The sequence below is a fragment of the Beta vulgaris genome, chromosome 7 (genome assembly GCF_026745355.1).
Source record: "Beta vulgaris subsp. vulgaris cultivar EL10 chromosome 7, EL10.2, whole genome shotgun sequence".
In the NCBI taxonomy this organism is placed as follows: Eukaryota; Viridiplantae; Streptophyta; class Magnoliopsida; order Caryophyllales; family Amaranthaceae; genus Beta; species Beta vulgaris.
In genome coordinates, this window is record NC_079208.1 from 32735029 (window position 1) to 32807117 (window position 72089).

Consider the following 72089-nt stretch of genomic DNA (forward strand, 5'->3'; position numbering starts at 1 on the left):
GTGGCTCACTTGATGAAGGGAGATAGGAGTTGGGATGCTTCGTTAATTTGGAGACTGTTCGAGAGAAGCGAAGCAGAAACCATCTTGGCCATTAAGGTTACGGAGGAAACTCAAGAGGATAGTTTGGGTGGGGGAAAACAAAAAATGGGGATTATACTGTAAAGTCGGGGTACTGGCATATACAACAGGAGGGCAAGGATGAAAGAAGAACTTGCCATGTCTCAAAGTTCATATGGAGCCTCAACATATTACCCAAATGGAAGATGTTCATGTGGAGGATTATAAATAATGCCTTGCCCACAGCGCAACGCTTATTAAAAAGGAAAATTCAAGTGGATGGCCATTGTAGGTTTTGCAATGAGCATCTAGAGAGTGTGGAGCATCTCTTTAGAGATTGTCAATTCTCCAATAGGATTTGGATGGCTACTATGGGGATCAAAATTGAAATAAGCAACCCTCAGATCCCAATCAAGGACTGGCTAAAAAATTTCATGAACTACCTCAGAATGGGAAGACCGGACATTTCAAAAGATCAGAGTGAAATGAGCGCAATGAGCTTTATAGCAACGCTGTGGAGCATTTGGCTTCATCGAAACGAAGTGATTTTTAGAAATGCTAAGCTAAATCCACAAGTGGTGATGATAATGTTCCAGGAAAGTGTGAAAAGGGTTGGGAGGATTGGTAAAGAGTGCCTTAGCTCAATTGAAAATAGAGGGAAGACCAAAGTAAGCAAAGATCGGGTCCAGGAGTGGGTATTTGGCACAAGGTCTCAGGAAAGGGTGATTACAGTTAGTGTGGATGGCTCTTGGAAAAAGGTAAAGAAAGATCAAAGAGTGAAGGCGGCTACAGCGTGGATTAATGAATCGGACACTAAGAGCTTTAGCGCAAAGAGAATTTTTGCTAAGTCTACGGTTCAAGCCGAAGCCTATGCCGTGATGCACGCTCTGGAAGAAAATGAGTCAATAGATAAGCTTGTCATCCAAACAGATAGCTTGGAGGTTGTGTCAGCTCTGCATAATCCAGAAAGAGCGGATAAGGACATACGTGCGATAATCCTAAACATAATTATGCTGGCTAAGAAATGTGTTTTTTTCAAATGTGGTAAATCTAGTAGAACTGTTATTCATAAAGCCCACTCACTTGCCAATAAGGCAAGGAAGGAGAGGCCTTAGCTGGTCTGGTTTTGTTTTGCTTGTTCCCTTTGTCAAAAAAAAAAAAAGCTACATGCTACTGCAGTTCCAATGAAACAAACTATTACCAATTACCAATAAACTCTATGGTGATAAGATATATCAAAGTTGTAAACAATATGACAGTTACACTAGTAATAGCAACACCAAAGTATATACATGATACAAAAATTGCAAAAAAAATTCCCAATTCTAAAGTGTGCATTATGCTGAAGAACCAAACGCTGCCTTACAACGACATTGTAGCATAAAAGCCTTAATCAACAATAAATCCAGACAAGAATTCAGGTAAAAAGAAAATCCACTGTAAAGATTCTAAAAGCATATCCTTTTAACATGAACAAGCTACACTTGTAAAAAAATATTAAAGGAACTGAGGAACTTACAGGTGCCCTGAACACAATAAACTTGAAGAAAATATTATTCCCAACACCATACCCACCCTCTGTCCCTTCTCCAGTTCTTGAAAAGCATCTGTCACCTAATTATTTTGCTCACTTCACCTTCATAACCTTCAACTTTGGCTTAAGAATTCTTGATACAATAAGCATGACAATATATGCATCTCCAAGTGGAAACATGATTAAGTCATATCTATAATCTTTATCATCAATAATGTACCCAAGTTCAAGCCATTACTGCTGCTACTAGTGAATTGTAGCTTCAGAATAAGTATCTCGCCATAATAAGGCCATGACTGTCCTCGTAGTATCAAAGACCAATAGTTTACTCACAATACAAATTGACAAATTTAACCTACAAATCAGAACATCTGTCTCAAGTATACATGAAGTAATTGATGCTGAGGGCACTGACCTTACTTATTCCCATGGATTTCATGAGGAGCATAACACGATCAACATGAGTTTTCAAAATTTCAGCACAGGAGAACTCTGAAAATTGATTAGATAAGGCTGCAGAAGAATAGAGGCAATTACAATGACCAGATCGTGTTCTTCCAGCTCTTCCAGCACGTTGAGTAGCAGATGCCTCACTTATCCATTGTAATTCATATGATTCCACACCATTAGAGGGATTGTAATACTTCACCTTTTCCTTTCCAGTGTTGACAACATATCTTATCCCAGCAATAGTCAGAGGTCTCAGTGACATTGGTAGCAACAACAACTAACCGCTCGCCTTCCTTGATTTTTTTAAAAACACGAAGCTGAGCAGCATCTGGAAGCATAGCATAAAGAGGCAAAACATGTAATGGACCAACAACAGAACCCTTTGACTCTCCTTTTTTCTTAGTCAAGCTGGAAGGCCGAATTGAGCAAAGACCTTGGGTTGCAGAATTTATTTCTTGCCTGTTGTGTTCTAGTGTTGGCATTGTCTTTTCTATCGAAGCTACAAAGGCAGCCTTCAAAGAATCACAATGTTGGAGTTTATTAAAAAAAAAAGTGTTTTAAAGGAAACTCAAGAATTGCTTCAAAAGAGAATGTGAAGAGTCCCACATTGATAGAATAATAGGGAGTGTAAGGGGTTTATAAACATTACACTTTCTATACCCATTGAGTTGTGTAGCACAAGGACTTTTAGTGGGCTTGTGGTGAGTGGAGTTACCACACGTCCGCCCGGGCCATGGGCCATGGGCCATGGGGACTTAACTTAACTAAAGTTTTGGATTAAAAACCTGTCAGCTTTATGACCGTTTTTAACCAGTATTAAAGTTACCATTTTCCCCATTATTTTCCCCCTTAATGTGCCGTTATTCCTCATTTCGTGCCCATTACTGTTGCCACTTTCTCTCCCTCTAAGTGTCCGTTGGTAACCACGTTTTAAGCCACTTTCCGGTTTTATTCTTCTATAAATACCGAGGTTACTGTTCTGATTAAACACACAGAAAATCATAAACACTTCTTCTTCTTCTCTTCTTTCTTTCTATTCTATATTTCTGGGCAATATTCAAGATCGTTCTCAATCTGTTTTTCCATCAACACTGGAAATACAGAAGCTGTGTATCCCTGGAGGTTGATTGCTATGAGGCCGTGTGTTGTAGCGGGGCAAATTCAACTTTAGGGAATTAATTTCTTCACGCCACGGTTGTCAAGATAAGTTAAATTAATGTTCTTAGCGGTTTTAGTTCCTACATTCTAAAGTTGAATTTCCGAATTTTTCATTTATGTTTTTCGGAACTATGGCTGCTGACATTCCTGATGAAACTGTTCGTGTCCTTAATGTTGTCCCTATAACCAATCCCTTTGTCCCCGATATGTCTAAATTAGAACCTTTTGATGGGAAGAATTATAGGATGTGGTCTGATAAAATGGAATTTTTCTTGGGTCAGATTGGTGTTGATTATTGTTTGCCTGTTGATGTTGCTCCTGAAAATTCTGTTAGGGACTTTGTGAAAGATAATAAGATCTGTCGAGGGATGTTACTGCATTATATGACTGCTTCCCTTTATCTGATTTATAGTAAGTCTAAAAATGCTAAGGAGATTTGGGATGGTTTGAATGCTAAGTATGGGACTGATGATTTTGGGACTAAAAAATATGCTGTAGTCGTTGGTTGAAATTTTCATGAATGATGAAAACCTGTCTTGATCAAGTTCATGAGTATGAACATTTATGTGCTGATATTGTTGCCGAGGGTATGGCTATTCCTGACTTTTCCAAGCCAATTGCCTCTAGAAAAATTGCCTGCTTCTTGGGAGAATTTTGTTCATTCCTTAAAACATAGGCAGAAAGATTTTACCCTTCAAGAGTTAGTGTCCCATATAAAAATTGAGGAGCAGAACCGTATCCAAATAAAGGGAAAATCAGTTGATCATTCTTCTTGTTCTGCTAATCTTGTGGAAAGTAAGACTGCTGCAGGTAAAGGACCAAAAGGCAAAGGTCAAAATCAGTTTCATGGTACCAGGCAGAATAACAACAACTTCAAGGGAAAAGGTAAATTTAAGGGAAACTGTTTGTGTGTGGTAAGTATGGGCATGCTGCCAAGGAGTGCCGTCAAAGGAAGGAACTCCAGTCAAACCAAAGACAACAACCTCAAGCAACCTTGCTGAAGATGATGTTATTCTGCTGTGGTGTCCGAGGTAAATCTGGTAAGCAATGTTTCAGAATGGATCGTGGATACTGGTGCAACCCGTCATATCTGTGCCAACAAGTAGTGTTCCAGGAATACCAGAAAGTTCCAGAATCAGAGTGCATCTTCATGGGAAACTCAAGCACTGTGAGTGTTTTAGGCAAAGGAAAGGTTTTCCTGAAATTAACATCCGGGAAAACCATTGCTTTGCAGAATGTCCTGCATGCTCCTGATATCCGCAGAAATCTCATTTCTGGTTCACTTTTAAACAAAGCTGGGATTAAGTTATCTTTTGAATCTGATAAACTTGTATTAACCAGAAATGGTATTTTGTGGGTAAAGGCTTTTGTAATGCTGGACTTTTTGTTTTGGATGTTGTTATTGATAATAAAAACTCTCTGCTTCTGTTTATATTGCTGAGTCTGTTTCTTTATGGCATTCTAGACTAGGTCATGTGAATGTTGCCTCTATTAAAAGGCTAAAACACTTAGTCTTATTCGACTTTAGCAATACTTCTTTTGATAAATGTGAAGTGTGTGTAGAAGCTAAGCACCCTAAGAAAGCATTCAACAAAAATGTGTCCCGTTCCTCTACTTTATTAGAGTTAGTCCATAGTGACTTAGGTGACTTTAAGAATTCCATGAGTAGGGGAGGAAAGAAATATTATATTACTTTTGTTGATGACTTTTCTCGATATACTAAGGTTTATTTATTGAGTTCTAAGGATGAGGCAGAAGATAAATTTCTTATTATAAAGCCGAAGTAGAGAACCAATTGGACCTTAAGATTAAAAGGGTGAGATCAGATAGGGGTGGAGAATATGATGGTATTCCCTTAAGAAATTTTGTGAGTCTAATGGGATTATACATGAGGTTATAGCTCCTTATACCCCAGAACAGAATGGAATAGCTGAGCGGAAAAATAGAACTCTTAAAGATATGATGAATGCAATGCTTATTAGTTCAGTTATGCCTACTAATATGTGGGGTGAGGCTATCCTTTTGCTTGTTATGTCCTTAATCGAGTTCCCCATAAGAAGTTAGATAAGACTCCCTATGAATTGTGGAAAGGCTTCAAGCCGAATTTGGGATACCTTAAAGGAAACTCAAGAATTGCTTCAAAAGAGAATGTGAAGAGTCCCACATTGATAGAATAATAGGGAGTGTAAGGGGTTTATAAACATTACACTTTCTATACCCATTGAGTTGTGTAGTACAAGGACTTTTAGTGGCCTTGTGGTGAGTGGAGTTACCACACACGCACGCGCGCCCGGTCTGGGCCAGGGCCATGGGCCATGGGCCTTGGGCCTTGGGCCTTGGGCTTTAGGGAATAAACTTAACTTAACTAAAGTTTTGGATTAAAAATCTATCAGCTTTATGACCGTTTTTAACCAGTATTAAAGTTACCGTTTTTCCCATTATTTTCTCCCTTAATGTGCCGTTATTCCTCATTTCGTGCCCATTACTGTTGCCACTTTCTCTTCCTCTAAGTGTCCGTTGGTAACCACGTTTTAAGCCACTTTCTGGTTTTATTCTTCTATAAATACCGAGGTTATTGTTCTGATTAAACACACAGAAAATCATAAACACTTCTTCTTCTTCTCTTCTTTCTTTCTATTCTATATTTCTGGGCAATATTCAAGATCGTTCTTAATCTGTTTTTCCATCAACACTGGAAATACAGAAGCCGTGTATCCCTGGAGGTTGATTGATATGAGGCCGTGTGTTGTAGCGGGGCAAATTCAACTTTAAGGCAGTGATTTCTTCACGCCACGGTTGTCAAGATAAGTTAAATTAATGTTCTTAGCGGTTTTAGTTCCTACACAATTCACATCTTTTGTAACGTCCACAATGCTATCATCCATTTCAGAAGTCTTCAGATCCTCATGATCACTTTCAAAACCAGACTTACTACATGACCCTGAACTGACAGTAGAATGTGTCATTGTTGTATGATTCATCATGACAGTCGTCGTATGAACTGAACCTGTCCATTTATTGTTGTTCAGTTGAGCTTGCATGAGCATCAAGGGATTCATTAATCTGTTTTATATCATACCCATCAATTTGGGCAGTACATGACTGCCTGTAGTTGTCTCAATCTCTGCATTAACTTCATAGCTTATGGTTCCAAATGGTTTCGAAGCTTGACGAAGCATGCGACACAAATCCTCTACTCCCCTTTGGCCAGTAAGAAACACCAGTATGGCACTAGAAGGCAGTTTCTTGTGAAATTTTAAGACCTTATATGATTCACCAATATAGTCAGTAAGAACTATTTTCTTTGAGAAGTGCGTTATTACAAGAAATCGTCTCGTTGGAATTTATATAACAGGTGGAGGTTCATGGAATATCTGTATTTCTGACGTGAAATCCTCAACACGCAAGGTAGTACTCACTATTGGGCATTTGTGGAGCTTGAGCAAACAAAGCCCACGTTAAAGCTTCAAAGCTTTGGCCCAGCTTCACGACCCAAAGGAAAGCAAGGAACCCCCCAAACCCAGCTGCTCGGGTGGGCTGGACTGCAGCTTGGGCGGACTGCTGAAGGTTCCCAAGTTTTGCCTCCATGGCAGATTGTGGTGAGGAAACCTGCACCGTGCGAGCTCACCATTGGCCTGGGTGGGCGTGTGGGCTCAGGCGGGCTAAGCGTAGCTCGAGCGGGTAATTTTGTACTGTCCACTTTGGGTAGATTGTGGCAGGGCAATTTCGCCCGGGCGGGGGACTCTTGGGCCGGGGTGGGCGATTCTTTGGGCCCCCCGTGCAACCAGATATGCCTAGATTTTCCCGGCTTTCAAGCTTTAATCTCGACCCTTGATTTGTATTAACCTCCTAAAAATATGTAAACCCCCCCCCCCCTCTTTTATGTTTTAGGCATTCATCCATATAAAGAGAGATCAATTTATGGTTTAGTGAAAGAGGAGAGAGAAAATAACATTAAATCTTCCTTTAATGCTTGTATTGTTCATCCATTTTCTTCATTAATCAAAGGTGCTTACTTGATGGGTTTTTTTCTCCCGGTGCTCATATTTTCCCACGTTACTCGGTGTGTTTTTAATTGCTTTCTCATTTGTTCTAAGTTTCATTACTTTTCATTTGATTGTTGATTAGTGGTAATTACAAGTAATTAGTTCGTTTGCTTAATCTAATACTCAATCATTGGTATCAAGAGCTAAGGTTTACCTCGAGAAAAGTATTTGAATTAGATTTGTATGCAAAAATAGTTATTTGTTGATTGGACAAAGTTTTTGCTTTGTGGATATAAAGTTGTGATTCTTGAACTTGGGTTGTTATTCAATAATGGAGGATGGAAAGGTGAGACTTGAGAAGCTTGATGGGAAGGATTTTGGTTTTTGGAAGATGCAAATATAGAACTATTTGTACCAAAAGAACCTTTTCATGAATGGAAAGTGCTTGACCGACAAGCTCTTGGTGTGGTGAGATTGACATTAGCCCGGAGTGTGACTTTCAATGTCAAGGAGATGAAAACAAAGGTGGAGTTGATGCAAACTTTATCAAATATGTAGGAGAAGCCCTCGGCAATTAACATGGTGTATTTGATGTGTCGGTTGTTTAATCTTAAGATGGTTGATGGAAGTTCGACCGTCGAACACATAAATGAGTTCCATTCGATTATTAGCCAATTGTCTTCGGTTGATATCAAGTTTGAAGATGAAGTGAGGGCATTGATTTTGATGTCTTCTTTACCCATGTCATGGGATACGGTGGTTATCGCTATTAGCAACTTTTCGGGGAAGGACAAGTTGGTATGTGACAATATGAGGGATCTTATCTTTAGTGAGAGCACTTGGAGAAAGGAGTCCAGTGAATCATTGGATGGAGCCTATCATAGTGGCAATAGGAGAAGACAACAAAAGGGCAATGCCAAGCATGGGAGATCGAAGTCTACATGGCGAAGTAATTTGAAGGGATGTGCTCATCTTGTGTGTTGGGGTTGTGGTGTGAAGGGGCACACTAAAAGAGAGTGTCCCAATCCCAAGAAGAAGGGTGGTGTGAATCATAAGAATCGAGATGATGCAAGTTCATCCGTTAGTGTTGCATCCGATGAACTTGGTGATGCATTGATGTTGAGTGTTGATATCCTAATTGAGTCTTGGATCCTTGATTCGGGAGCTTCATTTCATTCCTCTCCATGCAAGGAGCTATTTCGCAACTTCAAGGGTGGGAAGTTGGGGAAGGTTTATCTAGCCGATGATGAACCTTTAGATATCATGAGAAAAGGGGAAATTATGATCAAGACTTCAAGTGGGAGCCTATGGAAACTTCAAGAGATTAGGGTTATACCTAAGTTGAAAAAGAATTTGATTTCGGTGGATCAATTGGACTCATGTAGTTATAGAACCATGTTTGTTGACGGTGTTTGGAAAGTAACCAAGGGAGCCATGGTGGTGGCCCGTGGCTCTAAAACCGGCATATTTTATACTACCATAGGGTGTAAGAGCATGATTGCTACAACCACAGAAGGTGACACCAAGCTATGTCATACTAGGCTTGAGCACATGAGTGAGAAAGGGATGAAGATTCTAGCTTCAAGGGGTAAGTTGTCGAATTTGAAATCAATCAACATGAAATTTTGTGAAAATTGTGTCTTTGGGAAGCAAAAGAAGGTGTCGTTTACAAAAACCAAGAAGTCTTTGACAGATGAGAAGTTAGAGCTAGTGCACAGGGTTGTATGAGGACCTTCCCCCATCAATTCCCTTGGTGGCTCAAAGTATTTTGTGACTATTGATGACTTTAGCCGGAAAATATGGATCTACATTATAAAGCATAAGTCCGAGGTGTATGAAACCTTCAAGGTTTGGAAGGCGGAAGTTGAGAATCAATCGGGCAAGAAGATAAAGAGTATCAAGTCCGATAATGGAGGTGAGTATGAGTTGGAAGCTTAGAAGAAGTTTTGTCAAGAGCATGTCATTGTTTTGGTGAGGACTATTCTGGAGAAACCTCACCAAAATGGGATAGTGGAAATAATGAATAGAACACTACTTGAGAAGGCAAGGAGCATGAGAATCCATGTGGATCTTCCCAAGTGCTTTTGGGCCTATGCCGTGAGCACAGCGGCATACTTGATCAATCGGGGACCCAGTGTTCCATTGGAGTTCAAACTTCTGGAGGAGGTTTGGAGTGGTAAAGAGGTATGTCTTTCACACTTGAGAACTTTTGGTTATATTGTTTATATGCAATCCGAAAAGCGTGATAAGCTTAACCCAAAGGCCATTAAATGGTATTTCATAGGATATGGTTGTAAAAAATATGGGTATCGTATTTGGGATCCTAAGAACTATGTGGTGATTAGGCATTGTGATGTGACCTTTGATGAGAAATCCTTGTATAAGGATAATTTTGGTGGAGATCAATTGAGATAGGGTGGATTGGATAAGAGCAAGAAATAGTTGAGGTAGATGATGTTCAAGCTTCTCAACATGATGTTCAAGCTCCCAATGTTGATGAATCTATTGATTTGGAGGATGATCCTCGTGATGACATGGATGATGAGGTTCAAGGTGAACCAAGAACTCCACAAGCTAGCTCCACTCCTCAAGTGAGGAGATGTTCAATGTCTATCAAGTTTCAGCTTGTGAGCTCAAGAACCCTTAGAAATGGTAAAAGAAAAAAAAAATATGTCAGGCTTTGGAATCTTTCAATACTGATGTCTGAGCTAGGAGTTAGGCCCAAATTACGATTTTAGGCCTAGATGAGCAGTAAAAAGACGCGAAAAATCGGACTTCAATGAATCCAGCTTCTGAGCTCACAAACCACTTAGAAATGGTAAAAAAATATTTTAGGCTATGGAATCGCTTAATTCTGATATCCGAGCTTGGAGTTAGGCCCAAATTACGATTTTGGGAATATATGAGCAGGAAAGAAAGGGGAAAATCGGACTTCATGGAATTAATATTCTGAGCTCACAAACCCCTTAGAAATGGTAAAAAAAAACATGACAGGCTTTGGAATCGCTCAATTCTGATGTACGAGCTAGGAGTTAGGCCCAAATTACGATTTTGGGCCCACATGAGCAGGAAACGAACGCGAATAGTCAGACTTCAACGAATTCAGCATTTGAGCTCATGAATCCCTTAGGAATGGTAAAAAAAAACATGTCAAGCTTTGGAATCTTTCAATTATGATGTCCAAGCTACGAGTTAGGCCCAAATTATGATTTTGGGCCCAGATGAGCAGGATCCGAATGTGAAAAATCGGACTTCAAGGAATTCAGCTCCTGAGCTCACGAACCGCTTAGAAATGGTAAAAAAAAATGTAGTCTTTTGAATCCCTGAATTATGATGTCCGAGTAGGACATAGGCTCAAAATGACGATTTTGGGCCAAGATAAGCCAGAAACGGAAGCGAAAAATTGGACTTCAACGAATTTTGCTTCTGAACTCACGAACCCCTTAGAAATGGTAAAAAAAACAACATGTTAGTCATTTGAATCGCTCAATTCTGATGTCCGAGCTAGGAGTTAGGCCGAAATTACGATTTTGGGCCAAGATGAGCAGAAAACAGACACGAAAAAATAGGACTTAAACGAATTCAGCTTCTGACCTCACGAACCCCTTAAAAATTGTAAAAACACATGTCAGGCTTTGGAATCGCTCAATTCTGATGTTCGAGCAAGGAGTTAGGGGAAATTACGATTTTGGTTCTAGATGAGTAGGAAACAGACGCGAAAAATCAGACTTCGATGACTTCAGCTTCTAAGCTCCCCAACCCCTTAGAAATGGTAAAAAAAACATGACAATCTTTCGAATCACTCAATTCTGATGTCTGAGCTAGAATTTTTGCCCAAATTACGATTTTAGGCCCATATGAGTTGGAAAACAGACGCGAAAAGTCAGACTTCAACGAATTCAGCTTCTGAGCTCCCGAACCCCTTATAAATGGAAAAAAAAGATGTCAAGCTTCCGAATCACTCGATTCTGATGTCTGAGATAGATGTTTGGCCAAAATTACGATTTTGGGCCTAAATGAGCAGAAAACAGATGCGAAAAGTCAGAATTCAACAAATTCAGCTATTGAACTCACAAACCCCTTACAAATGGTAAAAAAAACACTTCAGGCTTTTGAATCGCTCAATTCTGATGTCCGAGCTAGGACATAGGCCCAAATGACGATTTTGGGCCAAGATGAGCAGGAAATAGACGCGAAAAATCGGACTTCAACGAATTCAGCTTCTGAGATCACGGACCCCTTAGAATTGGTAAAAATAAACACGTCAGTCATTGGTATCGCTCAATTCTGATGTCCGAGCTATGAGTTAGGCCTAAATTACAATTTTGGGCCAAGATGAGATGGAAACAGACGCGAAAAATCGGACTGCAAGGAATTCAGCTTCTCAGCTCACGAACCCCTTAGAAAAGGTAAAAAAAACATGTAAGGCTTTGGAATCGCTCAATTCTGATATTCGGGCTAGGATTTAGGCCCAAATTACGATTTTGGTTCCAGATGAGCAGGAAACAGATGCAAAAAATTGGAATTCAACGAATTCAGCTTATGAGCTCACGAACCCCTTATAAATGGTAAAAAAAACATGTCAGTCTTTGGAATCGCTCAATTCTGATGTTCGAGCTAGGATTTAGGCCTCAATTACGATTTTGGGCCAAGATGAGCCGGAATCATAAGTAAAAATTCGAAATTTAACGAATTCAGCTTCTGACCTCACGAACCCCTTAAAAATGGTAAAAAAAACAATTCAGGCTTTTGAATCGCTCAATTCTGATGTCTGAGCTAGGATTTAGGCCCAAATTACGATTTTGGTTCTACATGAGTAGGAAACAGACGCGAAAAATCAGACATCAACAAATTTAGCTTTTGAGCTCAGAAACCCCTTAGAAATGGTAAAAAACAAGTCAGGCTTTTGAATCGCTCAATTTTGATGTCCGAGCCAGAATTTTAAGCCCAAATTACGATTTTGGGCCAAGATGAACATGAAACAGACGCAAAAAACGGACTTCAAGGAATTCAGCTTCTGAGCTCTCGGACCCATTAGAAATGGTAAAAAAATAATTCAGGATTTTTAATCGATCAATTCTGATGTCCGTGCTAGGATTTAGGCACAAATTACAATTTTGATTCTAGATGAGTAGGAAACAGACGCGAAAAATCGGACTTCAACGAATTATGCTTCTGAGCTCACGAACCCCTTAGAAATGGTAAAAAAAACAATTCAGGTTTTGAATCGCTCAATTCTGATGTCCAAGCTAAGATTTAGGCCCAAATTACGATTTTGATTTCAGATGAGTAGGAAACAGACGCAAAAAATCGGACTTTAACGAATTGAGCTTTTGAGCTCACGAACCCCTTAGAAATGGTAAAAAAACATGTCAGGCTTTGGAATCGCTCAATTCTGATATCCGAGCTAGGATTTAGGCCCAAATTACGATTTTAGTTCCAGATGAGTAGGAAACAGATGCGAAAAATCGAACTTTAACAAATTCAGGTTATGAGCTCACGAACCCCTTAGAAATGGTAAAAAAAAAAACATGCTAGTCTTTGGAATCGCTCAATTCTGATGTTCAAGCTAGGATTTAGGCCCAAATTACGATTTTGGGCCAAGATGATTAGGAAACATACACGAAAAATCGGACATCTACAAATTTAGCTTATGAGCTCACAAACCCCTTAGAATTGGTAAAAAACATGTCAAGCTTTTGAATCTCAATTCTGATGTCTGAGCTAGGAGTTAGGCCCAAATTACAATTGTGGGGCTACATGAGAAGGAAAAAGATGCGAAAAATCGGACTTCAAAGAATTCAACTTCTGAGCTCACAAACCACTTAGAAATGGTAAAAGAACATGTCACGCTTTGGAATCGCTCAATTATAATGTCAGAACTTTGAGTAAGGCCCAAATTACGATTTTGAACCGAGATGAGCAGGAAATAGACGCGAAATATCGGACTTTAAGGGAATTCCGATTCTGAGCTCACGAACCCCTTACAAATTTTAAAAAAAAACTTGTCAGGCTTTTGAATCGCTCAATCATGATGTCCAAGCTAGAACATACGCCCAAATGACGATTTTGGATCAAGATAAGCACAAAAGAGGCGCAGAAAATCGGACTTTAACAAATTAAGCTTCTGAGCTCACGAACCCCTTAGAAATGGTAAAAACAACAATTCAGGCTTATTAATCGCGCAATTCTGATGTCCGAGCTAGGATTTAGGCCCAAATTACGAATTTGGTTCTAGATGAGTATGAAACAGACGCGAAAAATCGAACTTTAACGAATTCAGCTTCTGAGCTCACGAACCCCTTAGAAATGGTAAAAAAACAATTCAGGCTTTTGAATCGCTCAATTCTGGTGTTCGAGCTAAGATTTAGGCCAAAATTACAATTTTGATTCTAGATGAGTAGGAAACAGACGCAAAAAATCAGACTTGAACGAATTCTATTTATGAGCTCACGAACCCTTTAGAAATGGTAAAAAAAAACATGTCAGACTTTTGAATCGCTCAATTCTGATGTCTGAGCTAGGAGTTAGGGGTAAATTACAATTTTGGGCCTACATGAGCAGGAAAAAGACGCGAAAAATCGGACTTCAATGAATTCAGCTTCTGAGCGCACACACTACTTAGAAATGGTAAAATAACATGTCAGGCTTTGGAATCGCTCAATTATAATGTCCGAACTTTGAGTTAGGCCCAAATTACGGTTTTGGACCGAGATGAGCAAGAAACAGACGCGAAAAATTGGACTTCAACGTATTCAGCTTCTAACCCCACGAACCCATTAGAAACGGTAAAAAAAATATGTCAGGCTTTTGAATCAATCAATTCTAATGTCCGGGCTAGGGGTTAGACCCAAATTACGATTTTGGGCTCACATGAGCAGGAAAAAGACGCGAAAAATCGGACTTTCAGGGAATTCCGCTTCTGAGCTCACGAACCCCTTAGAAATGTTAAAAAAAACTTCTGAGCTCACAATTTTGGGCCAAAATAAGCAGGAAACAGACGCAAAAAATTGGACTTTAACAAATTCAGCTTCTGAGCTCAGGAACCCCATAGAAATGGTAAAAAAACAATTCATGCTTTTGAACCGCTCAATTCTGATGTCCGAGCTAGGATTTAGGACCAAATTATGATTTTGATTCCAGATGAGTAGGAAACAGACGCGAAAAATCAAACTTCAAAGAATTCTGCTTCTGAGCTCACGAACCCCTCATAAATGGTAAAAAAACAATTCAGGCTTCTGAATTCTTCAATTCTGATGTCCAAGCTAAGATTTAGGGCCAAATGACGATTTTGATTCCAAATGAGTAGGAAACAGACTCGAAAAATCGAACTTCAACAAATAAGGTTCTGAGCTGACGAACCCCTTAGAAATGGTAAAAAAAACATGTCAGACTTTGGAATCGCTCAATTCTGATGTTCGAGCTAGGATTTAGGCCTAAATTACAATTTTGGGCCAAGATGAGCACGAAACAGCCATAAAAAATCGGACTTTAACGAATTCAGCATCTGAGCTCACGAACCCCTTAGAAATGGTAAAGACCCAATTCAAGCTTTTGAATCGCTCAATTCTGATGTTCGAGCTAGGATTTAAGCCCAAATTACGATTTTGGTTCCAGATGAGTAGGAAACAGACGCGAAAAATCAGAATTCCACGAATTCAACAAATGAGCTCATGAACCGCTTAGAAATGGTAAACTAAACAAGTCGGTCTTGGGAATCGCTCAATTCTGATGTTCGAGCTAGGATTTAGGCCCAAATTACGATTTAGGGCCAAGATGAGCATGTAACAAACGTAAAAAATTCGAAATTTAACAAATTCACCTTCTGAGCTCACGAACCCCTTAGAAATGGTAAAAAAACAATTAAGGCTTTTGAATCGCTCAGTTCTGATGTCTGAGCTAGGATTTAGGCCCAAATTACGATTTATGTTCTACATGAATAGGAAACATACGCGAAAAATCGGACATCAACAAATTTAGCTTCTGAGCTCACAAACCCCTTAGAAATGGTAAAAAAAAACATTTCAGGCTTTTGAATCGCTCAATTCTGATGTTCGAGCTAGGATTTAGGCCCAAATTACGATTTTGGTTCAAGATGAGCACGAAAAAGACGCGAAAAATCGGACTTCAAAGAATTGAGCTTCTGAGCTCACAAACCACTTAGAAATGGTAAAATAACATGTCAGGCTTTGGAATCGCTCAATTATAATGTCCGAACTTTGAGTTAGGCCCAAATTACGGTTTTGGACCGAGATGAGCAGGAAACAGACGCGAAAAATTGGACTTCAACGTATTCAGCTTCTGACCCTACGAACCCATTAGAAACGGTACAAAAAATATGTCAGGCTTTTGAATTAATCAATTCTAATGTCCGGGCTAGGGGTTAGACCCGAATTACGATTTTGGACTCACATGAGAAGGAAAAAGACGCGAAAAATCGGACTTTCAGGGAATTCCGCTTCTGAGCTCACGAACCCCTTAGAAATGTCAAAAAAAACTTCTGAGCTCACGATTTTGGGCCAAAATAAGCAGGAAACAGACGCAAAAAATTGGACTTTAACAAATTCAGCTTCTGAGCTCAAGAACCCCATAGAAATGGTAAAAAAAAACAAATCATGCTTTTGAACCGCTCAATTCTGATGTCCGAGCTAGGATTTAGGACCAAATTATGATTTTGATTCCAGATGAGTAAGAAACAGACGCGAAAAATCGGACTTCAAAGAATTCTGCTTCTGAGCTCACGAACCCCTTATAAATGGTAAAAAAAAACAATTCACGCTTCTGAATTCTTCAATTCTGATGTCCAAGCTAGGATTTAGGGCCAAATGACGATTTTGATTCCAAATAAGTAGGAACCCCATAGAAATGGTAAAAAAACAATTCATGCTTTTGAACCGCTCAATTCTGATGTCCGAGCTAGGATTTAGGACCAAATTATGATATTGATTCCAGATGAGTAGGAAACAGACGCGAAAAATCGGACTTCAAAGAATTCTGCTTCTGAGCTCACGAACCCCTTATAAATGGTAAAAAAAACAATTCAGGCTTCTGAATTCTTCAATTCTGATGTCCAAGCTAGGATTTAGGGCCAAATGACGATTTTGATTCTAAATAAGTAGGAAACAGACTCGAAAAATCGAACTTCAACAAATAAGGTTCTTAGCTGACGAACCCCTTAGAAATGGTAAAAAAAACATGTCAGACTTTGGAATCGCTCAATTCTGATGTTCGAGCTAGGATTTAGGCCTAAATTACAATTTTGGGCCAAGATGAGCAGGAAACAGCCATAAAAAATCGGAGTTTAACGAATTCAGCATCTGAGCTCACGAACCCCTTAGAAATGGTAAAGACCCAATTCAAGCTTTTGAATCGCTCAATTCTGATGTTCGAGCTAGGATTTAAGCCCAAATTACGATTTTGGTTCCAGATGAGCAGGAAACAGACGCGAAAAATCAGAATTCCACGAATTCAACAAATGAGCTCATGAACCGCTTAGAAATGGTAAACTAAACAATCGCTCTTTGGAATCGCTCAATTCTGATTTTCGGGCTAGGATTTAGGCCCAAATTACGATTTAGGGCCAAGATGAGCATGTAACAAACGTAAAAAATTCGAAATTTAACAAATTCACCTTCTGAGCTCACGAACCCCTTAGAAATGGTAAAAAAAACAATTAAGGCTTTTGAATCGCTCAGTTCTGATGTCTGAGCTAGGATTTAGGCCCAAATTACGATTTATGTTCTACATGAATAGGAAACATACGCGAAAAATCGGACATCAACAAATTTAGCTTCTGAGCTCACAAACCCCTTAGAAGTGGTAAAAAAACAATTTAGGCTTTTGAATCGCTCAATTCTTTTGTCCGAGCTAGGATTTAGGACCAAATTATGATTTTGATTGTAGATGAGTAGGAAACAGATGCGAAAAATTGGACTTCAAAGAATTCTACTCTTGAGCTCACGAACCCCTTAGAAATGGTAAAAAAACAATTCAGGCTTCTGAATCCCTCAATTCTGATGTCCAAGCTAGGATTTAGGTCCAAATTACGAATTCGATTCCAGATGAGTGGGAAACAGACGCGAAAAATCAGAATTCAACGAATTAAGATTATAAGCTCACGAACTCCTTAGATATTGGTGAACTGAACATGTTAGTCCTTGGAATCGCTCAATTCTGATGTTCGAGCTAGGATTTAGGCCGAAATTACGATTTTGTGCCAAGATGGGCAGGAAACGGCCTTAAAAATTACGAATTTAACGAATTGAGCTTCTAAGCTCACGAACCCCTTAGAAATAGTAAAAATAACATTTTAGGCTTTTGAATCGATCAATTCTGATGTCCCAGCTAGGATTTAGGCCAAAATTATGATTTTGGTTCCAGATGAGTAAGACACAGACGCGAAAAATCAGAATTCAACGAATTCAGCTTATGAGCTCACAAACCCCTTACAAATGGTAAATTAAACATGTCAGTCTTTGGAATCACTCAATTCTGATGTTCGAGCTAGGATTTAAGCCCAAATTACGATTTTGGGCCAAGATGAGCAGGAAACAGACGTAAAAATTAGGAATTTAACGAATTCAGGTTCTGAGCTCACAAACCCCTTAAAAATGTTAAAAAAAAAAACAATTCAGGCTTTTGAATCGCTCAATTCTGATGTCCGAGCTAGGATTTAGGCCCAAATTACGATTTTGGTTCTACATGAGTAGGAAACAGACGCGAAAAATTGGACATCAACGAATTTAGCCTCTGACCTCACAAACCCCTTAAAAATGGTAAAAAAACATGTCAGCCTTTTGAATCGCTCAATTCTGATGTTCGAGCTAGGATTTAGGCCCAAATTACGATTTTGGGCCAAGATGAGCACGAAACAGACGCAAAAAATCGAACTTCAACGAATTCAGCTTCTAAGCTCACGAACCCCTTAGAAATGGTAAATTATACAATTCAGGCTTTTCAATCGATCAATTCTACTTCTGAGCTCACGAACCCCTTACGCAAAAACTTGTCAGGCTTTTGAATCGCTCAATTTTGATGTCCGAGCTAGGATTTTGGCCCAAATTACGATTTTGATTCCAGATGAGTAGGAAATAGACGCCAAAAATCGAACTTCAACGAATTCTGCTTCTGAGCTCACGAACCCCTTAGAAATGGTAAAAAGAACAATTCAGGCTTTTGTTTCGCTCAATTCTGATGTCGAAGCTAGGATTTAGGCCCAAATTACGATTTTGATTCCAGATGAGCATGAAACAGACGCGAAAAATCGGAATTCAACGAATTAAGATTATGAGCTCACGAACCCCTTAGAAATTGTAAGCTAAACATGTCAGTTTTTGGAATCGCTCAATTCTGATGCTCGACCTAGGATTTAGGCCGAAATTTCGATTTTGCGCCAAGATGAGCAAGAAACAGACGTAAAGATTCGGAATTCAACAAATTCAGCTTTTGAGCTCACGAGCCCTTAGAAATGGTAAAAAAAATAATTCAGGCTTTTAAATCGCTCAATTGTGATGTCCGAGCTACGATTTAGGCCCAAATTACGATTTTGGTTCTACATGAGTAGGAAACTGACGCGAAAAATCGGACATCAACAAATTTAGCTTCTGAGCACATAAGCCCCTTAGAAATGGTAAAACAAACATGTCAGGCTTTTGAATCGCTCAATTCTAATGTCTGAGCTAGGTTTTAAGCCCAAATAACGATTTTCAGCCAAGATGAGCACGAAAGAGACGCCAAAAATCTGACTTTAACGAATTCAGCTTCTGAGCTCTCGAACCCATTAGAAATGGTAAAAAAAAACAATTCAGGCATTTGAATCGATCGATTCTGATGTCTGAGCTAGGATTTAGGCCCAAATTACGAATTTGGTTCTAGAAGAGCATGAAAAAGACGCGAAAAATCTGACTTTAACGAATTCAGCTTCTGAGCTCACGAACCCCTTAGAAATGGGAAAAAAAACAATTCAGGCTTTTGAATCGCTCAATTCTGATGTCCAACCTAGGATTTAGGCCCAAATTAAGATTTTGATTCCAGATGAGTCGGAAACAGGCGCGAAAAATCGAATGTCAACAAATTAGGTTCTGAGCTCATGAACCCCTTAGAAATGGTAAAAAAACATGCCAGGCTTTGAATCGCTCAATTATGATGTTCGAGCCAGGATTGAGGCCCAAATTACGATTTTGGGCCAAGATGAGCATGAAACAGACGTAAAAATTTAGAATTTAACGAATTCAGCTTTTGAGCTCACAGACCCCTTAGAAATGGTAAAAAAACAATTCAGCCTTTTGAATCGCTAAATTCTGATTTCTGAGCTAGGATTTAGGCCCAAATTCCTATTTTGGTTCTACATGAGTAGGAAACAGACGCGAAAAATCGAACATCAACAAATTTAGCTTCTGAGCTCACAAAACCCTTAGAAATAATAAAAAAACATTTTAGGCTTTTGAATCGATCAATTCTGATGTCCGAGCTAGGATTTAGGCCCAAATTACGATTTTGATTCTGGATGAGTAGGAAACAGACGCGAAAAATCGGACTTCAACGAATTCCGCTTCTGAGTTCACAAACCCCTTAGAATTGGTAAAAAAAACATTTCAGGCTTTTGAATCGATAAATTCTAATGTCCATGCTAGGATTTAGGCCCAAATTACGATTTTGGTTCTAGATGAGCATGAAACAGACGCGAAAAATTAGACTTTAACGAATTCAGCTTCTGAGCTCACGAACCCCTTACAATGGTAAAAAAAACATTTCAGGCTTTTGAATCGCTCAATTCTGATGTCTGAGCTAGGAGTTAGGGCCAAATTACAATTTTGGGCCTACATGAGCAGGAAAAAGACGCGAAAAATCGGACTTCAAAAAATTCAGCTTTTGAGCTCACAAACCACTTAGAAATGGTAAAATAACGTGTCAGGCTTTGGAATCGCTCAATTATAATGTCCGAATTTTGAGTTAGGCCTAAATTACGGTTTTGGACCGAGATGAGCAGGAAAACAGACGCAAAAAATTGGACTTCAACGTATTCAGCTTCTGACCCCACGAACCCCATAGATACGGTTAAAAAAACATGTCAGGCTTTTGAATCGATCAATTCTAATGTCCGGGCAAGGGGTTATGCCCAAATTATGATTTTGGGGTCAGATGATCAGAAAAAAGACGCGAAAAAACGGACTTTCGGGAATTCCACTTCTGAGCTCACGAAGCCCTTAGAAATGTTAAAAAAACTTGTCAGGCTTTTGAATCGCTCAATTATGATGTCTGAGCTAGGACATAGGCCCAAACGACGATTTTGGGCCAAGATAAGTAGGAAACAGACGCAAAAAATTGAACTTTAACAAATTCAGCTTCTAAGCTCATGATCCCCTTAGAAATGGTAAAAAAAAAAATTCAGGCTTTTAAATCGCTCAATTCTGATGTCCGAGCTAAGATTTAGACACAAATTACGATTTTGATTCCAGATGAGTAGCAACAGACGCGAAAAATCGTACTTCAACGAATTCTGCTACTGAGCTCGTGAACCCCTTAGTAATGGTAAAAAAACAATTCAGGCTTTTGAATCGCTCAATTCTGATGTCTAAGCTTGGATTTAGACCCAAATTACGATTTTGATTCCAGATGAGTAGGAAACAAACGCAAAAAATCAGACTTCAACAAATTAGGTTCTGAGCTCACGAACCCCTTATAAATGGTAAAAAAAACATGTCAGTCTTTGGAATCGCTCAATTCTGATGTTCGAGCTAGGATTTAGGCCCAAATTACGATTTTGGGCCAAGATGAGCACGAAACAGACGCAAAAAATTGGACTTTAACGAATTAGCTTCTGAGCTCACGAACCCCTTAGAAATGGTAAAAAAAACATTTCAGGCTTTTGAATCGATCAATTCTGATGTCCGAGCTAGGATTTAGGCCCAAATTACGATTTTGGTTCCAGATGATTAGGAAAAACGGACATCAACAAATTTAGCTTATGAGCTCAGAAACCCCTTAGAAATGGTATAAAAAAACATATCAAGCTTTTGAATCTCAATTCTGATGTCTGAGCTAGGAGTTAGGCCCTGTAACAACCCGGATTTCCTCAACCAGCTTACAAAGGATTAAGCATAGCGAAAGAGACTCTAGTCGAGATAACCCGGACTATTACCATCACACTCACCGAAATAAATCGGAGAGTGTGGAACTCAATTCCCAACTCTATTCAAATTGATTAACTAATACAACAACGCTCTGTTTCTGAGACTCTATTCTCATAAATTTCTACAGAAAATCTGGCAGAATTTCCTTTGAAAATAGGACAACGCTAAAGCGAGATATAATTCAAACCTGTTACAATTTCAAGTATAAAAATATTTCCAAATCCCAACAACCTCAATGCTTTCGCGGAGCAACAACGAACAGGAAATTAGGAGCACTAGCTAACGATTCTTAAATGAAGAAATAGATTATAGAAAATAAACAATTAACTATTACAAGTGGAGCATCCTCACTTTAATAACAAATATAATACTGCACCATCTCGTATCAGCTTCAACTTGATAAAAGACTAACTCACGGCTGCAACCTGAAACATTTAAGATACTGCCACCCACCAAGTGACAGGCCATAGAAATGACAAAACAACGTACACACATCAGCAAAGCTGAGTACTAACCCGTAAATAAGCTTAACACGTGCTTTGCTGGCTTTTACTTGAAAACAACTTTCACGCAATCAACATAAGTTCAACAATCATACCAATCATAGCATGCTTAACGACAATATTCTTGTTGAACATACATATTATATATCTATCCAATTCCTCGTTTCAGAATACATCACTAATCACATAGTAACAAACACAATAAGGTGACTTCCAACAATGACATGTTTTTGCATTCTCATTTAATCAACCTTTCGACTCACCACGATTTCATAGTAGCAATTTGAGGTCACCAACTTTGATATAAACAATATTCTTCATTACCTTTAGTCGATTCCTTAATGGAAATTCACACTTATGCCTTCATATTCTATCAATCACTTTCTTATATTCTATAAACAACCTCTTATCGGCAATAAATATCATAACTTTCACTATAACGATTCCTTATCGGGAATCCACATAACAAGATACGATTCCTTATCGGAAATCTAAATAACAAGATACGATTCCTTATCGGGAATCCAACATTAGTATCACTTACCAAGATATGCCTCATTATTAGGAAACCACTATTGATATTCATGTTCATATACTGAATAAACATTCATTACTTACCTGATATGATTCCTTATGGGGAATCCAATATCAAAATAACTTTCATACTTGCGATAGTATTATTTTTAACCAGGGGGAAAGAGAACGCGACGGAGGAGACAATGCTTACACTCCGACAGTGGGGGTCGTCACCCAACCATTCGCTTTACTTTTGGCCAATAACCGCAACTAGTCCTGAGTACATTTTTCCGTTGATTCAACCAGCCATCCACAGGTTTCACATTACCTGATATATCGCCCAATTATCGCCCCACAGAGCAATGGGCAGGTTTCCCTATGGGGCCCCCAAGGTTCACAGTCCATGGGGGCACTGTTCATGTCACCTCATCCATCGACTCAGACGAGGCTACTTTCCCCTTTTAGATTCCTTTCGATTTTCTTTCGTAACTCAATCAGATCATTCATATAACTCATCCAACAATTTAGTAATCCTCAATAACGATCTTTGAAGAACGAACCAAACCAAGTGATTTCCCTCGTAGATAACCATAATCATTTAACATAAAACTATTATAAATACGTATTTCAAATTGATACATCTCTGCTTTTCAATTCCAATTACCATCATAAAGCTCGTGAGCCACAACTGGTAGTAATTAATCATGTCGATAAAATATCCACAACAATATCACTAGGTCTCTCAGTTAGAATTAACTAACGAGAGTTATCAAGCCAATTCCACACAACACTTGCCTTTGCATATAGATAGTTCATACTACTTCTCTTTTCATAATTGTCAATCTATATTCATCTAGATAATAATATCAGTTATCAAGTCCCCTCAACAATCACAATACACAGTCTCTGTCTTAGAATTATCTAAGGAGAGTTAACTTAAAACATACAACTCAAGCTTCATCGATCACATGTTGATTATAAGTAACTAAATATGATCCAAGTTATACCATTAGCTGAGTTCTTATTAACATAATCAGTAATAAAACCAAGTACAGACCATACTCATGGTAATATAGAGCGAGTTTATCTCATTAAAACAATTTCATTATCTAAGTGGGACTTCTTCAAAGTAATTTACAATTTATAATGATTTATGTAGTTAAACACACACATTAATTTACTCAGTGAATCGCTAGTCAAATAAGCCGACTTTATTATCTCATTCTGTGCATAGTTATCGAACTAAAATACTTTATTAACCATATCTTCACTAATATAATCCATATTTTTAGTAAACCAACTCCCATACTCTTCTTATTATTAGTAGTAATTAGTTACTCCTTTCTCCGACTTAACATAAGGTTATTAATTAGGTTTAACCATTTAAACTGTCTATTCAAACTATTATTCCACGTAGCATCATTGAACACCTCCAGTTATAATACAAACTCTTTTTAGAAAGTAATTATTCAAACATAAACCTTGTTGTAGACATTCGTCTCATTAAACCTCTTCTTAAAGCTATAATCCAAAAATTCTAGGAAACATAATCCAAGTTATAAATAGAACATAATTAACTTATCAAATTAATCCACTTATTATAACACATTACTACATCGGTCAGTCTAATTTAGGTCACTTGTAAATAATAGCAATGTTCACTTAGAACTATAAAGCAACAAGATTTCAACTTAAATATTTAACAGACAATCTAACACACCTTGACCTTCATATACTGAAATCATTATTATCTCAGTATTTAGTTTGTAGTATTTTAATCCTAGAAACAAGAAACATAATCATACTTCATACTAGCTATACTACTACATTCTTCCATTGTAATTCTGTATTTAAATTATACACAACAAGTCTAACTATTTCCAACCTAATTACTATCTAGCAATGTAAGTGAGACAGCTAACTTAATGATCGAACTTCACTTAATAAGTTATCTTACTATATATAACCCACTAATCATACTTCACTATATACCCTATTTAGAAGTCTTCTTTTAATGCGTTAAATGAGATTTGTCTTCTAATAGGAAATATAAGGATTTAGACTACCTCTTACTCATTTCATACGTAATACAGAATAAAGTGTCTCCAATTAAACCAAGTATTATCTATAAGGCTATAACAAGATCATTATTTCAAATTGTCAAATTGGATTCCAATCACAAATCATCATTCCTTGTGCAACTTCACACCAATATTAAAGCTGAACTATTAAAATTATCAAACCACTATATTCTCATAACACTGAATTTGAGTTCTGAAATCAGAAAAAGAGAACGAAGATGACTTAGGTTTATACCAATTGACATACGCCCAAAGGCAGCGGCACATCAACCATAACCACCACCACCACCTCAATACCACCACAACAACAACGACAACAACAACACAGCAACAACGATAACACAACAATAACGATACAACTGCCGTCACCAAAACAACATATCAACAAACAACAATAACATTAGTTCATTTTAATTTAAAAATTAACATAATCAAGTATCGAACATTTTCATAAGCAAAACCCAATTTTATAACTTCAATGGAATATAAATTCAATTCACAAGAGAAATTAGAAAGGTTAGCACCTTTGGTACTCGACAAATTACAAACACCCATACACAGCGTCGGCGTCGACGGCGGCATCAGGCACAAGGCGGCAGCAACAACCAATAATAGCGGCAGCGAGAGCAAGAACAAGGGAGGGGAGTTTGGGCCTCTGGCGAGTGGTGACGGAGAGCCAACGAGGCTAAACCGCAGCAACACGACGCCATCGACAAGCTTCTGGCGATTTTTCGTCGAGAAACAACTCAGAGCAGCAGCAAAACCACCAACAACAACCACGAATAACAACAGCAGCACGAAAGAACAGCAGCGGTGTGGTGGCTTACGAGCAGCACCACACAAACGGCTCCGACGAGCAGCAAGGGTAACAACAGGGGATTGGGAGTGAGAGTTTTGATAGAAAAGCAGGGCACCGAGAGGAAGAAATGAGTTTAGGGTTTAATTGGGGTTTCACACGGGGAGAGAGAGAAAAGGAAATTGGGGTTTGGTTTCCCAATTAAAGAAAGGGTGAGGATAAGACCAACAAAATGAAACCGACTTTGGTTTTTTTCAAATTTGTGAAACACCGCTCAACTAATTGCACAAACCCAAAATACAAAATAATAATAATAATAATAACCTTATAAAATTAAACATATAAATATATTACAAACATGACAAGATAAATATCCATATTCCAACTCAAATTAAATAAGAGTATCTGGAAAATAATTAACTTAATAATTATCATTAGCTTTTAATAAACGCTTTTAAAACAAGCCTGCTACAGGCCCAAATTACAATTTTGGGCCTACATGAGCAGGAAAAAGACGCGAAACATCGGACTTTAAAGAATTCAGCTTCTGAGCTCACAAACCACTTAGAAATGGTAAAAGAACATGTTAGGCTTTGGAATCGCTCAATTATAATGTCCGAACTTTAAGTTAGGCCCAAATTATGGTTTTGGACCAAGATGAGCAGGAAACAGTCGCGAAAAAACGGGCTTTCAGGGAATTCCGCTTTTGAGCTTACGAACCCTTTAGAAATGTTAAAAAAACTTGTCAGGCTTTTGAATCGCTCGATTATGATGTCCGAGCTAGAACATAGACCCAAATGACGATTTTGGGCCAAGATAAGCAGGAAACAGACGCGAAAAATCGAACTTCAACAAATTCAGCTTCTGAGCTCACGAACCCCTTAGGAATGGTAAAAAAACAATTCAGGGTTTTGAATCGCTCAATTCTGATGTCCGAGCTAGGATTTAGGCCCAAATTACGATTTTGATTCCAGATAATAGGCAACAGACGCGAAAAATCGGAGTTCAACGAATTCTTCTTCTGAACTCACGAACCCCGTAGAAATGGTAAAAAAATAATTCAGGCATTTGAATAGCTCAATTCTGATGTCCAAGCTAGGATTTTGGCCTAAATTACGATCTTGATTCCAAATGAGTAGGAAACTGACGCGAAAAATCGGAATTCAACGAATTAAGCTTATGAGTTCACTATCCTTTTAGAAATGGTAAACTAAACATGTCAGTCTTTGGAATCGCTCAATCTGATGTTCGAGCTAGGATTTAGGCCCAAATTATGATTTTGGTTCCAGATGATTAGGAAACCAACGCGAAAAATGGGACATCAACAAATTTAGCTTCTAAGGTCACAAACCCCTTCGACATGGTTAAAAAAACATGCCAGGCTTTTGAATAGCTCAATTCTAATGTTCGAGCTAGGATTTAAGCCCAAATTACGATTTTGGGCCAAGATGAGCACGAAACAGACGCAAAAAATTGGACTTTAACGAATTTAGCTTCTGAGCTCTTGAACCCCTTAGAAATGGTAAAAAAAACATTTCAGGTTTTTGAATCGATCAATTCTGATGTCTGAGCTAGGATTTAGGCCCAAATTAAGATTTTGGTTCCACATGATAAGGAAACAGACGCGAAAAATCGGACACCAACAAATTTAGCTTCTAAGCTCCCAAAACCCTTAGAAATGGTAAAAAAAAATAATTCAGGCTTTTGAATCGCTTAATTCTGATGTTCGAGCTAGGATTTAAGCCCAAATTACGATTTTAGGCCAAGATGAGGACGAAACAGACGCAATAATTCGGACTTTAACGAATTCAGCTTCTGAGCTCACAAACCCCTTAGAAATGGTAAAAAAACATGTCAGGCTTTGGAATCGCTCAATTCTGATGTTCGAGCTAGGATTTAGACCCAAATTACGATTTTGGGCCAAGATGAGCACGAAACAGACGCAAAAAATTTGACTTTAACGAATTCAGCTTCTGAGCTCATGAACCCCTTAGAAATGGTAAAAAAAACATTTCAGGCTTTTGAATCGATCAATTCTGATGTCTGAGCTAGGATTTAGGCCCAAATTACGATTTTGGTTCCACATGATAAGGAAACAGACGCGAAAAATCGGACACCAACAAATTTAGCTTCTGAGCTCCCCAACCGCTTAGAAATGGTAAAAAAAACAATTCAGGCTTTTGAATCGCTTAATTCTGATGATCGAGCTAGGATTTAAGCCCAAATTACGATTTTAGGCCAAGATGAGGACGAAACAGACGCAAAAAATCGGACTTTAACGAATTCAGCTTCTGAGCTCACAAACCCCTTAGAAATGGTAAAAAAACATGTCACTCTTTGGAATCGCTCAATTCTGATGTTCGAGCTAGGATTTAGGCCCAAATTACGATTTTGGGCCAAGATGAGCACGAAACAGACGCGAAAAATCAGACTTTAACAAATTCAGCTTCTGAGCTCACAAACCTCTTAGAAATGGTAAAAAAAACAATTCAGGCTTTTGAATCGATCAATTCTGATGTTCGAGCAAGGATTAAAACCCAAATTACGATTTTGGACCAAGATAAGCACGAAACAGACGCAAAAAATCATACTTTAACGAATTCAGCTTCTGAGCTCACGAACCCCTTAGAAATGGTAAAAAAAAAACATTTCAAGCTTTTGAATCGATAAATTCTGATGTCTGAGCTAGGATTTAGGCCGAATCTACAATTTTGATTCCAGAAGAGTTGGAAACAGATGCGAAAAATCGGACTTCAATGAATTCTGCTTCTGAGCTCACGAACCCCTTAGAAATAGTGAAAAAAACAATTCAGGCTTTTGAATCGATCGATTCTGATGTTCGAACTAGGATTTAGGCCTAATTTACGATTTTGATTCCAAGTAAGTAGGAAAGAGACGCGAAAAATCGGACTTCAACAAATTTTGCTTCTAAGCTCACGAACCTCTTAAAAATGGTAAAAGAAAAGGTCAGGCTTTGGAATCGATCAGTTCTGATATCCGAGATAGGATTTAGGCCCAAATTACGATTTTGGTTCTAGATGAGTAGGAAACAGACGCGAAAAATTGGACTTCGACAAATTAGCTTCTGAGCTCACGAACCCCTTAGAAATGGTAAAAAAAACATGTCAGTCTTTGGAATCGCTCAATTCTGATGTTCGAGTTAGGATTTAGGCCCAAATTACGATTTTGGGCCAAGATGAGCACGAATTAGACGCGAAAAATTGGATTTTAACGAATTCAGCTTGTGAGCTCTCGAACTCATTGGAGTGGTACAAAAAACAATGCAGGCTTTTGAATCGATCAATTCTGATGTCCGAGCTAGGATTTAGGCCCAAATTACGATTTTGGTTCCAGATGATTAGGAAACAAACGCGAAAATCATACATCAACGAATTCTGCTTCTGAGCTCACGAACCACTTAAAAATGGTTAAAAAAAAAAACATGTCAGACTTTGGAATCGCTCAGTTCTGATATCCGAGGTAGGATTTAGGCCCAAAATACGATTTTGGTTCCAAATGAGGGTGCGTTCTCCTCAACTTAAAAAATTAAGTTTCAGGTCCAATAAGTTCAGACAAGTTTAGATAAGTTGCAATAAGGGCCAAATAAGGGCAACAATTTCCAATCAGGTCTAATAAGGTCCAATAAGTTCCAATCAGGTGCAATAAGTTCCAATCAGGTCTAATAAGGTCCAATAACTTCCCATAAGGTCTAATAAGGTACAAATAGTCAATGTTCAATAAATATTTGTATTATTATCCATTATGTTATTATTAGAATTTTTAATTAAAGTACCATATATAATGATTATGTAGTATTATACTTGTATTAGTGTCTATTATTTTATTAAATATTTGTATTATTATCTATTATTTTATTATTCATATTACTATTAGCTTATTATGTTATTATCAGAATTTTTTATTAAAGTACCACAATGTTTAATATTATACTTGTATTATTGTCTATTATTTGATTATTCATATTACTATTAGGTGATTATATTATTATTAAATAATAGTATAATCATGGTCAAATAATTAAGGTTAACAATAATGATTATTATAATTACAATATTTTACAATTCATCTTTAAATAACTAGAGATAACATATTTTCGTTACTAATATCAATGAAAGATATAAATGTAGAGTGAGAGATAAGGAGGTAATGCATTCTACTACCTTCACATAAATGAAAGTGGAGTGAGAATTTTTCATATGTGCCAATTTTAACTTGTTAGCAATAAATGTTAATCAACTTTTGATTTTCCATTAGTGCTTTATAAAATCAAAACAAGAGTATTAGATATATTAGTGGTCAAAGTTATGTATAGACAAATATATAAATAGTAAATTTTTTTGTTAAATTAATTATTATAAGAGATAATTAATAGTTATTATTTTTTTAAAGGACGAATTTAATAATTATTACTTCATAATAAATTTTAAGGGGTAGTATTTACATTCAGGGTAACATTTATGTTATTAATGGTCAATTGTTTTTGTCTAATAAGGTCAAATAAGTTTCAATCAGGTCCAATAAGGTCTAATAAATTTCAATCAGGTCCAATAAGGTCTAATAAATTTCAATCAGGGCCAATAAGGTCTAATAAGATTCAATAAGGTTAACAAATTTCAATAAGGTCTAATAAGTTCCAATCAGGTACAATCAGGTCCAATAAGTTGAATCAGGTCCAATCAGGTTTAATAAGTTCAAATAAGTTCGGTTCAGGTTCAATAAGTTCAGTTCAGAAAAGGTCCAATAAGTTCAGGGCCAATAAGTTGAAGGGAACGCTGCCTCAGTAGGAAACAGACGCGAAAAAATCGGACTTCAATAAATTCAGCTTCTGAGCTCGCGAACCCCTTAGAAAAGGAAAAAAAACATGTCAGGCTTTTGAATCGCTCAATTCTGATGTTCGAGCTAGGATTTAAGCCCAAATTACGATTTTGGGCCAAGATGAGCATGAAATAGACGCAAAAAATCGGACTTTAACGAATTCAGTTTTTGAGCTCACGAACCCCTTAGAAATGGTAAAAAAAAAAATTCAGGCTTTTTAATCGATCAATTCTGATGTCCGAGTTACGATTTAGGACCAAATTAAGATTTGGGGCCAAGATGAGCAGGAAACAGACGTAAAAAGTCGGACTTTAACGAATACAGCTTCTGAGCTCACGAACCCCTTAGAAATAGTAAAAAACTAATTCAGGTTTTGAATTGATCAATTCTGATATCTGAGCGAGGATTTAGGCCCAAATTACGATTTTGATTCTAGATGAGTAGAAAAAAGACGTGAAAAATCAAACTTCAACGAATTCTGCTTCAGAGCTCACGAACCCCTTAGAAATGGTAAGAAAAAAAAATTCAGGCTTTTTAATCAACCAATTCTGATGTCCGAGCTACGATTTAGGACCAAATTACGATTTTGGGCCAAGATGAGCACGAAACAGATGCAAAAAATAGGACTTTAACGAATACAACTTCTGAGCTCACGAACCCCTTAGAATTGGTAAAAAACTAATTCAGGCTTTTGAATCGCTCAATTCTGATGTCCGAGCTAGGATTTAGGCCCAAATTACATTTTTGGTTCCAGATGAGTAGAAAACAAATGCGAAAAATCGGAAATCAACAGATTTTGCTTCTGAGCTCACAAATCCCTTAGAAATGGTAGAAAAACATGTCAAGCTTTTGAATCGCTCAATTCAGATGTTCGAGCTAGGATTTAATCCCAAATTACGATTTTGGGACAAGATGAGCACGAAACAAACGTAAAAAATCGGACTTTGACGAATTAAGCTTCTTAGCTCACGAACCCCTTAGAAATGGCAAAAAAAAACAATTCAGGCTTTTGAATTGATCAATTTTGATGTCTGAGCTACGATTTAGGACCAAACTACGATTTTGATTCCAGATGAGTAGAAAAAAGACGTAAAAAATCAAACTTCAACGAATTCTGCTTCTGAGCTCACGAACCCCTTAGAAATGGTAAAAAAAAAATTAGACTTTTGAATCGCTCAATTCTGATGTTCGAGCTAGGATTTAGGCTCAAATTACGATTTTGGGCCAAGATGAGCACGAAACAGATGCAAAAAATCGGACTTCAAAGAATTCTGCTTCTGAGCTCACGAACCCCTTATAATTGGTAAAAAAAAAATTTAGGCTTTTCAATCGCTCAATTCTGATGTTCGAGCTAGGATTTAGGCTGAAATTACGATTTTTGGCCAAGATGAGCACGAAACAGATACAAAAAATCGAACTTTTACTAATTCAGCTTCTGAGTTCACGAACCCCTAGAAATGGTAAAAAAAAACATTTCAGGATTTTGAATCGATCAATTCTTATTTCCGAGCTAGGAATAAGGCCCAAATTACTATTTTTGTTCCAGATGATAAGGAAACATGCGCGAAAAATCGGACATCAACAAATTTTGCTTCTAAGCTCACAAACCCCTTAGAAACGGTAAAAAACATGTCAGGCTTTAGAATCGCTCAATTCTGATGTTCAAGCTAGAATTTAAGCCCAAATTACGTTTTGGGTTCCGGATGAGTCGGAAACAGACGCAAAAAATTGGAATTCAACGAAATCAGCTTATGAGCTCACGATCCCTTACAAATGGTAAACTAAACATGTCAGTCTTTGGATTCGCTCAATTTTGATGTTCGAGCTAGGATTTAAGCCCAAATTACGATTTTGGGCCAAGATGAGCAGGAAACAGACGTAAAAATTTGGAATTTAAGGAATTCAGCTTCTGAGCTCACGAACCCCTTATAAATGGTACAAAAAACAATTCAGGCTTTTGAATCGCTTAATTTTGATGCGGAGCTAGGATTTAGGCCCAAATTACGAATTTGGTTCTACATGAGCATGAAACAGACGCGAAAAATCGGACATCAATAAATTTAGCTTCTAAGCTCACAAACCCCTTAGAAATGGTAAAAAAAACATGTCAGGCTTTTGAATCGCTAAGTTCTGATGTTCGAAGTAGGATTTAAGCCCAAATTACGATTTAGGGCCAAGATGAGCACGAAACAGACGCAAAAAATCGGAGTTTAACGAATTCAGCTTCTGAGCTCTCGAACCCATTAGAAATGATGAAAAAACAATTCAAGCTTTTGAATCGATTAATTCTGATGTCCGAGCTAGGATTTAATCCCAAATTACCATTTTGATTCTAGATGTGTAGGAAACAGACGCGAAAAATCCGACTTCAACGAATTCTGCTTCTGAGCTCACGAAACCTTTAAAAATGGTAAAAAAAACATGCGACTCTTTGGAATCGATAAGTTCTGATATACAAGATAGGATTTAGGCCCAAATTACGATTTTGGGCCAAGATGAGCACGAAACAGACGCACAAAATCGGACTTTTACGAATTCAGATTCTGAGCTCACGAGCCCCTTAGAAATGGTAAAAAAAATTTAGGCTTTTAATCGATCAATTTTGATTTCCGAGCTAGGATTTAGGCCCAAATTACGATTTTGGTTCCAGATGCGAAAAATGGGACATCAACAAATTTAGCTTCCGAGCTCACAAACCCTTTATAAATGGTAAAAAAACATGTCAGGCTTTAGAATCGCTCAATTCTGATGTTCGATATAGGATTTAGGCCCAAATTACTATTTTGGGCCAAGATGAGCACGAAACAGATGCAAAAATTCGGACTTTAACGGATTCAGCTTATGAGCTCACGAACCCATTAGAAATGGTAAGCTAAACATGTCAGTCTTTGGATTCGATCAATTCTGATGTTCGAGCTAGGATTTAGGCCCAAATTACTATTTTGGGCCATGCTGAGCACAAAACAGATACAAAAAATTGGACTTTAACGAATTTAGCTTATGAGCTCACTTACCCCTTAGAAATGGTAAATTAAACATGTCAGTCTTTGGATTCGCTCAATTATGATGTTCGAGCTAGGATTTAGGCCCATACTACGATTTTGGGCCAAGATGAGAAGGAAACAGACGTAAATATTCAGAATTTAAGGAATTCAGCTTCTGAGCTCACGAACCACTTAGAAATGGTAAAAAAACAATTAAGGCTTTTGAATAGCTCAATATTGATGTCCGAGCTAGGATTTAGGCCCAAATTATAATTTTGGTTCTACATGAGTACGAAACAGACGCGAAAAAACGGACATCAACAAATTTAGCTTCTGAGCTCACAAACCCCTTAGAATGCTAAAAAAACATGTCAGGCTTTTGAATCGCTCAATTCTTATGTTCGAGCTAGGATTTAAGCCTAAATTACAATTTTGGGCCAAGATGAGCACGAAACAGACGCAGAATATTGGACTTGAACGAATTCAGCTTTTGAGCTCTCGAACCCATTTGAGATGGTGAAAAAAACAATTCAGGCTTCTGAATCGATCAATTCTGATGTTCGAGCTAGGATTTAGGCCCAAATTACGATTTTGGGCAAAGATGAGCATGAAACAGATGCAAAAAATCGCACTTTAATGAATTCTGCTTCTGAGCTCACGAACACCTTAGAAATGGTAAAAAAGCATTTTAGGCTTTTGAATCAATCAATTCTGATGTCCGAGTTAGGATTTAGGCCCAAATTACGATTTGGAATCCAGATGAGTAGGAAACAGACGCGAAAAATCGGAATTTAACAAATTAGGATCTGAGCTCACGAACCCCTTAGAATGGTAAAAAAACATATCAGTATTTGGAATCGCTCAATTCTGATGTTAGAGCTAGGATTTAGGCCGAAATTACGATTTTGGGCCAAAATTATCACGAAACAGACGCAATAAATCGGACTTTAACGAATCAGCTTCTGAGCTCACGAACCCTTTAGAAATGGTAAAAAAAACATTTCATGCTTTTGAATCGATCAATTCTGATGTCCAAGCAAGGATTTAGGCCCAAATTACGATTTTGGTCATAGATGAGTAGGAAACCGATGCGAAAAATCAGACTTCAATGAATTCAGCTTCTGAGCTCACGATCCCCTTAGAAATGGTAAAAAAAAACATGTCATGCTTTTGAATCTCTCAATTCCGAGGTTTGAGCTAGGATTTAAGCCCAAAATTACGATTTTGGGCCAAGATGAGCACGAACCAGACGCAGAAAATCGGACTTTGACGAATTCAGCTTCTGAGCTCACAAACCCCTTAGAAATGGTAAAAAGACTATTCAGGCTTTTGAATCGATCAATTCTGATGTCCGAGCTAGGATTTAGGACCAAATTAAGATTTTGGTTCCAGATGAGTAGGAAACAGACGCGTAAAATCGGACTTCAACAAATTAGGTTCTGAGCTCACGAAACCCTTAGAAATGGTAAAAAAAACATGTCGGTCTTTGGAATCGCTCAATTCTGATGTTCGAATTAGAATTTAGGCCTAAACTACGATTTTGGGCCAAGATGAGCACGAAACAGACGCAAAAAATTGGACTTTAACGAATTCAGCTTAAGAGCTCACGAACCCCTTAGAAATTGTAAAAAAACATGTCATACTTTGGAATCGCTCAGTTCTGATGTTCGAGCTAGGATTTAGCGCCAAATTACGATGTTGGGCCAACATGAGTAGGAAACAGCGTAAAAAATCGGACTTTAACGAATTCAGCTTTTGAACTCACAAACCCCTTCGAAATGGTAAACAAAACATTTCATGCTTTTGAATCAATCAATTCTGATTTCCGAGCTAGGATTTAGGCCCAAATTACGATTTTGGTTCAAGATGATTAGGAAATAGACGCGAGAAATCGGACATCAGCAAATTTAACTTATGAGCTCACAAACCCCTTAGAAATGGTAAAAAAAACATGTCAGGCTTTTGAATCGTTCAATTCTGATGTCCGAGCTAAATTATAGGCCCAAATTAGGATTTTGAATCTAGAAGATTAGGAAACAGACACGAAAATCGCATTCAACGAATTCTGCTTATGAGCTCTCGAACCACTTAGAAATGGTAAAAAAACAATTCAGGCTTTTGAATCGATCAATTCTGATGTCCGGACTAGGATTTAGGCCCAATATACGATTTTGATTCCAGATAAGTATGAAACATATGCGAATCGATCAAATCTAATGTCCGACCTAGGAGTTAGGCCCAAATTACGATTTTGGTTTTAGATGAGTAGGAAACAGACGCGAAAAATCGGACTTCAACAAATTAGGTTCTGAGCTCACGAACCCCTTGGAAATGGTAAAAAAAACATGTCAGTCTTTGGATTTGCTCAACTCTGATGTTCGAGCTAATATTTAGGCCCAAATTACGATTTTGGGCCAAGATAAGCACGAAACAGATGCAAAAAATCGGACTTTAACGAATTCAGTTTCTGAGCTCACGAACCCCTTAGAAATGGTAAAAAAAAAATTCAGGCTTTTGAATCGATAAATTCTGATGTCCGAGCTAGGATTTAGGCCTAAATTACAATTTTGATTCTAGATGAGTAGAAAACAGACGCGAAAAATTAGACTTCAACGAATTCTGCTTATGAGCTCACGAACCCCTTAGAAATGGTAAAAAGAACATTTCAGGCTTTTGAATTGATCAATTCTGATGTCCGAGCAAGGATTTAGGCCCAAATTACGATTTTGGGCTAAGATGAGCAGGATAGAGACGTAAAAAATCAGACTTTAAGGAATTCAGCTTCTAAGCTCACGAACCCCTTAGAAATGGTAAAAAACCAATTCAGGCTTTTGAATCGCTTAATTCTGATGTCCGAGCTAGGATTTAGGCCCAAATTACGAATTTGGTTCTAGATGAGCATGAAACAGACGCGAAAAATCGGACATCAACAAATTTAACTTTTGAGCTCACAAACCCCTTAGAAATGGTAAAAAAGACATGTCAAGCTTTTGAATCGCTCAATTCTGATTTCCAGCTAGGATTTAGGCCCAAATTACGATTTTGGGCCAAGATGAGCACGAAACAAATGCAAAAAATCGGACTTTGACAAATTCCGCTTCTGAGCTCACGAACCCTTAGAAATGGTAAAAAAACAATTAAGGCTTTTGAATCGATCAAGTCTGATGTACGAGCTAGGATTTAGGCCCAAGTTACGATTTTGATTCCAGGTGAGTAGGAAACAGACGCGAAAAATCGGACTTCAAGGAATTCTGCTTCTGAGATCACGAACCCCTTAAAAATGGTAAAAAAAAAAACCATGTCAGGCTTTGGAATAGCTTAGTTCTGATATCCGAGCTAGGATTTATGCCGAAATCGGACATCAACAAATTTAGCTTCTGAGCTCACGAACCCCTTAGAAATGGTAAAAAAAAATGCCAGTCTTTGGAATCGCTCAATTCTGATGTTCGAGCTAGGATTTAGGCCCAAATTAGGATTTTGGGCCAAGATGAGCACGAAACAGACGCAAAAAATAGGACTTTAACGAATTGAGCTTCTAAGCGCACGAACCCCTTAGAAGTGGTAAAAAAACATGTCAGTCTTTGGAATCGCTCAATTCTGATGTTCGAGCTAGGATTTAGCTCCAAATTACGATTTTGGGCCAACATGAGCAGGAAATAGCGTAAAAAATCGGACTTTAACTAATTCAGCTTCTGAGCTCACGAACCCCTTAGAAATGGTTAAAAAAATGATTCATGCTTTTCAATCGCTCAATTCTTATGACCGAGCAAGAATTTAGGCCCAAAATACGATTTTGGTTCCAGATGAGTAGGAAACAGACACGAAAAATCGAACAACAACAAATTTAGCTTCTGAGCTCACAAACCCCTTAGAAATGGTAAAAAAAACATGTCAGGCTTTTGAATCGCTCAATTCAGCTTCTGAGCTCACGAACCCCTTAGAATTGGTAAAAAAAACTATTCAGGCTTTTAAATCGATCAATTCTAATGTCCGAGCTAGGATTTAGGCCCAAATTACGATTTTTATTCTAAATGAGTATAAAACAGACGCAAAAAATCAAACTTCAACGAATTCTACTCCTGAGCTCACGAACCCCTTAGAAAAGATAAAAAAACATTCCAGGCTTTTGAATCGATCAATTCTGATGTCCGAGCAAGGATTTATGCCCAAATTACGATTTTGATTCTAGAAGAGTAGGAAACAGACACGAAAAACCGGACTTCAACGAATAAGGTTCTGAGCTCACAAACCGCTTTGAAATGGTAAATGAACATGTCAGTCTTTGGAATCGCTCAATTATGATGTTCAACCTAGGATTTAGCGTCAAATTATGATTTTGCGCCAACATGAGCAGGAAACGGCGTAAAAATCGAACTTTAACGAATTTAGGTTCTGAGCTCACAACCCCTCAGGAATGGTAAAAAAAAATTTCAGGCTTTTGAATCGAGCAATTCTGATGTCCGAGCTAGGATTTAGGCCCAAATTACGATTTTGGTTCCAGATGAGCATGAAACAGACGCGAAAAATCGGACTTTAATGAATTCAGCTTCTGAGCTCACGAACCCCTTGGAAATGGTATAAAAACAATTCAGGCTTTTGAAACGATCAATTCCGCTGTCCGAGCTAGGATTTAGGCCCAATTTATGATTTTGATACTAGAAGAGTAGGAAACAGTCGCGAAAAATCGGACTTCAACGAATTAGGTTTCGAGCTCACAAATTCCTATAAATGGTAAAAAAAACATGCCAGTCTTTGGAATCGCTCAATTATGATGTTCGAGCTAGGATTTAGGCCCAAATTACGATTTTGGGCCAAGATGAGCACGAAACAGACGCGAAAAATCGGACTTTAACGAATTCAGCTTCTGAGCTCACTAACCCACTAGAAATGGTAAAAAAACAATTCAGGCTTTTGAATCGATCTTTTTATGTCCGAGCTAGGATTTAGGCCCAATTTACGATTTTGATTCCTGACGAGTCGAAAACAGATGCAAAAAATCGGACTTCAACGAATTCAGCTTATGAGCTCACGAACCCCTTAGAAATGGTAAAAAACCATTTCAGACTTTTGAATTGCTCGATTCTTATGTTCAAGATATGATTTAGGCCAATATTACGATTTTGATTCCACATGAGTAGGAAGCAGACGAGAAAAATCGGACTTCAACAAATTAGGTTTTTAGCTCACAAACCCCTTAGAAATTGTAACAAAACATGTCAGTCTTTGGATTCGTTCAATTCTGATGTTCGACCTAGGATTTGGCGCCAAATTACGATTTTGGGCCAAGATGAGCAGGAAACAGTGAAAAAATCATAGTTTAAGGAATTCAGCTTCTGAGCTCACGAACCCATTAGAAATGGTAAAAAAATGATTCATGCTTTTCAATCGCTCAATTCCGATGTCCGAGCTAGAATTTAGGCCAAAATTACGATTTTGGTTCCAGATGAGTAGAAAAATCAGACATCAACAAATTTAGCTTCTAAGCTCACAAACCCGTTAGAAATGCTAAGAAAAACATGTCAGGCTTTTGAATCGCACAATTCTGATGTTCGAGCTACGATTTAGCGCCAAATTATGATTTTGGGCCAAGATGAGCACGAAACAGCGTAGAAGATCGAATTTAGTTTCCGAGCTCACGAACCCCTTAGAAATGGTAAATAAACATGTCAGGCTTTTGAATCGCTCAATTCTGATGTCTGAGCTAGGATTAAGTCCCAAATTACGATTTTGGTTCCAGATGAGTAGGAAAGAGACACGAAAAATTGGAATCCAACGAATTCAGCTAATAAGCTCACGAACCCCTTAGAAATGGTAAGAAAAACATGTCAGGCTTTAGAATCGTTCAATTCTGATGTTCGAGCTAGGATTTAGCGCCAAATTACGATTTTGGTTCCAGATGAGTAGGAAACAGACGCGAAAAATCGGACATCAACAAATTTATCTTATGAGCTCACAAACCCCTTAGAAATGGTAAAAAACATGTTAGGCTTTTGAATCGCCCAATTCTGATGTTTGAGCTAGGATTTAGGCCCAAATTACTATTTTGGTTCCAGATGAGTAGGAAACAGATGCGAAAAATTGGAATTCAACGGATTCAGTTTATAAGCTCACAAACCCCTTAGAAATGGTAAGCAAAACATGTCAGGCTTTGGAATCGTTCAATTCTGATGTTCGAGCTAGGATTTAGCGCCAAATTACGATTTTGGGCCAAGATGAGGAGGCAACAGCGTAAAAAATTGGACTTTAACGAATATAGCTTCTGAGCTCACGAACCCCTTAGAGATGGTAAAAAAACATGTCAGGCTTTTGAATCGCTCAATTTTGATGTCTGAGCTACGATTTAGGCCAAAATTACGATTTTGGTTCCAGATGAGTTGGAAACAGACGCGAAAAATTGGAATTCAACGAATTCAGCTTATAAGCTCACGAACCCCTTAGAAATGGTAAACCAAACATGTCAGTCTTTGGAATCCCTCAATTCTGATGTTCTAGCTATGATTTAGGCCCAAATTACGATTTTGGGCCAATATGAGCAGGAAACAGACGTAAAAATTTGGAATTTAACTAATTCAGCTTTTGACCTCACGAATCCCTTAGCAATGGTAAAAAAAACCAATTCAGGCTTTTGAATCGGTCAATTCTGATGTCCGACTAGGATTTAGGCCCAAATTACGATTTTGGTTCTACATGAGCAGGAAACAGACGCGAAAAATCTGACATCAACAAATTTAGCTTCTGAGCTCTCGAACCCATTAGAAATGGTAAAAAAACAATTCAGGCTTTTGAATCGATCAATTCTGATGTCCGAGCTAGGATTTAGGCCCAAATTACGATTTTGATTTTATAAGAGTAGGAAACAGACGCAAAAATCGGCCATCAAATGATTCAGCTTCTGAGCTCACGATCGCCTTAGAAATGGTAACAAAACATTTCAAGCTTTGGAATCGATCAATTCTGAGGTCCGAACTAGGATTTAGGCCCAATTTACGATTTTGATTCCAAATTAGGAAACAGACACGAAAAATCAGACATCATTGAATTCTGCTTCTGAGCTCACGAACCTTTTAAAAATGGTAAAAAAAACATGTCACGCTTTTGAATCGCTCAATTCTAATGTCCGAGCTAGGATTTAGGCCCAAATTACGATTTTGGGCCAAGATGAGCAGGAAAGAGATGCGAAAAATCGGACTTTAATGAATTCGGATTCTGAGCTCGCTAACCCACTAGAAATGGTAAAAAAAACAATTCAGGCTTTTGAATCGATCATTTCTTATGTCCGAGCTAGGATTTAGGCCCAATTTACGATTTTGATTCCTGACGAGTAGAAAACAGATGCAAAAAATCGGACTTCAACGAATTCAGCTTATGAGCTCACGAACCCCTTAGAAATGGTAAAAAACCAATTCAGACATTTGAATTGCTCGATTCTTATGTTCAAGATATGATTTAGGCCAATATTACGATTTTGATTCCACATGAGTAGGAAGCAGACGAGAAAAATCGGACTTCAACAAATTAGGTTTTTAGCTCACAAACCCCTTAAAATTGTAACAAAACATGTCAGTCTTTGGATTCGTTCAATTCTGATGTTCGACCTATGATTTGGCGCCAAATTACGATTTTGGGCCAAGATGAGCAGGAAACAGTGAAAAAATCATAGTTTAAGGAATTCAACTTCTGAGCTCACGAACCCATTAGAAATGGTAAAAAAATGATTCATGCTTTTCAATCGCTCAATTCCGATGTCCGAGCTAGAATTTAGGCCAAAATTACGATTTTGGTTACAGATGAGTAGGAAACAGACGCGAAAAATCGGACATCAACAAATTTATCTTCTGAGCTCACAAACCCCTTAGAAATGGTAAAAAAACATGTTAGGCTTTTGAATCGCCCAATTCTGATGTTTGAGCTAGGATTTAGGCCCAAATTACTATTTTGGTTCCAGATGAGTAGGAAACAGATGCGAAAAATTGGAATTCAACGAATTCAGTTTATAAGCTCACAAACCCCTTAGAAATGGTAAGCAAAACATGTCAGGCTTTGGAATCATTCAATTCTGATGTTCGAGCTAGGATTTAGCGCCAAATTAAGATTTTGGGCCAAGATGAGGAGGCAACAGCGTAAAAAATTGGACTTTAACGAATATAGCTTCTGAGCTCACGAACCCCTTAGAGATGGTAAAAAAACATGTCAGGCTTTTGAATCGCTCAATTTTGATGTCTGAGCTACGATTTAGGCCAAAATTACGATTTTGGTTCCAGATGAGTTGGAAACAGACGCGAAAAATTGGAATTCAACGAATTCAGCTTATAAGCTCACGAACCCCTTAGAAATGGTAAAAAAAACATGTCACTCTTTGGAATCGCTCAATTCTGATTTCGGGCTATGATTTACGCCCAAATTACGATTTTGGGCCAATATGAGCAGGAAACAGACGTAAAAATTTGGAATTTAACTAATTCAGCTTTTGACCTCACGAATCCCTTAGCAATGGTAAAAAAAACCAATTCAGGCTTTTGAATCGGTCAATTCTCATGTCCGACCTAGGATTTAGGCCCAAATTACGATTTTGGTTCTACATGAGCAGGAAACAGACGCGAAAAATCTGACATCAACAAATTTAGCTTCTGAGCTCTCGAACCCATTAGAAATGGTAAAAAAACAATTCAGGCTTTTGAATCGATCAATTCTGATGTCCGAGCTAGGATTTAGGCCCAAATTACGATTTTGATTTTATAAGAGTAGGAAACAGACGCGAAAAATCGGCCATCAAATGATTCAGCTTCTGAGCTCACGATCGCCTTAGAAATGGTAAAAAAAACATTTCAGGCTTTTGAATCGATCAATTCTGAGGTCCGAACTAGGATTTAGGCCCAATTTACGATTTTGATTCCAAATTAGGAAACAGACACGAAAAATCAGACATCATTGAATTCTGCTTCTGAGCTCACGAACCTTTTAAAAATGGAAAAAAAAACATGTCACGCTTTTGAATCGCTCAATTCTAATGTCCGAGCTAGGATTTAAGCCTAAATTACGAGTTTGGGCCAAGATGAGCACGAAACATACGCAAAAAAATCGGACCTTAACGAAATCAGCTTCTGAGCTCTCGAACCCACTAGAAATGGTATAAAAAAAAACAATTCAGGCTTTTGAATCGATCAATTCTGATGTCCAGGATAGGATTTAGGCCCAAATTACGATTTTGATTCTAGAAGAGTAGGAAACAGACGCGAAAAATCGGACTTAAACGAATTCAGCTTCTGAGCTCTCGAACCCATTAGAAATGGTAAAAAAACAATTCAGGCTTTTGAATCGATCAATTCTGATGTCCGAGCTAGGATTTAAGCCCAAATTGCGATTCTTATTCTAGAAGAGTAGGAAACAGACGTGAAAAATTGGACTTCAACAAATTAGGTTCTGAGCTCACAAACGCTATAGAAATGGTAACAAAACATGCAGTCTTTGGAATCGCTCAATTCTGATGTTCGACCTAGCATGTTGCGCCAAATTACGATTTTGGGCCAAGATGAGGAGGAAACAGTGAAAAAATCGGACTTTAACGAATTCAGCTTCTGAGCTCATCAACCCCTTAGAAATGGTAAAAAAATGATTCATGCTTTTCAATTGCTCAATTCTGATGTCCGAGCTAGAATTTAGGCCAAAATTACGATTTTGGTTTCAGATGAGTAGGAAACAGACACGAAAAATCGGACATCAACAAATTTAGCTTCTGGGCTCACAAACCCCTTAGAAATGCTAAGAAAAACATGTCAGGCTTTTGAATTGCTCAATTCTGATGTTCGAGCTCGGATTTAGGCCCAAATTACGATTTTGATTCCACATAAGTAGGAAACATATGCGAAAAATCGGATTTCAACAAATTAGGTTCTGAGCGCACAAACCCCTTAGAAATGGTGGCAAAACATGGCAGTCTTTAGAAATCGCTCAATTCTGATGTTCGAGCTAGGATTTAGCGCCAAATTACGATTTTGGGCCAAGATGAGCACGAAACAGACGCAAAAAATTGGACTTTAACGAATTTAGCTTCCGAGGTCACGAACCCCTTAGAAATGGTTAAAAAAAAAACAATTCATGCTTTTGAATCAATCAATTCTGTTCTCCGAGCTAGGATTTAGGCCCAAATTACGAATTTGGTTCTAGAAGAGCATGAAAAAGACGCGAAAAATCGGAGCTCGACGAATTCAGCTTATGAGCTCAAGAACCCCTTAGAAATGGTAAAAAACCAATTCAGGCTTTTGAATCGTTCGATTCTGATGTCCAAGCTATGATTTAGGCCCAAATTACGATATTGATTCCACATGAGTAGGACACAAACGCGAAAAATCGTACTTCAACAAATTAGGTTATGAGCTAACAAACACCTTACAAATGGTAACAAAACATGTCAGTCTTTGGAATCGCTCAATTCTGATGTTCGACCTAGGATTTAGCGCCAAATTACGATTTTGGGCCAAGATGAGCAGGAAACATTGAAAAAATCGGACTTTAACGAATTCAGCTTCTGAGCTCACGAACCCCTTAAAAATGGCAAAAAAATGATTCATGCTTTTCAATCGCTCAATTCTGATGTCCGAGCTAGAATTTAGGCCAAAATTACGATTTTGGTTCCAGATGAGTAGGAAACAGACATGAAAGATCAGAAATCAACAAATTTAGCTTATGAGCTCACAATACCCTTAGAAATGCTAAGAAAAACATGTCAGGCTTTTGAATCACTCAATTCTGATGTTCGAGCTCGGATTTAGGCCCAAATTACGATTTTGATTCCACATAAGTAGGAAACAGACGCGAAAAATCGGACTTCAACAAATTAGGTTCTGAGCGCACAAACCCCTTAGAAATGGTGACAAAACAAGTCAGTCTTTGGAATCGCTCAATTCTGATGTTCGACCTAAGATTTAGCGCCAAATTCCGATTTTGGGCCAAGATGAGGAGGAAACTCTGAAAAAATCGGACTTTAACAAATTTAGCTTATGAGCTCATGAACCCCTTAGAAATGGTAAAAAAACATGTCACGCTTTTGAATTGCTCAATTCTGATGTCTGAGCTAGGATTTAGGCCCAACTTACGATTTTGGTTACACATGAGTAGGAAACAGACATCAACAAATTTAGCTTCTGAGCTCACAAACCCCTTTGAAATGCTAAGAAAAACATGTCAGGCTTTTGAATCGCACAATTCTGATGTCTGAGCTAGGATTTAGGCCCAATTTACGATTTTGGTTCCTCATGAGTAGGAAACAGACAAGAAAAATCAGACATCAACAAATTTAGCTTCTGAGCTCACAAACCCCTTAGAAATGCTAAGAAAAACATGTCAGGCTTTTGAATCGTTCAATTCTGATGTCCGACCTAGGATTTAGGCCCAAATTATGATTTTGGTTTTACATGAGTAGGAAACAGACGCGAAAAATCGGACACCAACAAATTTAGCTTCTGAGCTCACAAACCCCTTAGAATTGGTAAAAAACCATGTCAGGCTTTTGAATCGCTCAATTCTTATGTCCGAGCTAGGATTTAAGCCCAAATTACGATTTTGGTTCCAGATGAGTAGGAAACAGACGCGAAAAAACAGAATTCCACGAATTCAACATATGAGCTCACGAACCCCTTAGAAATGGTAAACTAAACATGTCAGTCTTGGGAATCGCTCAATTCTGATGTTCGAGCTAGGATTTAGGCCCAAATTACGATTTTGGGTCTAGATGAGCATGAAACAAACGTAAAAAATTCGGAATTTAACAAATTCAGCTTCTGAGCTCACGAACCCCTTAAAAATGGTAAAAAAAACAATTAAGGCTTTTGAATCGCTCAATTCTGATGTATGAGCTAGGATTTAGGCCCAAATTACGATTTATGTTCTACATGAATAGGAAACAGACGCGAAAAATCGGACATCAACAAATTTAGCTTCTGAGCTCACAAACCCCTTAGAAATGCTAAGAAAAACATGTCAGGCTTTTGAATCGTTCAATTCTGATGTCCGACCTAGGATTTAGGGCCAAATTATGATTTTGGTTTTACATGAGTAGGAAACAGACGCGAGAAATCGGACACCAACAAATTTAGCTTCTGAGCTCACAAACCCCTTAGAATTGGTAAAAAACCATGTCAGGCTTTTGAATCGCTCAATTCTTATGTCCGAGCTAGGATTTAAGCCCAAATTACGAGTTTGGGCCAAGATGAGCGCGAAACATACGCAAAAAATCGGACATTAACGAATTCAGCTTCTGAGCTCTCGAACCCATTAGAGATACTAAAAAAACAATTCAGGCTTTTGAATCGATCAATTCTGATGTCCGAGCTAGGATTTAGGCCCAAATTACGATTTTTATTTTAGAAGAGTAGGAAACAGACGCGAAAAATCGGCCATCAACGGATTTAACTTCAGAGCTCACAAACCCCTTAGAAATGGTGAAAAAACCAATTCAGTCTTTTGAATCGCTCGATTCTGATGTCCAAGCTATCATTTAGGCTCAAATTACGATTTTGATTCCACATGAGTAGGAACAGACGCGAAAAATCGGACATCAACAAATTAGGTTCTGAGCTCACAAACCCTTTAGAAATGGTAACAAAACATGTCAAGCTTTGGAATCGCTCAATTATGATGTTCGAGCTAGGATTTAGGCCCAAATTACGATTTTGGGACAAGATGAGCACGAAACAGACGCGAAAAATCGGAATTTAACGAATTCAGCTTCTGAGCTCACGAACCCCTTAGAAATGGTAAAAAAACATGTCAGTCTTTGGAATCGCTTTGGAATCGCTCAATCCTAATGTTCGAGCTGGGATTTAGCGCCAAATTACGATTTTGGGGCCAAGATGAGCAGGAAACGGCGTAAAAAATCGGACTTTATCGAATTTAGGTTTGAGCTCACACACCCCTAAGAATTGGTAAAAAAAACATGCAAGGCTTTTGAATCGCTCAATTCTAATGTCCGAGCTAAGATTTAAGCCCAAATTACCAGTATGGGCCAAGATGAGCACGAAACATACGCAAAAAATCGGACCTTAACGAATGCAGCTTCTGAGCTCTCGAACACATTAGAAATGGTAAAAAAACAATTCAGGCTTTTGATCAATCAATTCTGATGTCCGAGCTAGGATTTAAGGCCAAATTACGATTTTGATTCTAGAAGAGTAGGAAACAGACGCGAAAAATGGCCCTTCAACGCATTCAGCTTCTGAGCTCACGAACTCCTTAGAAATGGTAAAAAAAAACATTTCAGGCTTTTGAATCGATCAATTCTGATGTCCGAACTAGGATTTAGGCCCAATTTACGATTTTGATTCCAGATTAGGAAACAGATGCGAAAAATCGGACTTCAACGGATTCTGCTTCTGAGCTCACGAAGCTCTTAAACTTTTGAATTGCTCAACTCTAATGTCCGAGCTAGGATTTAAGCCCAAATTACGAGTTTGGGCCAAGATGAGCACGAAACATACGCAAAAAATCGGACCTTGACGAATTCAGCTTCCGAGCTCTCGAACCCATTAGAAATTGTAAAAAAAAACAATTCAGGCTTTTGAATCGATCAAATCTGATGTCCGAGCGAGGATTTAGGCCCAAATTACGATTTTGATTCTAGAAGAGTAGGAAACAGAAGCGAAAATTCGGACTTTAACGAATTCAGCTTCTGAGCTCTCGAACCCATTAGAAATGGTTAAAAAACAATTCAGGCTTTTGAATCGATCAATTCTGATGTCCGAGCTAGGATTAAAGCCCAAATTACAATTTTGATTCTAAAAGAGTAGGAAACAGACATGAAAAATCAGACTTCAACGAATTCAGTTTCTGAGCTCATGAATCCCTTAGAAATGGTAAAAAAACTAATTTAGGCATTTCAATCGCTTGATTTTGATGTCCAAGCTATGATTTAGGCCCAAATTACGATTTTGATTCCACATGAGTAGGAAACAGACGCGAAAAATCGGACTTCAACAAACTAGGTTCTGAGATCACAAACCCCTTAGAAATGGTAACAAAATATATGAGTCTTTGGAATCGCTCAATATTGATGTTCGACTTAGGATTTAGCGCCAAATTACGATTTCGGGCCAAGATGATGAGGAATTAATTAAAAAATCGGACTTTAACGAATTCAGCTTCTGAGCTCAAGAACCCCTTTGAAATGGTAAAAATTTGATTCATGCTTTTCAATCGCTCAATTCTGATGTCCGAGCTAGAATTTAGGCAAAAATTACGATTTTGGTTCCAGATGAGTAGGAAACAGACACGAAAAATCAGACATCAACAAATTTCGCTTATGAGCTCACTACCCCATAGAAATGCTAGGAAAAACATGTTAGGGATTTGAATCGCTCAATTATGATGTTCGAGCTAGGATTTAGGCCCAAATTACGATTTTGGTTCCAAATGAGCATGAAACAGACGCGAAAAATAGGACTTTAACGAATTCAGCTTCTGAGCTCACGAACCCCTTAGAAATGGTAAAAAAATATGTCAGTCTTTGGAATCGCTCAATTCAGACGTTCTAGCTAAAATTTAGCGCCAAATTACTTTTTTGGGCCAAGATGAGCAGGAAACGGCTTAAAAAATCGGACTTTAACGAATTTAGCTTTTGAGATCACGAACCCCTTAGAATTGGTAAAAAAACATTTCAGGCTTTTGAATCGATTAATTCAGATGTCGAGCTAGGAATTTAGGCCCTAATTACGATGTTGGTTCCTGATGACTAGGAAACAGACGCGAAAAATCGGATATTCAACAGATTTAGCTTCTAAGCTCACAAACCCTTAGAAATGGTAAAAAAACATGTCAGGCTTTTGAATCGCTCAATTCGGATGTTCGAGCTAGGATTTAAACCCAAATTACGATTTTGGGCCAAGATGGGCAGGAAACAGACGCCAAAAATCGGACTTTAACGAATTCAGCTTCTAAGCTCACAAACCCCTTATAAATGGTGAAAAAAACATGCCAGTCTTTGGAATCGCTCAATTCTGATCTCTGAGCTAGGATTAAGGCCGAAATTACGATTTTGGGCCAAGATGAGCAGGAAAGTGACGTAAAAATTCGGGATATAACAAATTCAGCTTCTTAGCTCACGAACCCCTTAAAAATGGTAAAAAATGATTCATGCTTTTCAATCGCTAAATTCTGATGTCCGAGCTAGAATTTAGGCCAAATTACGATTTTGGTTCCAGATGAGTAGGAAACAGACACGAAAAATCGCACATCAATAAATTTAGCTTCTAAGTTAACAAATCCCTTAGAAATGGTAGAAAACATGTCACTCTTTTGAATCGCTCAATTCTGATTTCGAGCTAGGATTTTGGCCCAAATTACGATTTTGGTTCTAGATGAGCATGAAAAAGACGCCAAAATCGGACTTTAACGAATTCAGCTTCTGAGCTCATGAACCCCTTAGAAATGGTAAAAATAACATGTCACTCTTTGGAATCGCTCAATTCTGATTTTTGAGTTAGGATTTAGCGCCAAATGACGATTGTGGGCTAAGATGAGCAGGAAACAGTGTAAAAAATCGAATTTTAATGTATTTAGCTTCTAAGCTAACAAACTCCTTAGAAATGTAAAAAAACATATAAGGCTTTTTAATCGCTCAATTTTGAATTTCGAGCTAGGATTTAGGCCCAAATTACGATTTTTGATTTTAGAAGAGTAGGAAACAGACGCGAAAAATCGGCCATCAACAGATTCAGCTTCTGAGCTCACGAACTCCTTAGAACTGGTAAAAAAACATTTTAGGCTTTTGAATCGATCAATTCTGATGTCCGAGCTAGGATTTAGGGCCAAATTACGATTTTGATTCTAGAAGAGTAGGAAACAGACGCGAAAAATCGGCCCTTCAACGAATTCAGCTTCTGAGATCACGAACCCCTTAGAAATGGTAAAAAAACATTTCAGGCTTTTGAATCGATCAATTCTGAGGTCCGAACTAGGATTTAGGCCCAATTTACGATTTTTATTCCAGATTAGGAAACAAATACGAAAAATCGGACTTCAACGAATTCTGCATATGAGCTCACAACCTCTTAAAAATTGTAAAAAGAACATGTCAGGCTTTTGAATCGCTCAATCTGATGTCCGAGCTAGGATTTACGCCCAAATTACGAGTTTAGGCCAAAACATACGCTAAAAATCGGACCTTAACGAATTCCACTTCTGAGCTCTCGAACCCATTAGAAATGGTAATAAAACAATTCAGGCTTTTGAATCGATCAATTCTGATGTCCGAGCTAGGATTTAAGCCCAAACACGATTTTTGATTTAGAAGAGTATGATACAGACGCGAAAAAACGGACTTCAACGAATTCAGCTTCTGAGCTCACAAACCCCTTAAAAATGGTGAAGAAACCAATTCAAGCCTTTGAATCGCTCGATTCTGATGCCTAAGCTATGATTTAGGCCCAAATTACGATTTTGATTCCACATGAGTAGGAAACAGACGCGAAAAATCGGACATCAACAAATTACTGAGCTCATAAACCCCTTAGAAATGGTAACAAAACATGTCAGGCTTTTGAATCGCTCAATTATGATGTTCGAGCTAGGATTTACGCCCAAATTACGATTTTGGTTAAGATGAGCACGAAAGAGACGCAAAAAATCGGACTTTAACGAATTCAGCTTCTGAACTCACGAACCCCTTAGAAAATGGTAAAAAAAACATGTTTGTCTTTGGAATCGCTCAATTCTGTTGTTCGAGCTGGGATTTAGCACCAAATTACGATTTTGGGGCCAAGATGAGCAGGAAACGGTGAAAAAATCGGACTTTAACGAATTTAGCTTATGAGCTCACAAACCCCTTAGAATTGGCAAAAAAAAACATTTCAGGCTTTTGAATCGCTCAATTCTAATGTCCGAGCTAAGATTTAAGCCCAAATTACGAGTATGGGCCAAGATGAGCACGAAACATACGCAAAAAATCGGAGCTTAACGAATTCAGCTTCTGAGCTCTCGAACACATTAGAAATGGTAAAAAAAACAATTCAGGCTTTTGATCGATCAATTCTGATGGCCGAGCTAGGATTTAAGGCAAAATTACGATTTTGATTTCAAGAAGAGTAGGAAACAGACGCGAAAAACGACCCTTCAACGAATTCAGCTTATGAGCTCACGAACCCCTTAGAAATTGTAAAAAAAACATTTCAGGCTTTTGAATCGATCAATTCTGAGGTCCGAACGAGGATTTAGGCCCAAATTACGATTTTGATTCTAGAAGAGTAGGAAACAGACGCGAGAATTCGGACTTTAACGAATTCAGCTTCTGAGCTCTCGAACCCATTAGAAATGGCAAAAAAAACAATTCAGGCTTTTGAATCGATCAATTCTGATGTCCGAGCTAGGATTAAAGCCCAAATTACGATTTTGATTCTAAAAGAGTACGAAACAGACGCGAAAAATCAAACTTCAACGAATTCAGCTTCTGAGCTCACGAACCCCTTAGAAACGGTAAAAAAACCAATTAAGGCTTTTGGATCGCTCGATTCTGATGTCCAAGCTATGATTTAGGCCCAAATTACGATTTTGGTTCCACAAGAGTAGGAAACAGACGCGGAAAATTGGACTTCAACAAATTAGGTTCTGAGCTCACAAACACTATAGAAATGCTAACAAAACATGTCAGTCTTTGGAATCGCTCAATTCTGATGTTCGACCTAGCATTTTGCGCCAAATTACGATTTTGGGCCTCGATGAGGAGGAAACAGTGAAAAAATCGGACTTTAACGAATTCAGCTTCTGAGCTCACGAACCCCTTAGAAATGGTAAAAATTTGATTCATGCTTTTCAATCGCTCAATTCCGATGTCCGAGCTAGAATTTAGGCCAAAATTACGATTTTGGTTCCAATGACTAGGAAACAAACACGAAAAATCAGACATAACAAATTTAGCTTATGAGCTCACAACCCCTAAAAAATGCAGGAAAAACATGCTAGGCTTTTGAATCGCTCAATTATGATTTTCGAGCTAGGATTTAGGCCCAAATTACGATTTTGGGCCAAGATGAGCAGGAAACAGACGCAAAAAATAGGATTTAACGAATTTAGCTTATGAGCTCACGAACCCCTTAGAAATGGTAAAAAAACATGTCAGTCTTTGGAATCTCTCAATTCTGATGTTCGAGCTAAAATTTAGCGCCAAATTACTATTTTTGGGCTAAGATGAGCAGGAAACGGCATAAAAAATCGGACTTTAACGAAATTAGCTTCTGAGCTCACGAACCCCTTAGAAATGGTAAAAAAACATTTTAGGCTTTTGAATCGATCAATTCGGATGCCGAGCTAGGATTTAGGCCCAAATTACGAATTTGGTTCTAGATGACCATGAAACAGACGCGAAAAATCCTGACATCAACAGATTTAGCTTCTAAGCTCACAAACCCATTATAAATGGTATAAAAGCATGTCAGGCTTTTGAATCGCTCAATTCGGATGTTCGAGCTAGGTATTAAGCCCAAATTACGATTTTGGGCCAAGATGCTACGAAACAGACGCAAAAAATCGGACTTTAACGAATTCAGTTTATGAGCTCACAAACCCCTTAGAAATGGAATAAAAACATGTGAGTCTTTGGAATCGCTCAATTCTGATCTTTGAGCTAGGATTTAGGCCGAAATTACGATTTTGGGCCAAGATGAGCAGAAAAGTGACGTAAAAATTCGGGATTTCACGCATTCAGCTTCTGAGCTCACGAACCCCTTAGAAATGGTAAAAAAAATGATTCATGCTTTTCAATCGCTAAATTCTGATGTCCAAGCTAGAATTTAGGCAAAAATTACGGTTTTGGTTCTAGATGAGTAGAAAACAGACCGAAAGTTCCGACATAAACAAATTTAGCTTCTAAGCTCACAAATCACTTAGAAATGGTCAGAAAACAAGTCAGGCTTTTTGAATTGCTCCATTCTGATGTTCGAGCTAGGATTTAGGCCAAATTACGTTTTTGGCCAAGATGAGCACGAAACAGACGCCAAAAATCGGACTTAACGAATTCAGCTTATCCGCTCACGAACCCCATAGAATGGTAAAAATGACGTGTCACTCTTTGGAATCGCTCAATTCTGATTTTCGGGCTAGGATTTAGCGCCAAATGACGATTTTGGGCTATGATGAGCAGGAAACAGTGTAAAAAATCGGACTTTAATGAATTTTGCTTCTGATTTCACAAACTCCTTAGGAATGGTAAAAAAACATGTCAGGCTTTTGAATCGCTCAATTCTAATGTCCGAGCTAGAATTTAAGCCCAAATTACGAAATTGGGCCAAGATGAGCACGAAACATACACAAAAAATCGGACCTTAACGAATTCAGCTTGTGAGCTCTCGAACCCATTAGAAATGGTAAAAAAATAATTCAGGCTTTTGAATCGATCAATTATGATGTCCGAGCTAGGATTTAGGGCCAAATTACGATTTTGATTCTAGAAGAGTAGGAAACAGACGCGAAAAATCGGCCTTCAACGAATTAAGCTTCTGAGCTCACGAACCCCTTAGAAATGGTAAAAAAACATTTGTGGCTTTTGAATCGATCAATTCTGAGGTCCGAAGTAGGATTTATTCCCAATTACTATTTTGTTTCCAGATTCGGAAACAACGCGAAAAATCGAACTTCAACAAATTACTGAGCTCACAAACCCCCTTAGAAATGGTAACAAAACCTGTCAGGCTTTTGAATCGCTCCATTATGATGTTCGAGCTAGGATTTAGGCCCAAATTACGATTTTGGGCCAAGATGAGCACGAAACAGACGGAAAAAATCGGACTTTAACGAATTCAGCTTATGAGCTCACGAACCCCTTAGAAATGGTAAAAAAAACATGTCAGTCTTTGGATCACTCAATTCTGATGTTCGAGCTGTGATTTAGCGCCAAATTACGATTTTGGGGCCAAGATGAGCAGGAAACGGCGTAAAAAATCGGACTTTAACGAATTTAGCTTATGAGCTCACAAACCCCTTATAATTGGTAAAAAAAAAAATGTCAGGCTTTTGAATCGCTCAATTCTAATGTCCGAGCTATGATTTAAACCCAAATTACGAGTATGGGCCAAGATGAGCACGAAACATACGCAAAAAATCGGACCTTAACGAATTCAGCTTCTGAGCTCTCGAACACATTAAAAATGGTTAAAAAAACAATTCAGGCTTTGATCGATCAATTCTGATGTCCGAGCTAGATTAAGGCCAAATTATGATTTTGATTCTAGAAGAGTAGAAACAGACGCGAAAAACGGCCTTCAACGAATTCAGCTTCTTAGCTCACGAAACCTTAAGAAATGGTAAAAAAACATTTCAGAATTTTGAATCGATCAATTCTAAGGTCCGAACTAGGATTTAGGCCCAATTTACGATTTTGATTCCAGATTAGGAAACAGACGCGAAAAATCGGACTTCAACGGATTCTGCTTCTGAGCTCACGAACCTCTTAAAAATGGTAAAAAAAAACATGTCAGGCTTTTGAATCGCTCATTCTAATGTCCGTGCTAGGATTTAAGCCCAAATTACGAGTTTGGGCCAGGATAAGCAGGAAACATACGCAAAAAATCGGACCTTAACGAATTCAGCTTCTGAGCTCTCGAACCCATTAGAAATAGTAAAAAAACAATTCAGGCTTTGAATCGATCAAATCTGATGTCCGAGCGAGGATTTAGGCCCAAATTACGATTTTGATTCTAGAAGAGTAGGAAACAGACGCGGAAATTCAGATTTTACGAATTCAGCTTCTGAGCGCTCGAACCCATTAGAAATGGTAAAAAATAATTCAGGCTTTTCAATCGCTCGATTTGATGTCCGAGCTAGGATTAAAGCCCAAATTACGATTTTGATTCAAATGAGTAGGAAACAGACGCGAAAATCAGACTTCAACGAATTCAGCTTCTGAGCTCACGAACCCCTTGGAAATGGTAATAAAAACAATTTAGACTTTTGAATCGCTCAATTTTGATGTCCAAGCTATAGCTAGGCCCAAATTACGATTTTGATTCCACATGAGCATGTAACAGACGCGAAAAATCGTACTTCAACAATTAGGTTCTGAGATCACAAACCCCTTAGAAATGGTAACAAAATATGTCAGTCTTTGGAATCGCTCAATTCTGATGTTCGACCTAGGATTTAGCGCCAAATTACGATTTTGGGCCAAGATGAGCAGGAAACAGACGCAAAAACTAGGACTTCAACGAATTCAGTTTCTGAGCTCATGAATCCCTTAGAAATGGTAAAAAAACTAATTTAGGCATTTCAATCGCTTGATTTTGATGTCCAAGCTATGATTTAGGCCCAAATTACGATTTTGATTCCACATGAGTAGGAAACAGACGCGAAAAATCGGACTTCAACAAACTAGGTTCTGAGATCACAAACCCCTTAGAAATGGTAACAAAATATATGAGTCTTTGGAATCGCTCAATATTGATGTCGGACTTAGGATTTAGCGCCAAATTACGATTTCGGGCCAAGATGATGAGGAATTAATTAAAAAATCGGACTTTAACGAATTCAGCTTCTGAGCTCAAGAACCCCTTTGAAATGGTAAAAATTTGATTCATGCTTTTCAATCGCTCAATTCTGATGTCCGAGCTAGAATTTAGGCAAAAATTACGATTTTGGTTCCAGATGAGTAGGAAACAGACACGAAAAATCAGACATCAACAAATTTCGCTTATGAGCTCACTACCCCATAGAAATGCTAGGAAAAACATGTTAGGCATTTGAATCGCTCAATTATGATGTTCGAGCTAGGATTTAGGCCCAAATTACGATTTTGGGCCAAGATGAGCAGGAAACAGACGCGAAAAATAGGACTTTAACGAATTCAGCTTCTGAGCTCACGAACCCTTAGAAATGGTAAAAAAATATGTCAGTCTTTGGAATCGCTCAATTCAGACGTTCTAGCTAAAATTTAGCGCCAAATTACTTTTTTGGGCCAAGATGAGCAGTAAACGGCTTAAAAAATCGGACTTTAACGAATTTAGCTTTTGAGATCACGAACCCCTTAGAATTGGTAAAAAAACATTTCAGGCTTTTGAATTGATTAATTCAGATGTCCGAGCTAGGATTTAGGCCCTAATTACGATGTTGGTTCCTGATGACTAGGAAACAGACGCGAAAAATCGGATATCAACAGATTTAGCTTCTAAGCTCACAAACCCCTTAGAAATGGTAAAAAAACATGTCAGGCTTTTGAATCGCTCAATTCGGATGTTCGAGCTAGGATTTAAACCCAAATTACGATTTTGGGCCAAGATGGGCAGGAAACAGACGCGAAAAATCGGACTTTAACGAATTCAGCTTCTAAGCTCACGAACCCCTTAGAAATGGAATAAAAACATGCCAGTCTTTGGAATCGCTCAATTCTGATTTTCGGGCTAGGATTAAGGCCCAAATTACGATTTTGGGCCAAGATGAGCAGGAAAGTGACGTAAAAATTCGGGATATAACAAATTCAGCTTCTTAGCTCACGAACCCCTTAAAAATGGTAAAAAAATGATTCATGCTTTTCAATCGCTAAATTCTGATGTCCGAGCTAGAATTTAGGCCAAAATTACGATTTTGGTTCCAGATGAGTAGGAAACAGACACGAAAAATCGCACATCAATAAATTTAGCTTCTAAGTTAACAAATCCCTTAGAAATGGTAAAAAAAACATGTCAAGCTTTTGAATCGCTCAATTCTGATGTTCGAGCTAGGATTTTGGCCCAAATTACGATTTTGGGCCAAGATGAGCACGAAAAAGACGCGAAAAATCGGACTTTAACGAATTCAGCTTATGAGCTCACGAACCCCTTAGAAATGGTAAAAAAAACATGTCACTCTTTGGAATCGCTCAATTCTGATTTTTGAGTTAGGATTTAGCGCCAAATGACGATTGTGGGCTAAGATGAGCAGGAAACAGTGTAAAAAATCGAATTTTAATGTATTTAGCTTCTAAGCTAACAAACTCCTTAGAAATGGTAAAAAAACATATAAGGCTTTTTAATCGCTCAATTATAATGTCCGAGCTAGGATTTAGGCCCAAATTACGATTTTGATTTTAGAAGAGTAGGAAACAGACGCGAAAAATCGGCCATCAACAGATTCAGCTTCTGAGCTCACGAACTCCTTAGAACTGGTAAAAAAACATTTCAGGCTTTTGAATCGATCAATTCTCTGATGTCCGAGCTAGGATTTAGGGCCAAATTACGATTTTGATTCTAGAAGAGTAGGAAACAGACGCGAAAAATCGGCCCTTCAACGAATTCAGCTTCTGAGATCACGAACCCCTTAGAAATGGTAAAAAAACATTTCAGGCTTTTGAATCGATCAATTCTGAGGTCCGAACTAGGATTTAGGCCCAATTTACGATTTTTATTCCAGATTAGGAAACAAATACGAAAAATCGGACTTCAACGAATTCTTCATATGAGCTCACAAACCTCTTAAAAATGGTAAAAATAACATGTCAGGCTTTTGAATCGCTCAATTCTAATGTCCGAGCTAGGATTTACGCCCCAATTACGAGTTTAGGCCAAAACATACGCTAAAAATCGGACCTTAACGAATTCCACTTCTGAGCTCTCGAACCCATTAGAAATGGTAATAAAACAATTCAGGCTTTTGAATCGATCAATTCTGATGTCCGAGCTAGGATTTAAGCCCAAACTACGATTTTGATTCTAGAAGAGTATGATACAGACGCGAAAAAACGGACTTCAACGAATTCAGCTTCTGAGCTCACAAACCCCATAAAAATGGTGAAGAAACCAATTCAAGCCTTTGAATCGCTCGATTCTGATGCCTAAGCTATGATTTAGGCCCAAATTACGATTTTGATTCCACATGAGTAGGAAACAGACGCGAAAAATCGGACATCAACAAATTACTGAGCTCATAAACCCCTTAGAAATGGTAACAAAACATGTCAGGCTTTTGAATCGCTCCATTATGATGTTCGAACTAGGATTTACGCCCAAATTACGATTTTGGGCCAAGATGAGCACGAAAGAGACGCAAAAAATCGGACTTTAACGAATTCAGCTTCTGACCTTACGAACCCCTTCGAAATGGTAAAAAAAACATGTTTGTCTTTGGAATCGCTCAATTCTGTTGTTCGAGCTGGGATTTAGCACCAAATTACGATTTTGGGGCCAAGATGAGCAGGAAACGGTGAAAAAATCGGACTTTAACGAATTTAGCTTATGAGCTCACAAACCCCTTAGAATTGGCAAAAAAAAACATTTCAGGCTTTTGAATCGCTCAATTCTAATGTCCGAGCTAAGATTTAAGCCCAAATTACGAGTATGGGCCAAGATGAGCACGAAACATACGCAAAAAATCGGAGCTTAACGAATTCAGCTTCTGAGCTCTCGAACACATTAGAAATGGTAAAAAAACAATTCAGGCTTTTGATCGATCAATTCTGATGGCCGAGCTAGGATTTAAGGCAAAATTACGATTTTGATTCAAGAAGAGTAGGAAACAGACGCGAAAAACGGCCCTTCAACGAATTCAGCTTATGAGCTCACGAACCCCTTAGAAATTGTAAAAAAAACATTTCAGGCTTTTGAATCGATCAATTCTGAGGTCCGAACGAGGATTTAGGCCCAAATTACGATTTTGATTCTAGAAGAGTAGGAAACAGACGCGAGAATTCGGACTTTAACGAATTCAGCTTCTGAGCTCTCGAACCCATTAGAAATGGCAAAAAAACAATTCAGGCTTTTGAATCGATCAATTCTGATGTCCGAGCTAGGATTAAAGCCCAAATTACGATTTTGATTCTAAAAGAGTACGAAACAGACGCGAAAAATCAGACTTCAACGAATTCAGCTTCTGAGCTCACGAACCCCTTAAAACGGTAAAAAAACCAATTAAGGCTTTTGGATCGCTCGATTTTGATGTCCAAGCTATGATTTAGGCCCAAATTACGATTTTGGTTCCACAAGAGTAGGAAACAGACGCGGAAAATTGGACTTCAACAAATTAGGTTCTGAGCTCACAAACACTATAGAAATGCTAACAAAACATGTCAGTCTTTGGAATCGCTCAATTCTGATGTTCGACCTAGCATTTTGCGCCAAATTACGATTTTGGGCCTCGATGAGGAGGAAACAGTGAAAAAATCGGACTTTAACGAATTCAGCTTCTGAGCTCACGAACCCCTTAGAAATGGTAAAAATTTGATTCATGCTTTTCAATCGCTCAATTCCGATGTCCGAGCTAGAATTTAGGCCAAAATTACGATTTTGGTTCCAGATGAGTAGGAAACAAACACGAAAAATCAGACATCAACAAATTTAGCTTATGAGCTCACAACCCCTAAAAAATGCTAGGAAAAACATGTTAGGCTTTTGAATCGTTCAATTATGATTTTCGAGCTAGGATTTAGGCCCAAATTACGATTTTGGGCCAAGATGAGCAGGAAACAGACGCGAAAAATCGGACTTTAACGAATTTAGCTTATGAGCTCACGAACCCCTTAGAAATGGTAAAAAAACATGTCAGTCTTTGGAATCTCTCAATTCTGACGTTCGAGCTAAAATTTAGCGCCAAATTACTATTTTGGGCTAAGATGAGCAGGAAACGGCATAAAAAATCGGACTTTAACGAAATTAGCTTCTGAGCTCACGAACCCCTTAGAAATGGTAAAAAAACATTTTAGGCTTTTGAATCGATCAATTCGGATGTCCGAGCTAGGATTTAGGCCCAAATTACGATTTTGGTTCCAGATGACTAGGAAACAGACGCGAAAAATCTGACATCAACAGATTTAGCTTCTAAGCTCACAAACCCATTATCAATGGTATAAAAGCATGTCAGGCTTTTGAATCGCTCAATTCGGATGTTCGAGCTAGGTATTAAGCCCAAATTACGATTTTGGGCCAAGATGCTACGAAACAGACGCAAAAAATCGGACTTTAACGAATTCAGTTTATGAGCTCACAAACCCCTTAGAAATGGAATAAAAACATGTGAGTCTTTGGAATCGCTCAATTCTGATCTTTGAGCTAGGATTTAGGCCGAAATTACGATTTTGGGCCAAGATGAGCAGAAAAGTGACGTAAAAATTCGGGATTTCACGCATTCAGCTTCTGAGCTCACGAACCCCTTAGAAATGGTAAAAAAAATGATTCATGCTTTTCAATCGCTAAATTCTGATGTCCAAGCTAGAATTTAGGCAAAAATTACGGTTTTGGTTCTAGATGAGTAGAAAACAGACCGAAAAATCCGACATAAACAAATTTAGCTTCTAAGCTCACAAATCACTTAGAAATGGTCAGAAAAACAAGTCAGGCTTTTGAATTGCTCCATTCTGATGTTCGAGCTAGGATTTAGGCCCAAATTACGATTTTTGGCCAAGATGAGCACGAAACAGACGCGAAAAATCGGACTTTAACGAATTCAGCTTATGAGCTCACGAACCCCATAGAGATGGTAAAAATGACGTGTCACTCTTTGGAATCGCTCAATTCTGATGTTCGAGCTAGGATTTAGCGCCAAATGACGATTTTGGGCTAAGATGAGCAGGAAACAGTGTAAAAAATCGGACTTTAATGAATTTTGCTTCTGATTTCACAAACTCCTTAGGAATGGTAAAAAAACATGTCAGGCTTTTGAATCGCTCAATTCTAATGTCCGAGCTAGAATTTAAGCCCAAATTACGAAATTGGGCCAAGATGAGCACGAAACATACACAAAAAATCGGACCTTAACGAATTCAGCTTGTGAGCTCTCGAACCCATTAGAAATGGTAAAAAAATAATTCAGGCTTTTGAATCGATCAATTATGATGTCCGAGCTAGGATTTAGGGCCAAATTACGATTTTGATTCTAGAAGAGTAGGAAACAGACGCGAAAAATCGGCCTTCAACGAATTAAGCTTCTGAGCTCACGAACCCCTTAGAAATGGTAAAAAAACATTTGTGGCTTTTGAATCGATCAATTCTGAGGTCCGAAGTAGGATTTATTCCCAATTTACTATTTTGTTTCCAGATTCGGAAACAACCGCGAAAAATCGGACTTCAACAAATTACTGAGCTCACAAACCCCTTAGAAATGGTAACAAAACCTGTCAGGCTTTTGAATCGCTCCATTATGATGTTCGAGCTAGGATTTAGGCCCAAATTACGATTTTGGGCCAAGATGAGCACGAAACAGACGGAAAAAATAGGACTTTAATGAATCCAGCTTATGATCTCACGAACCCCTTAGAAATGGTAAAAAAAACATGTCAGTCTTTGGATCACTCAATTCTGATGTTCGAGCTGTGATTTAGCGCCAAATTACGATTTTGGGGCCAAGATGAGCAGGAAACGGCGTAAAAAATCGGACTTTAACGAATTTAGCTTATGAGCTCACAAACCCCTTATAATTGGTAAAAAAAAAATGTCAGGCTTTTGAATCGCTCAATTCTAATGTCCGAGCTATGATTTAAACCCAAATTACGAGTATGGGCCAAGATGAGCACGAAACATACGCAAAAAATCGGACCTTAACGAATTCAGCTTCTGAGCTCTCGAACACATTAAAAATGGTAAAAAAACAATTCAGGCTTTTGATCGATCAATTCTGATGTCCGAGCTAGGATTTAAGGCCAAATTATGATTTTGATTCTAGAAGAGTAGGAAACAGACGCGAAAAACGGCCCTTCAACGAATTCAGCTTCTTAGCTCACGAACCCCTTAGAAATGGTAAAAAAACATTTCAGAATTTTGAATCGATCAATTCTAAGGTCCGAACTAGGATTTAGGCCCAATTTACGATTTTGATTCCAGATTAGGAAACAGACGCGAAAAATCGGACTTCAACGGATTCTGCTTCTGAGCTCACGAACCTCTTAAAAATGGTAAAAAAAAACATGTCAGGCTTTTGAATCGCTCAATTCTAATGTCCGTGCTAGGATTTAAGCCCAAATTACGAGTTTGGGCCAGGATAAGCAGGAAACATACGCAAAAAATCGGACCTTAACGAATTCAGCTTCTGAGCTCTCGAACCCATTAGAAATAGTAAAAAAACAATTCAGGCTTTTGAATCGATCAAATCTGATGTCCGAGCGAGGATTTAGGCCCAAATTACGATTTTGATTCTAGAAGAGTAGGAAACAGACGCGGAAATTCAGATTTTAACGAATTCAGCTTCTGAGCTCTCGAACCCATTAGAAATGGTAAAAAAACAATTCAGGCTTTTGAATCGATCAATTCTGATGTCCGAGCTAGGATTAAAGCCCAAATTACGATTTTGATTCTAAAAGAGTAGGAAACAGACGCGAAAAATCAGACTTCAACGAATTCAGCTTCTGAGCTCACGAACCCCTTTGAAATGGTAAAAAAACCAATTTAGGCATTTGAATCGCTCGATTTTGATGTCCAAGCTATGATTTAGGCCCAAATTACGATTTTGATTCCACATGAGTAGGTAACAGACGCGAAAAATCGTACTTCAACAAATTAGGTTCTGAGATCACAAACCCCTTAGAAATGGTAACAAAATATGTCAGTCTTTGGAATCGCTCAATTCTGATGTTCGACCTAGGATTTAGCGCCAAATTACGATTTTGGGCCAAGATGAGGAGGAAACAATGAAAAAATCGAACTTTAATGAATTCAGCTTCTGAGCTCACGAACCCCTTAGAAATGGTAAAAATTTGATTCATATTTTTCAATCGCTCAATTCTGATGTCCGAGCTAGAATTTAGGCCAAAATTACGATTTTGGTTCCAGATGAGTAGGAAACAGACACGAAAAATCAGACATCAACAAATTTAGCTTATGAGCTCACAACCCCTTAGAAATGCTAGGAAAAACATGTTAGGCTTTAGAATCGTTCAATTATGATGTTCGAGCTAGGATTTAGGCCCAAATTACGATTTTGGGCCAACATGAGTAGGAAACAGACGCAAAAACTAGGACTTTAACGAATTTGGCTTATGAGCTCACGAACCCCTTAGAAATGGTAAAAAAACATGTCAGTCTTTGGAATCGCTCAATTCTGACGTTCGAGCTAAAATTTAGCGCCAAATTACTATTTTGGGCTAAGATGAGCACGAAACGGCATAAAAAATCGGACTTTAACGAAATTAGCTTCTGAGCTCACGAACCCCTTAGAAATGGTAAAAAAACATTTTAGGCTTTTGAATCGATCAATTCGGATGTCCGAGCTAGGATTTAGGCCCAAATTACGATTTTAAATCCAGATGACTAGGAAACAGACGCGAAAAATCTGACATCAACAGATTTAGCTTCTAAGCTCACAAACCCCTTATAAATGGTAAAAAAAACATGTCAGGCTTTTGAATCGCTCAATTCGAATGTTCGAGCTAGGATTTAAACCCAAATTACGATTTTGGGCCAAGATGCTACGAAACAGACGCAAAAAATTGGACTTTAACGAATTCAGCTTATGAGCTCACAAACCCCTTAGAAATTGAATAAAAACATGTCAGTCTTTGGAATCGCTCAATTCTGATCTCTGAGCTAGGATTTAGGCCGAAATTACGATTTTGGGCCAAGATGAGCAAAAAACTGACATAAAAATTCGGGATTTCACGCATTCGGCTTCTGAGCTCACGAACCCCTTAGAAATGGTAAAAAAAATGATTCATGCTTTTCAATCACTAAATTCTGATGTCCGAGCTAGAATTTAGGCCAAAATTACAGTTTTGGTTCCAGATGAGTAGAAAACAGACCGAAAAATCCGACATCAACAAATTTAGTTTCTAAGCTCACGAATCCCTTAGAAATGGTCAGAAGAACATGTCAGGCTTTTGAATTGCTCGATTCTAATATTCGAGCTAGGATTTAGGCCCAAATTACGATTTTGGGCCAAGATGAGCACGAAATAGACGCTAAAAATCATACTTTAAGGAATTCAGCTTATGAGCTCACGAACCCCTTAGAAATAGTAAAAAAAACATGTCACTCTTTGGAATCGCTCAATTCTGATTTTCGGGCTAGGATTTAGCGCCAAATGACGATTTTGGGCTAAGATGAGCAGAAAAAACAGTGTAAAAAATCGGACTTTAATGAATTTAGCTTCTGATCTCACAAACTCCTTAGGAATGGTAAAAAAACATGTCAGGCTTTTGAATCGCTCAATTCTAATGTTCGAGCTAGGATTTAAGCCTAAATTACGAGTTTGGGCCAAGATAAGCACGAAACATACGCAAAAAATCGGACCTTAACGAATTCAGCTTCTGAGCTCTCGAACCCATTAGAAATGGTAAAAAAAACAATTCAGGCTTTTGAATCGATCAATTCTGATGTCCGAGCTAGATTAGGGCCAAATTACGATTTTGATTCTAGAAGAGTAGGAAACATACGCGAAAAATCGGCCTTCAACAAATTCAGCTTCTGAGCTCACGAACCCCTTAGAAATGGTAAAAAAAACATTTGAGGCTTTTGAATCGATCAATCCTGAGGTTCGAAGTAGGATTTATTCCCAATTTACTATTTTGATTCCAGATTAGGAAACAGACGCGAAAAATCGAACTTCAACAATGTTGAACCCTAGTTTTGATAATGACAAAGAAACAAAGGAACAAACTAAGTAGTGAACTAATGAATTATTTAAGTGTATGGTGTTTAAGGTATCAATGCAAGGAACTGGGAGAATACGAAGTCAATGAAGAAGTCAAGAGAGGATTTCAAAGGCTAAGTAAAGAGTTTCTATGTTGATACTGGAGCAAGCATTGGATCAAGAATAATAGAAGCTAGGTGTCTTATTTTCTAGTTCCAATGTAAAGGAACAAAGAAAGAATGGTAAGGAACTGTGGCAGTCTATTTGAGAATGAGAGTTTGTTCCTTACAAAGGAACAAACTAAGTGGCACTAAGCGAATATGTTAAAGGAACTTAGTTAATAAAAGGAACTAGACTTAGGCGTGTAAATATTTGAACGGTTAAAAAGATATTTGAGTAAGTCATGCCTAAATTATAGGAAATATTATATCTAATTTCAAATGATAAAATCAGTTTAAAAAGAAAATCTGTTTAAGAAAAAGATTTTATTTTTTCGGAAAATAAGAAAATAAATATCCGGTTGTTAGAAAGATCCAGTGCATCACTCTAGAATAAAGCATATACATATCAGACATCACTTTTTAAGGGAAAATGTTGAAAAAGGTTTGATTAAACTTGAGTTTTGTCAAACTGATTATCAGATTGCTGATATTCTAACTAAGCCTTTGCAAAGAGATAGATATGAAAAATTAAGGCCTGAGTTAGGGTTAATAAAAATTAAGTGATTGTTCCTATATCATTCCCCTCATGTTTGAATCAATTTGAGTGACTTTGTATGCTAAAAATAATTGTGTTAAATTGCCTAAGACCATTGCAAATTGGAATGTTGCAAAACATAAACATGAATTCAAAGAAATTAAACAACTCACAAATGTCACATAATACTCCCCTTACTGTTCCTAAGGTTAAGAAACATGCATGATATGAAGGACATTGAAATGTAGCATTAGTTGTTCCTATAGCACAAGTTCCTTAGCATTTATTTTCTTTCAAAAATTAAAATTCATAAAAATCCGAAAAATCCGAAAAAAAAAATCCCAAAAATAAGGGGAACCAGTTTTAATTAAATCTTGGTTCTTATTATCTTTTCGTTTTCTTCCTTTTTATTTTTATTTTTAATTTTTGCTTTATTTCTTTCCCGCGTGTCATAATTACTATTACATGCAAAACTCCCTTCTTTAATTCATCCTAAGAAACCGTGTTCCTCTCAATCTTTTCATCTTCACCATAGCCGAAACCTCATCACACCCTTTGATACTCCATAAAAACCTCCAAACCTCCACAAATCATGGCAAAAACTTCAAGAAACTCTCATTTTCCCACATCAAAAACAACCGACATAATTCAAGAAAACCCCATAGAGGAACAACAATTAGAATCTCCTAGAAGGAGCATGCGTAGAAGAAAGCTGATTGGGGAAGACGATGAAGAAGAAACCCCGGAACAATCTCAAGGGGAAGAAGAAGAAACTGCACCTGTTCCTTCCAAAGGAACTGTTTCTTCGTCTTCCAAGAAACGGGTCGAACGAAGTGAATCTAGGTATGTTTTGGGTTTTTGCGTCGATTTAGAATGGGCTAATAAAATAGAATTTCAAGAATTAACCTCCATTCTAAAGGAACAAGGCATGGAATTCTTGTTTGAATTCGCCTTTAATAATGCTCTCTTGTTCCTCTAGCTATGGATGAGTTATGTGCAAACTTTGTCAATACTAATGGAACTTGCACAACTGAGGTTAGAGGAAAGAAAATAAGGTTTAATCAAGCCACTTTGAGCAAAGTATGGGAAGTTCCTTGCAAAGGAACTGATGTGTATTTTAAACGGAAAGGAACTGTCTCCTTTCCGAATTTTCCTCAAGACAAAATCTTAGATTATTTTGGAGGAACAGCTGGCCAAAACAAACTTAACCATAACCTACTCTCTCCCCTTCATAAAGTACTGTTTAATTTGGTTTGGAGAGCACTCATTCCTCAGACTGAAAAGAGGAATGAAGTGGGTCTCTTGGATATGTGTTACATGTTTTGTTTGGATCACCACATACAAATCAATTTCCCTTCCCTCTTCATTCAACATTTAACCCACTGTATTGAGAACAATTGTGTAATTGGGTACGGTGCCTTGATAACTTCCTTACTTCATCATTTTGAAGTAAGACTTACGGGTTGGACCACAATAGGAGTCAAACAAGGGAACATCTTGAATGAGAAGACCCTAAAGGGACTTGGCTTGTCTGTCCAAGAAGGTGTTCTCATTCAAGGAAGAATGGCTTCAAGTTCCTCAGGAAAAAGAAAACTGCCCAAACTGGACTTAGAAGAGGATAATGATGTAATCTTGGATAACCCTGTTCCTAAACCGGAGGAACCAAAACCTAAGAGGCGTAAACATATTGCCACTAAGCCTAAACCCTCTGTTCCTCTGAGAGTGAGGAAGAGCACTCGTAGAAAAATCGCTCCAGTTCCTGTTCCTTCCAACTGAGGACTCTCCATTAGTCCTTTCGGATAATGAGGAACAGGTACCCTCCGCTCTCAAGGAACCTACTCCACGACCATCTCCCAAACTCTCTGTTCCTTTCACAAAATTACCCTCCATTTCACCTTCATCCTTCTCTATTCCTTCTAGTTTTGAGCAGTTGAAGGAAGAAATAAAAGGCCCAAATCCTTTTGCTTCCACCTCCACAACTCTTCCACCCACACCACTATTCCTTCCTCCCATTTATCACCCTTCACCTTCTGTTTCCATTCCTGGAACAGATGAGCCTTCCACTCAAACCCCTCCAGTTCCTTCACAAAATCCCCCATCTGCCTCAAGTTCCAAGGGTAAGGAACAGGAGACTCCGGATGATACTAACTGGGTTAATGAAGTCTGCCTTCCTGCACAACATATGATAAAATTTTACAATCATCTTCATTGGACTTTGGATGCCAAAACTGATACTATGATAAGTCTTATGAAGAGCTTGAGTGATACAGTGGTTGCGCAGCAAAAGAAGATGGACTCTATGGCTCGTGCCTTGGAGGAGCTGAAGGAACAGGTTGGACTCAATCATGGGGTGGTGATGAAAAAATTGGAGGATGTGGTTGAAGAAGAAGTTGTAGAGGAACACCATTTCCCTTCCCTTTCTTAGTTTTTTTGTTTTGTTGTTCCTGTTTCTTTAATCAAGGAACACAACTTTTGTTTAATCCTTTTTCTTTTCTTTCTTTGTTTTGTTATGGAACAAGTGCTATATAATCAATGACTTTTGCTATATTGTCTATGTTTCTAAATGATTTGCATAATTTCTTCCTTGGAATGGCTAGTATTATGTGATTGATGTTTGAGCAAGTTTACTCTTTGATTTTCTAACTTAACCACCAATGGTGCTTGTATGTTGGTTTTAAGGTGTTAAATCAATTCATCAATTCATGCAGAGTCTATTCTTTTTGAGGATGACAAAGGGGGAAAATGATTTAAGGAACAAACTGTACATAAACTTGAAAAAATTGAAAATTGAAAAAATTACAAAAGATAAGGTAAATGAAAAATCAAAAATAGGTTAAGGTAAATGAAAAATCATAATTCTGTTACTTACATAATTGTGTTTTATTTTTCATTTTCTTCTTTATGTTTTTATTTTCATTCACTTATATTATTTATTATTTTCCTTAGTTTGTACCTTTGTTGTCATCATCAAAAAGGGGGAAATTGTTGAACCCTAGTTTTGATAATGACAAAGAAACAAAGGAACAAACTAAGTAGTGAACTAATGAATTATTTAAGTGTATGGTGTCTAAGGTATCAATGCAAGGAAGGGAGAATACGAAGTCAATGAAGAAGTCAAGAGAGGATTTCAAAGGCTAAGTAAAGAAGTTTCTATGTTGATACTGGAGCAAGCATTGGATCAAGAATAATAGAAGCTAGGCGTTTTATTTTCTAGTTCCAATGTAAAGGAACAAAGAAAGAATGGTAAGGAACTGTGGCAGTCTATTTGAGAATGAGAGTTTGTTCCTTTGTAAGGAACAAACTAAGTGGCACTAAGCGAATATGTTAAAGGAACTTAGTTAATAAAAGGAACTAGACTTAGGCGTGTAAATATTGTAACGGTTAAAAAGATATTTGAGTAAGTCATGCCTAAATTATAGGAAATTAGTTATATCTAATTTCAAATGATAAAATCAGTTTTAAAAAGAAAATCTGTTTAAGAAAAAGATTTTATTTTTCGGAAAATAAGAAAATAAATATCCGGTTGTTAGAAAGATTTTATTTAAAAGATATTATTTTCTTAAAGATTAAAAATTCAGTTTTAAAGATAAAAAGAATTTTTATAAAACTGATTTTCGGATAAAGCTCAAGGAACTCCTATTACTTAGGAGTAATGGCTGAAAAATATCCACGTTCATTTATAGTTCATGGGATCATGGGACATGATGTAAAACGTGTTCCTTAGGGGAAGGAACATCATGGGTTAATGGACTAAACATGTACTCTAACATTAATCCCACGTTCTTCATGATTAACACTATAAATATTGAAGTCTAGATAAGTTCCAAATTGTGTCTGACTAAGTAATTAAGTGAGTTTAACTTATTAAGTGTCAGTGCTTTCATTTTCTCATAATAGCCATTTGTTCTTTGCCTTCTTACTCTAATTCCACTAAGCTTATTTCGATCAATTGTATTTTGGTTTTTGGGTAAGGGAACTTTGAGTGAAGTTCTGTAAGAGAGAGGCTTGAGTGAAGCTTGTATGCGTGAGAAAACTTCGAGTGAAGTTGAGAGGAACTGCTGTTAAGGGAACAGTGGTTCAGGAACTTGAGTTTAGGAACTCAAGGTGTGGCTCGAGTTAGAATTAGGTTGTAACAGAGTTGTTTGGCCTAATTAGTGAAAGTGTTGAGTTTAAAATCCCTAGTGGTCGAGGTTGTTTCTTCTTGTTGGGCCCAAGAAGTTTTTCCTCGTAAAAATCTCTTGTGTTCCTTTAGCTTGTTTATTCGTTTAAGTTTTAATTTCCGCAAAAAGTTACGTTTATTTCTACACCTACAATTCACCCCCCCTCTTGTAGTGTTCCTAGGAAAATAACAATTGATATCAGAGCCAGAACTCACGTAAGATAGGAAACCCTATTGAGAAAAAGATCCAAGGAACAATGAATACCATCGAGAAACTTGAAGAAGGTTATTCCACTCAAAGGCCTCCTATGTTCAATGGGAAGTACTACAACTATTGGAAGAACCGCATGGAGATATTCATCAAGGCTGAAAACTATCAGGTATGGAGAGTCATTGAAGTTGGTGATTTCGAAGTCACAACTACAAATGACAAAAATGAGGTAACTCTTAAACCCCTCTCTGATTATGACAAATCTGATTTTGAAAAAATGAAAGTAAATGCCATGGCTATTAAATTATTGCATTGTGGACTTGGACCCCATGAACATAATAGGATCATGGGATGCAAATCCGCAAAGCAAATATGGAATTTACTAGAAGTAACCCACGAAGGAACTAATGAAGTTAAAAGATCGAAAATTGATCTACTTATGAATCAATATGAACTGTTCTGCATGAAATCCAAAGAAAGCATCCGAGACATGTTTACTCGTTTTACTAACATTATAAATGAGTTGGCTTCTCTTGGAAAGTTTATTTCATCTGAGGAACAGGTTCGAAAGGTTCTTAGGACAGATGGATGGCTAAAGTCACTACTCTTCAAGAAACAAAAGACTTCACTAAGTTCAACTTAGAACAGCTGGCAGGGTCACTTATGACTCATGAGCTTCATCTTGATACTGAATATGGTGAAAGCTCCAAATCAAAATTAATTGCTCTCAAAGCAGATGATGAAGATGATTCGGACTCTGAAGAAGAACAAGCAGCCCTCATGGTTCGAAAATTTCGAAAGATGTACAGGAACATGAAGAATGGAAACTTCAAAGGTAAAACTAAGAAATTTTCTAACAAAGCTGCTTGTCATAAATGTGGAAGTACAGATCACTTCATCAAGGAATGTCCTCTTTGGGAAATGACAAAACCAAAGAAAGGAACACGGAACGCTTTGCTGAAAGGAACAAAGAATCAAAAGCACCTTTTCTAAGGCAAATGTGCGCAAAGCTATGATAGCTGCTTGGGGAGATTCAGAGACGGAAGAAGAAGAGGAACAACCAACTGAAGAAACAGCAAACCTTTGCCTCATGGCAAACACTGACGAAAAAGAAGATGAAGAAAAAATTGAGGTAAGTCAACATGGACTTGAGTCAGAACTAGATGGTAAAACTAGGACTGAAATATATGATCTTCTTTATGATGCAATTCTTGAATGTAGAGATGAACGTGAAAAACGTGAACAAACGGAACAAGCCTTAAAGTTTGCAAGGAACACATAGAATGGCTTAAGAAAATGAGAACAGATGTGAAACAAGATTCTTGATTTATTTGAAAAATATAAAATCAAAGAATTTATGAAAGTTTGAAAAATGAAAATTATCTAATTAATTTAGAGATTTCACACTTGAAGGAATTTGTCCCTGTTCTGAGTTCCTTTGATATAAGATCCCCTTTGAAAGGATACAGATCTGAGATTGAAAAATGAATAAAGAGAAAATATTTTAAAGGAACAGATCTGTAATCTTAAAAAGGAACTGGTTGTCGCAAGGAACAGAGGCAAAATCATGAAAGTTCCTAAGTGGATTGAGAAACCACAGACCAAAAGGAAGGAAGGTCTTGGTTTTGAAAACTACAAGAAAAGGAACAAGACAAAGAAATATGTTGATCTACCTAGTGATAAGTTTGTATGTATTGTGGCAAGGTAGGTCATTACATAAATCAATGTCAATAAAATCTGAATGATTGGGAAAAATTGACAATAAGTAAGAAAAAATGGGTTGTCAAAAAAATCCTAGTCAAGAACAGGAACCCACGAAAGATGGGGTTCCTACAACTAACACTAGTTGATTTTTGCAGGTTGGAGTGAGGGGGAACAACACATGGTATCTCGATAGTGGTTGTTCCAAGCACATGACAGGAGACAAAACGAAGTTTCTCTCACTCACAACCTATGAAGGTGGCAGTGTAACATTTGGTGATAATAAGAAAGGTAACATAGTTGCTATGGGTAAGGTCGGTAAGTCACCATTACACTCCATTGAAAATGTATTTTTAGTTGAAGGTCTAAAACATAATCTATTAAGCATTTCTCAATTCTGTGACAAAGGAAATACTGTAAAATTTGATAAAGAAAAATGCTTTATCATCAACATTAAAACTAAGAAGGTTATCTTGGAAGGAACAAGGAAAGGGAACACATACATTGTGGATCTAGACCTTGTTCCTCAAATCAATTTAACTTGTCTTAGTGTTATTGAAGATGATTCACTTCTATGGCACAAGCGTCTAGGACATGCTAGCTTTTCATTACTTGAGAAACTTAGATCAAAAGACTTGTTTTAGGATTACCATCCATAAAATTTCATATTGATCAAGTTTGTGATGCATGTGCACGAGGTAAACAAGTAAGATCCTCTTTCAAATCTAAAACGATTGTAAGTACCACTAAACCATTAGAGTTAATTCATATGGACTTATGTGGACCCATGAGAATTCAAAGCAGAAGTGGAAAGAGGTATGTACTTGTGATTGTAGATGACTACTCTAGGTACACTTGGGTTATTTTTCTCACTAGTAAAGATGAAACTTATGATGAGTTCCTTGTCTTTGCTAAAAGAGTTCAAAACCTAAGTGGACATAAAATAATGCACATTAGATCAGATCATGGCAAGAATTCGAAAATTATAAATTTGATGACTAAGCAGAGATAATGGCCTAGATCATAATTTTTCTTCCCCTAGAACACCACAACAAAATGGTGTTGTAGAAAGGAAAAATAGAACTTTGGAGGAAATGTCTAGAACCATGTTAATTGCTAGTGAACTTCCAAGGAACTTTTGGGCTGAAGCTGTTAATACTGCTTGTCACATAATTAATCGTGCCATGATGAGACCTATCATTAATAAAACTCCTTATGAACTTTACTTTGGAAAGAAACCAAACATCACCTATTTTAGAACATTTGGTGCAAATGTTATGTGCATAATAATGGAAAAGATAATCTTGGAAAATTTGATGCAAGGAGTGATGAAGCAACCTTTTTTAGGATACTCCTCACATAGTAAAGCTTATAGAGTATATAACAAGAGAACTATGTGTGTTGAAGAAAGCATTCATGTAATCTTTGATGAATCTGACAAACATAATCCAAGCATACAGGTTGATGACTATGAGATAGGGTTAGCACAACCAAGTACAAGGAACACAGATTCACAAGAAGAAGAAGAAGTGAAAGAGGAAAGGAACGAGGAATTTGAAAATAATGACAATCAATGATGTTCCTGTTCCTCAAGGAGGAGAAGATGCTCCTGTTCCTCTAAATGAAGGAACTGAGTCCACCGAGGCTAACAGAGGAACAACTGAGCAGAGTTCCTCATCTACTCAAGGAACTCATGAGGAACAACATGTTCCTATAAGAGAGTTTCAACCAAAACCTTGGAGATTACAAAAGTCACATCCTGTGGAACTCATAATCAGCGACATATCCAAAGGT

At 37.8% G+C, this 72089-nt stretch overlaps 1 long non-coding RNA gene across 1 annotated transcript; it reads right to left on the reverse strand.

The window, feature by feature from the left end:
• Positions 1–21494: 21494 nt before the first annotated feature.
• On the reverse strand, positions 21495–25531 carry LOC130592196 (uncharacterized). Its single transcript, XR_008970425.1, has 2 exons — positions 24942–25531; positions 21495–21759 (listed from the first exon to the last, which is right to left on the reverse strand). It is a non-coding gene; the product is annotated as an uncharacterized LOC130592196 (long non-coding RNA).
• Positions 25532–72089: the final 46558 nt, after the last annotated feature.